The following is a 60,948-nucleotide window of genomic DNA, read 5'->3' as shown; positions in this document are numbered from 1 at the left end:
GTCTGAAAGACAAAAATAACTTCCAAATATTCTTTTGAATTGTACATTCTTAGATACTTTTAACTTCCAAATTACAAAATAAAAAAAATTTGAGAATCTATAGATTTTTGGAGATGCAGAATGAAAATACGAAGGTGGAGGAAGAAACGACAAGTTGCTGATTACCAAAAACATAACAGTGGTACTGAATGAATGTACTTTTAAATATTAATTTAAAAAATACACAAATAGGAATTTAAAAATTATAAAAATTCATTATCAAAAACAATATATTTAGCCAACTATTAATCTATTATTTTAAACAGTTGCACGGTGCCAAAATTTGATCTTGCTCCCGCTATAGCTTTTAGCATTTGAATCTCCACAATTATCCCCTTTAGCTAGGGATAGTGGACTGTTTACTATCATAAATTCATAATTACTCAGCAGATCCATATACATGATGGGACCTCGGAAAGTATCACTTTTCAACACATAAATACAAAAGAGCACAGAAATTCACCCAAAAATGTGGAACACTGGGTGGTGAATATGACTTGCAACTATTAATTAGCATTGTGTGGTTTATAGTACAAGTCCCTCGTTCAATTATCCTGCAATCCGCAGTGAGTACTCAGGGACTAACATGCTTGACCAACATTGTTCATCACATCTCAATGTCTTCAAGATCAGGGAGGGGAAACCGAAGAATTGCAGCAATGCCACTTATCTGGGCTAGTTCTGTCCATCAATATAAAGTTGGCATATTCAATTTCAAACAGACAGAAAATTAGAACATAAATGTTTGTGCAGAAATTTGGTTTACTTCCGTGAAGCAGCTCTAAACAACAAAAGGAGGAAGAGAAAAAGGTAACGTTTTAGTTTACATACTGTGATCTTATTACTTCTACCTTCTTCTTCAATAATTGTTCACCATTCCCAGTTAATCAATTTCTAGGATAAATAATATCCCGCACTCCACCCATTCCCCAAAATAGTAAAGAATAATGAAAGTAACCAAACTTACGCTCTCCAGAGACATGCATGGATGAAAATACATGGACTGATCCTCCTGAATCCTTAACAGAGTTGACCAACTTAACAAACTTCTGTCTTGTTGTTATATCTGAATTCCTATAACCAAAAGCAAATAGTGAAGACACAACTCCATCATCACAATATGAAACAGAGAATTTTCTGGCTTAAATTCCAAATCCCAAACTAACAAATAGGATAGAAAAGTAAACACCAAACTATCTTTCTATAAAACAAAAACTAAAGTAAAAGGTAGTTTGCAAAGAAGTTTGATCTAAACCATTTTCAAGGATGGACAAGAGATACACAAGATACATGGCTAAATTAAAACAAAAAAAAAGGATGCGGGAAGCCAGAGTATGAATCAGATGAATCAATCCAGCATGTTGTGTTTCATTCAGAATATTTTATGACTATATCATACAAACCTGAAAAGATCATCTGTAATGAGAAGAGTTTGAACAGCTAGGCGTTCATTGGCAACCTCAACATGTTTCATTCCGTAACAAGCGCGAGATGGATCCTGTTATACACCAAAGATATTCAATCAGGATTTCCTATATTTCTGAAAATGCAAAATTTAGGTATGCTGTTTTTAAAGCGTTGCAGAGACAATAATTTAAGGGAGAAAGATGAGTATGCTAAGATGATGGTTCCTTTAGATTTTTATTCTCTCTTGAAACCAGATTTTTAATGCTTGATTGTGCACAAGAAAAAGAGAAAAGGTACTTTTGTAGTAGAGAGACAAGAAAGTGATGGTTTCTGTTAGATATTATGAGATGTTATTATATATTATGAGATATTATCACATATTAGATATCATAAATATTGTTAGATATTATAGATATTGCTAGATATTTTTATCTATGTAATGGGCTTAACCCATATTTTCTGTATGTTTTTCTCTCTATATAAACATAATCCTATGTATTTTCAATATACACAACACAAGGGATTTATCCTATTTTTCTTCTTTTATTTTAATATGATATCTAGAGCATAGGGTTAGAGTTCAATTTTGTCTGGTGAAACCACTATTCACCGGTGTTTTCCAGCCACCGCCCACTACCTCCTCACCGCCGTTGTCACCACTGCTGCCGCCAATTGGCCGACAACTCAATCTGCCCTAATTACCTATGGCTTCTTCCGTTGCCACTAAGCCTAATCCGTCTATTTATAGTAATTATGTCGATGTTCATCTCTCCATTGACAAATTAGATGGAACCAATTATGACACTTGGACCTCAAATATTAAATTATGGCTTAAGAGTCAAAGTTATGTTGATCATCGTACCTGTCCCAATGTTGTTGAAAATGAGGTTTCTCGTTGGTTGAAAATTGATGCTCAATTATGCATCGTTATCAAATCTACCATTCACTCATCTTTAAAACAAATTTTTCGTACTTAAGATATGTGTTTAGAAGTTTGGGAATATGCAAAATTATTATACACCAATAATAATAGTTATGAGATGTTATATATTATGAGATATTATCACATTAGATATTATAAATATTGTTAGATATTATAGATATTGTTAGATACTATAGATATTGTCAGATATTTCTATCTATGTAATGGGCTTAACCCATATGTAATGTGACGACGGCGAAAAATGAAGGGAGTGTGGCACCTGAAGAAGAAGGGATTGTGTTCGGTGCATGAAGAAGACAGAATACCTAAACCTAATTTTTAAAAAACATAAGTTTGAGCCTTTGGCCCATTTCAACTTCTACCTAATACAACCCTAAATAAAATTTGAATGTTGAATGTGATGTGCGGCTGCATGTGCTGTTAAACCCTAATTAAAAGATCAAAACTTACTTAAAATTAGGTTTTTTGGGCCTATTTTTGGCCCATATAAAACATTATAATTATTACATGTATAATTATTTATATGTATAAATTATATTTCTTTCGACAACAATGCTTCCACCATAACCTGTTATGGTTTCCGTTATAACTCTAAAGGATTTATGGGGTCTCCGATATGATCCGTTATCCGATATCGATAACACTACTCATAACGTGCTTCATCCCCTTTGCCTTAGTTCATTTTGACACTTAGGGACCAAATCATATTAAGTCTACTTTAGGATTTCAGTATTTTATTACTCTTATTGATGATTATTCAAGATATACTTGGATGTTTCTAATGAAAAATCGTTATGAGTTGTTTTCTATATTTCAAATGTTTTATAATGAAATTAAAAATCAATTTCAAATTTCTATTCGAATTTTGCGCAGTGATAATGGACATGACTATCTTTCTCATTCTTTTAAAAATGTTATGGCTTCTCATGGTATTCTTTATCAAATTTCATGTGCTTATACACCTAACAAAATGATGTGGTTGAGCGCAAGAATAGACATCTTGTTGAAACAACTCACTTTTTAAATCCATGGTGAGGTTCCTCAACATTTTTGGGGTGAGACTATTCTTAGTGTATGTTATCTCATTAATCGCATGCCATCTTCAGTTTTAGAAAACAAAATTCCTCATTCTATTTTATTTCCTCATGACCCTCTCCCCTTACCTCCCAAAGTTTTTGGGTCCACATGCTTTGTCCATAACTTTAGTCCTAGTCTTGATAAATTATCTCAAGTCACACAAATTTGTCTTTTTAGGGTTCACTCAATCACAAAAAGGATATTACTGTTTCTCACTTTCTCTTAATAGCTATTTTATTTCAGGGAGTCTTCCTTTAACTTTAAGTCTTCTCCTCCTCTTATGTCTCCATCTAATCTAGTTAATATTCCTGTTGTTTGTGATCCTCTTGTTGTGCCTAGTGCACCTAAAAATTCACCACCTCCACCAACCCTTCAGGTGTACCGTCATTGTCAAACCTCCCGTGATCTATCATATGACTCTCTTCTAGTGCCAACACCTCCATCCCCTCAGCTTCGACAGGTTAACCCGATCTTCCCATTACCATCCTTAAAGGTATAAGTTCTACCCATAATGCCTCTCCACATTAAACTAATTTGAGTTGCCATAGACTATCTCAACATTTTTATACTTGCCTTTCATCTCAACTCCAAAATTTGTAGGTGATTCCTTAGCCCATCCTGGTTGACTGAGTTTGTTAATTGAAATGATCAATTAGCAAATATTTTTACTAAATCCTTACAAGGACCTAGGATTGATTATATTCGTAACAAGTTGGGTAAATACGAGTTATATGCACCAATTTGAGGGAGACGGTTGGATATTATGAGATATTATTAGATATTACGAGATATTAGATATTATGAAATATTATTAGATATTATAGATATTGTCAGATATTTCTATCTATGTAATGGGCTTAACCCATATTTTCTATGTTTTTCTCTCTATATAAACATAACCCTATGTGTTCAATATACACAAAGGATTTATCCTATTTTTTCTTTTCCTTTAATTTAATATTTTCCCATGATAAATTCTCTAGAACATAATTGTTTAGCTTAGCCAACATCCACCCAGTTACATTTGTAACTCTTGATTGGGTTCAACAAAGATTAATCATTATGTGACAAGCAAAATAAGGTGAAAGTATTAGTACCATATAGCGGAGATAATTTTTATGTTCGATAAAAATATTATGTTATTTAAATAAGGTGAAAGTATTAGTACCATATAGCAGAGATGATTTTTATGTTCGATAAAAATATCATGTTATTTGAATTTTAAACACTTGATAAAAAATATTAGAATGAAAAACATAAAGGAAATTTCATGGAAGATGTACTTCTCTCATGTAATATGATAATTTAAACATCTAACTGAAAGTCATTATTAGACCAATTAATCATGCAACAATATAAAAGATCAATACTCTTCTTTTAGGCATATGACTATGAGCAACTAGAAGTTAAGCACAAAACTTAATGATCCATCCAAACTTAGTGTCGCTAACTCTATCATAATTTCAAAGTTGAACAAATTCCAGATGAAATTGGGATGACATTCTAATCATAAAAATAGGCAAGGTAAAACAAATGCATCTCAAAAAATAGAACCTGACATTTGAAAGCATGTTGTAGAAATCTTTCATAACTCGAACCTGAAGGAAAACAAAGAATAAAGCTTAATCCACGTTCAATAGAAAAGATAGGTACTGATTCAGTTTTGAGGTACCTCTTGTGCTGCTTTGGTATCTTTTATCAAATTCATGACATTTGGAGCATCCAAAACCTCCCTTAAACTATGCCTACAGATAATAAATAACAAGGCTAATAGTGCGTTAATCTATGTTTGCAGCCATATTTTTTAGTCACTACATTCTAAATAAATGGATGTCTTTGACAGTCACCCATGAGACTTGGCATTCACCTAAAAACCCTTATATATGGAACAGATACAATGGAAAAAATATTTTAATCACAAGCCTCAAATAATGTGTATAACTTTGTTAAATGAACTGTTAAAGGTAGGCATATTATACAAGCATATCACACATAAGAAAGATTACACAAGTCAAGCCATAGTTAATTGATCAGCGAGCACAACAATCTTCACGTGTTTGGGTTGATTATAACTGCCTTATGAAGCTTTTGTAACATCCTAAAAGAATAGGAAAAGAGAACATTCAAATAAAGAAAGCAACCATACTTGTATCCTGAGGTTGTATGCACAAGAATGATGCGTGATTTGTTTTCAATAATAGGTCGCAACTGTCTTCGTTCTGCCTCCAGAAATAAGTGACGATGAAACTGATCCTGAAAAAGAAACAGACTGAATATAAGCATAATAAACATTTCTATTCCAAAATCCCGTCTTCACTTATGCACGCAAAAACCACTAAAGATGTTTATTATTATCAATAATAATACATGCATGCAAACACACACTATCAAATTTGTAAATATTCACCATGAAAGAAGCCCAAATAAAGCAAGCAGGAAATAATTGCTCACCTTTGTAAATCCTGGACTTGCAATTACAGCACAACGAATGACGTTGAAATCAATATGTTTCAAGAAAGCCTAAACAGATTCGTAGAATTCCAGTAAATTTGTCAGTGCCCCTTTTACACATTTTTGTTGAAAGTAGAGATATATATAAATAAAGATAAAAAAGAAAGACAATGGCAAAAGATCATGATATGTGCTCTTAAGCAAGAGTAAAGAAACATAGAAAGACATTCATTCATACAATAAGGAGACATTTGATAACTGGCATTCTCATCCAGGCATCTAATATTCTTCAGCAAGATGGCCATATTTGGTACATGGGTATGATATTATTAACATGAGCATCTCATATTACTAGGGGAAAGGAAGTGGCTATAAGTCAGTTAATGAAGAACACCAATTCAAAACTAGCTACACATATATAACATAACAAAAATCAGGTGATAGAGCTTTAAGGGGTATTTGTATTTGCATTATATCATTAGCTTTAATTTCTTAAACACCCTTAATCTAAAAAGAAGTTTTATAAATCATAGTAAATCCATTACCATATTTTTTATATGGAATATGTATTGCTAATGAGAATAAATGCTAAAGATAAAAAAATATATGTCCTTATTTACCTGCAAAACATTCTCAAAGAACTTATCCAAAGCCTACAAAAGGGAGGAACGCTTTAGAATTGTATGAAGTTATATAATTCATCACTGACATCTTAAAATAGAGTGATAGATCATACTTTCTCATAACCAGCAATTGCAGGCCCATGCTTGCGAGGAATTGATGTTTCTATCCGCGAACGAGTAACAGTCATACTGTTATTGGACGTAATAAGATGAATCATTTCATTGTAATGCCACAATTACATGGCGAAAATAAACTAGAGTATCAAAAAGAAGAAATTCTATTTAATTTCCAGTGTTTGTGGTTACCCTTAGAAATCAAACAAAAATAACAGTGACCATGTTTAATAGTAGAGTGCTGAGCAAATTATCTTCCGAGTAAAATGGTATTATAAGCAATATATATAAACAAAACATAGAAAACGTATGGCTAACCTCCTACCAACAAGGAGGATATGAGCTAATCCTTCTTGCATCAACACCACCGCTAGATCTGCACTTGCACCAGGATCTGCAAAATATATGGAAGTTTCATTCACAGTTTTGATTACTAAGATTTACACCAACAGTCAGACAACGAATGACCAGATGAGGATTGTTAATTCCCTGTTTGCTTGAAAAATACGACCAGTTCTATGTGAATAATTTATTTCATCTTTCCACCATTTTTGCTAAAACAACTACTTAAAGGTGTGCAGGAGATTTAAGACATCACATAAAGTAGCAATTCAACAATTTTATCAAGTGATAATAGGTAAAGTAATATCTTCATTCTTCAAATTAGCAAATTTTGTAATTTCCACACACAGAGATTACACTACTAAAACTTCCATAATTATAAATATCTATAAAAGAATTGAGACATTCAAATAACTTGATATGTACCAGAGGCCTGCTGTAGTACCTCCAAAGCCAAAGAATCCCAAACATCCTACAAGAGGCAGAATATAATCTTCAGTAATCATGAGTAAAAAAGGGTACGGGGTTGGAGGGGACTATCACAATATGATTTTCATAAAGATTCCTCCCCACTCATTCTTTGGTATTCTAACCGTAATGGTACAATTATATATCCAAGCAAAAGGCCTAGCTTATATGCATGTGAAGCACATATTTAACAATGCGAAATGAATCGTAGCAAGAAGCACAACGATTCAAAAGAAAATACCTTTCTGACCACAAACGGTCGCTGCAATTCAAGTTCTAGAGTATGGAAAGCTCCTATCTGCAAGGAGTTAAAAGAAGACAACTTAAGTTTGGCAGTAACAGTTTGGAGATAAAATCAGGATGACAGTTACAGTTCACTACCTTGACATGTTCATTCTCTAAAATGTTCTTTCCACGAACACGCAGAATAGAACCTTCTTTGTCATAATCAGCAACCTAGTATAAAACAAAATCAAAATAACACAAAACCTGAAAAAACTATCAGAAATCCTATTGATAGCACAAAAATACCTCTTCGACTTTAATTTCCAATTTGAGCTTAACGCGCTCTGCGTCTCGACCGCCATGAGCGGCTTCTCTAACAACCTTCCTATTACAATTACAACAAGCACGAAAACGAAACGAATATGAAAATTGAACAACAGATTATGCGATCAAAGAAAACGATAATTGAGAGAAAAAAAAGAGCACCTAACAGTAACGGCCATGACAGAGTCTCCGGGAGCAATCAAGTTATACGCAAACCACAGATCATCGGGATCCACCGCCACCATCTGCATAGTGCACAGAATAAACGTGAAGGAGAAATTTGACGGAATAGAGATAGAGAACGAACCTGAAGTTTAGAGAATAGCAATTGAACCTTAACGCTACCAGGTCCATTGGGAACGAGGTCTCTGCGAACGATCCTCATGGCTGTTGACACCGCTAGTATACAACACCACACTTTCTTCCCTTTTCTCTCTCCTTCAAACTATGCTTGTACTGCTACCAGGCACACGCACGTCACTCACTCACTGCCACCAAAACATACCTCGGGCTTTTGCTTTTAGCACCCACCTAATTACTTCCTGCACCTCCCTATTCCATTAAAATTCCATGACTTTTTAAAATCCTTACGTTTTAATACGAAAGTTTTCAAATTTTAAAAAATTAAATATATTAAATTTGATATTTTTTTATTTTGAAGGATGTATTCTTTAAAATATTTCATTTAGATGGAGAAATTCAAATTTATTCAATTTTAATTTGTTAAATAAAATATTTCAAGTATTACCAAATATAGAAATACAAAATATGAATATTATTATAACCTTGCAGACTTGATTTTAGACTTAAAAAAAAATGGTTGACAATTACCTAAAAGTTATCTTATTAACATTCATGAAATTTGACAAACATTGACTTTAAAAATACTCATAGTCTGCATATTATAAAGAATATAAATCCAAACAATATAAAATATAATTATTCTAAAAGCAATATAAATTTGGATTGATTGGGATTCTAAATGTTGAATCCAATCTTTCGATTAATATTTAGAGTGAATTTTACACTGGACGACACAACAAGAGGTTCAATCGTTCATAGTCAAATTTGACCATTATATTTCATATTTTTTAAGTTTTTACAACTTAAAAAATTAATTCAATTATTTAATATTATATTTTATTTTTCAGACTTTGAGTTTTATACAAACCACCACTATTAAATTTAAGATTTCATGAAAAAATAACGAACGTTTTTTTCTTAAAGAATTTAAACATGAGAAATCTAGACTTATGTACATCTATTTTTACTTTACAAAAATAATAAAATTGTCACTTTAAATTATTTTTTTAAAATTTTGTAAAAAAATTAAATTTGTGAGTAAATCAGATAAAACAAAAATCATGAAATTCAATGAAGTTAAAAATTATAATATAAATAAATATGTTTCTTAATAATTTAGAATTTATAACTAAAATGATTATTTGTCTTTAAAATTCTCAGTTTATAACCTCATTACTTTTTTTTCTCTCTAAATGATATATAGATAAATATGAAAAAATATACAAAATATAATACAATTTTTTTTTGGTGCATATAAAATAATGTCAATAGATTTTATCATATTTGTATATTTGTTTTTTTACATGTAATTTCTTTAAATAATTTAAACTAACTAATATCAATAAAATTTAAATAATTTAAATAGAAATGAAAATAAAGTTTAAATAAATATAATTACTCTTAAATTTAATTTTGCAATCCTTTATTGCTCAAAACATATAACAATTCCTTATTTGTTTCTCCCTTTCTCATTTCCTCTCCAGTCTCTCTAATTTTTCTCCTTTCAAACATCATTTATTTTAAAATTTGATTAGATCACAGTAGTTTCGGATTTAAGTTCACTATTATCCGATTAGATTTTCAAATATAGTAAGTTTTTATTTGCTCTTAAGATTCCTTACTTTCTATTTTTTCCTATGATTTTCTCATCAATCTTGGTGGGTCCAGTTGAGAAAAGTGATAATCTTAACTTGTTTTACCATATATTGAAATTTGGTGATGTTTGGATAACTTTTTCTAGGTTATTGATTTTTATATAACATTTCTGACTCGGAATTTGGAAGATTGCTTTGGAGATAAGTTCTTCAAGTAAGGAAAGTTAGTATTCTCTTTTAACATAACTTTAGGTTAGAAGACATGAAGGTGATGTAGTCACAAGTTCCAAAATTTTATTTTATGGTTTAATTTGTTGATTAAAATATATGTTAATTTATGAAAATGATTGAAATTTTTAAACAATTGGATAAATGGTTGATGATTTAAATTGATTGTGGTATGCATTATATAGTTTAATGTTGGTTTTTACTTGACAAATTGAGTTTTAAATTGAGGTATACCTGCTCTCTGTCTCAAGTCCACTCAGCTAAATTTTCATGTGCTAAGCAAATTTGGACATTGATGACTATTTTACGGCAAGTGTACCGTGTCATAAGTAATAAATTTACCCTTAAGAACGGATATCGAACCCATAAGGAAATGTTGAATTCTCAAGTATAATATTCACTAAATAGAAAACAATATGTAAAAGTTTGTTGGAAAGTTTGTTGTTATGATGATTTGCAAGAATGTAAATAAAGCAAAGTATTAGATTTGTCTGATTCAATTGAGAAAATTGTGATTACGATTCATCATTCTCACTCGTCTGTATTTTTACAAAAGATTATAATATTTAGTCTTGATTCATATTGATGCACATATAAAAACCATTCTTATCAATTCCTCGCATACAAAATTACTAAGAGAGTCCCCTAAATATCGATTCCTCGCATATTTATAAAAAATTCTTATCGTTACAAACAAATGTTATAAAACAATTAACATTTCAAATATATTCCTAACATTCAAATATGTTAAGCATTATCATTTAGGTCTGATTTTAAGAAGTACTTTTCAGTTAAATCTAAGGATCTAAATCATGAATAATTCAAGCTTTGAGAATAAATGAGAATACCAATCATCAATCAAGAACTGTAATATTATAGATAAATATCACCTCAATACATAAGAGTTTGAACAGATTACTCCCAATTCCAAAGGGAATAATTAACCACTCATGTTGGCCATTACAAGCATGGAAAACAAGAAAAAAAGATCCAAGATGTTTCTCCTTGACAGTTGTCTCCTCTAGGGTTTTCAATCTCTTTCTATTCTCCCAATGATGTCTAGGGATATGCTTCACAACTCCTATTTAACCTAGTTGGACTTGGACTAAGTGACATCTTGCCTATGCGAGTTATTACTTGCTTGGGCGAGTTTGACGATAAAAAACCCAATTTCACTGGCGAGTTCCTCTGGAGTGACTTGGCTTGGGCGAGTTTTGAGCGAGTTTCTAATGTTCCAACTTTCCCTTTTCATCTTGTCTATCCTCCTTTAGCCATTTCATCTCCATTTCCCCTTATAATCCTAAAATTAACACAAATTTGAGAATAAATCATTTGTATTCGTATTATAATCACAAAATATGTAAAAAGGTTTAAATTAATAAATTAGGGGTTAAATTATAGTTATTTTATCAATTAACATCCATAAGTGCCTATCTTTTAATATGAAATGTTACTGAAATATTACACTTATCAGACATGCTAAGTTTGAGGTGCTCTTGGCCCCAAATCCACTCAGTGTTTTTCCCCTGTGCTAAGCAAATTTTACATGTAGAGTTAGGGGAGATCTTGATCTAAAATCCACTCAACTAAATTTCCTATGCACTAAGCATATTTGAGTTGCAATTTTGGGGTACTCCTGGTCTTAAATTCGCTCAGCAAAATTTTCCTGCGCGAAGAGAATTTGAGTTGCAGTTTTTGGATGTTCTCTTTCTCAAATGCGACAAGTAGATTTTCTTGGGCTTAAGCCCCAATTCTCTTTAGATTCATTTTGACAACATTTATTATTTTGCTTATCTACCTTTTAACTTGTTCTTTTATAGGTCATGAAATTGAATTAAATCTTTTAAAAATTTATCATTTTTGTAAAATGGAAGTGATTTCAACTTTCTAAGCCTATATTTGATTAAATGTATACAACTTAAGTTTTTAAAACAAATAAATATAACAATTATCAAAATGTACAACAAATGCTCATTTTATAATCAATTGATTCGTGAATTTTCAAATGTTATGTGATTATTATTGTCATTTTCTAATTGTTTTAAAAGTATCCACTTTTGTGTGATTGAATGGTATGTTGATGAATCATCTGAAATCTGAATCTTGTGGAATATTAATCAAGACTTAGTATTTTTAGGAAATGAAATATCGTGTTGAGGTTGTTAAGATATGCATTGGTTTGAGATTCTTCTAGGAGGAGATATATTGACTCTACTGATATATTGAAACCATATAAATGAATATATTTAGGTGGTGAGAATTGAAGGGGTTCATATGACTTTATCTGTGGTTTTGAAAAATAATCTGTTTTGACAGGTTATATGAATTAACCCTATCATATGAGGTGATTTGATACTGATATTCTTATACGCATAGTATGACAAATACAAATCTTTTAAAGCGGGATAGTATGACAAATACAAATCTTTAAATCTGAATCAATGTTTGAGTCTTCCGGAAGTAAACTCAAGTGTTTGTGTGTGGATGTCAGTAAAATTATAACGTGGGTGATATTGAACTATGTTAGTAAATTTTTGACATAAGTAGTGTGAAACATGAGATAATTATATACAATTATTTGTTTAATATATTTGGAATAAATGAATGATGATTTAAATCTAAAATTTTATTGAAGATTTTAAAGATAACTAATTTACTATTTTTTGTTTCTGGTGTTGTTTTTTTTTTAAAAATATGCAATGTATGTTGCACGTAAACAAAAGATGTTGAAGATAATGGGACTTCAAAACAAAGATTATGAAGTTTTTCTTTTGATTCTTTTTATGTTTTATTTCATTGTGTATAAATTTAAAAATTCTTATATCAAAAGATAATATTTTATAATATAATAGTATAATAATATAAACTTTATTTATATATTAAACTGATATAATAATTTGATAAAGTATGTAAACTTTATTTATATATTAAACTTCAAGAAATAGTAATTTTATAACTGAGATGTTACATATTTAACTATTATCTTATTATATCTTCTAAAACATAATATTAATAACTATTCTATTATAACAAAGATACATTAATTTATTAGTATAACATATAAGCCCACCAAGTCAATTCTTAATCCGAAAAAGACTAACTTGAAGATATGGAAAGATGCGACCTGAGAAAAAGAGGGGAAAACACAGAAAAAGAAAATTTAAATTTATTTGTTATTTGTTATTAATATCTTTCATTTAATCAAATAATTTTATTTTTCACTTTTTTTTCTACACTTTCCAATTTTTCTTTTCCTATAACTCAATCCATGCAAAATAAATAAAGGAAATATAAACAAGATTGAGTAATATTTCTATACCATAAATGAGACTGAGATAAAATAAATAAATAAATACTAAAACAGATTATTAACTTTTTATAAAGAAAGAGAAATAATTTATGACATTAATGCGGAAAATAGTTATATACTATTATCTAATTATAGTTATTATATAATACATTTGTTTAATTTTAATAATTTTTAAAAAATTAACACATTTTTAACAATAATTTCGAGGAAGTGATACTAATATACTTAAAATTTATTATCATTGTCAATCATATCAAAATACGAGTAGATAATTTAATATAATTATAACTATAAAAATCATGATAACCCTTTATTTATTTAATTTTTTGAACTCATGAATTATTAAATCAGAACTACTTGAAAGAAGTAATTACTAAAAGGAAAATATATAATAAATAAATTATAATTAAAAATTGGTTATAAAAATATAAAATATAAGATTTCATTTTATATTTTAAAAAAGATTTTCGTACAAAAAATATTTAAAAAAATAATAACACTTAAATTAGTTATTGTGTTAGATGTTGAGAAAGAAGATAAAATATAATTATGTAGGTTATAAAAAGATTTGTGTGTTTTGTTAGTCTGATCTCCTACTTAAAACAATATAAGTTTTTTTTCAAAAATATATTATAGAAACCTATTAATCATTAAGACAAAATTCAATCAAACTACATATAATGTTAAAAATATAAAGATTTTTTTTATCAGCAAAGAATATAATAAAATTAAAGAGGTACTTCAGGGGTACCTTAACCCATATACAAGTACTAAAGCACCATCATACCTAGCAAACAAAAACCATATAACAGCCCATAGCCAAACTACAACATAAACATATCTTCTTATAAGGTGTCTCTCAACTTGAAAGAATCCAATCACATATTCTGCTCCCCTTAAAACAGCTTATTACCGAGCCCTTAGTCAACTTTCTATCACTGTTCCAGGCCACAATATTAGTGCAAGATAGAAGAAACCTGAATCTTCCAGGAATGAGGTCCACCTGCCACTGGCAAGTGAAAGCAGTAGCCAACCAGGGGTTTATGATGGCATCCAATCCACCACCAACTAGCTCCACTGTCAGAACCTTCCAGCTTTAACACAGCCACCTATTAACAACCCTCCAATCTGCAATCCTCTTCTCCACTACTCCAAAGTTACCGCCTAAATATTATAAGGCACATCCATGACTCCAGTCTCTACCCGATACTACGTATACCGGAATCCCTGCACTCACCTCTTCCTTGGAAAACCGAACTGCTTCACCCAAAGCTAGCCATGCACCTCTCTTTATTATCATCACCTTCAGCCTTCATTTCCGAGCCTTCATTCATCCCAGACCATGCCCCCAGGTATGTAATCCTTACACAGACTTCCGTAAGCTTCCATCTGGCATCTGGAGTGCCGTGGACCCTTCCAAACACCCATCCTTTTGTTAGATGTATCAACTTTCGCCCCACCATACGAACTCCCTACTCTCTGTACAGGTAACTACTTGTAGCTGCTGATACAGGGCCATGGGTTCAACACCCAATCAGAGAGCAAATAAGAGAACCTAGGTCCCTTATGCTTCAACGCCATCCACGATTTTAGCTGTACCTTATAGAACACTTCATCCACATCCACTACACCTACATTGAAAACCACTGCATTTCTATGCTCCCACAAGCATTGAATAACAGCTGTCCACACACCTTTCCATATCAAATTTTGTTTTTTACTACCAGCAGTGAGGATAAAACTCTCAAAATGAGTCTCAATGACATTATGTTGGACAAAAAGAATTCCAAACCATTTAAAGCACAGATTCCAGACCTTCCAAGCATACTTACACTCCATAAACAGGTGTTGACATGATTCCTCCTCAGACTCACACAAAGCACACAAGGCAGAATTTAGCAGCACTCCTCTCTTTTTCAAACAAAGTCTTGTTGGGATTTTTCCTAGCAACACCCTCCATGCTGTAAGCAGAACATAAGGAAACGTCTTCATCTTCCAGAGATTAATAAACACTTGTTTTTGCGTGTCCCTGTCCATACTGGTTAGGCTCCCGTACGCTGATTTCACCGTGAAACAGCCTGAATCCTCATTCCGCCATTCCAAGATATCCACAACATCCTTCTTAACACTTACCCTAGTTATAATGCTATCTAACTCCATAACCTGCATCTCCTCCCACTGAAATCTACGTCTTCTCCAAGTTAAGTTCCACCTCCACTCCACATTATCCCAAACTCCCACCTCTTCTACCTTCTGGCCTTGATTGAGGGATAACATAAATAACCTCGGAAACTGTGCTTTCAGATTAGAATTTCCTACCCACACATCCTCCCAGAATCTCACCTTATCCCCTTTACCTATTTTCCAGCTCACTTGTTTTTGAAACCACCCTTCTCCCCCACCTTATGTACAGACTCTCTGCAGATCTTTCCACTAGTATGAGTGAGATTTAGCAGGAGAATGATCCGAATTGTGGTCCAGTCCGTACTTTGAGTCCAGGACGTCCTTCCACCTTCCTTTGCCGGCCGAAACACACCTCCATTTCCACTTGGCTAATAACGCATGGTTGAACCTTCGGATATCTCTAACACCCAGCTCTCCTTCCTCCTTCGGTTTGCATATGTCCTTCCAGCTAACCCAAGAAATAGGTCTCTTCTCCTTTCCCCACCCCCATAGAAAACGTCGTTGAATACTAGTAATACTTTTACATACACCCTCCGGAACTTTGAACAGGGATATGTAATAGAGCGGTACTGCAGCCAAAACTGATTTGATGAGACATAATCTTCCCGCCATAGAGAGAAACCTCCCTTTCCATACACTAAGCCTGGATTTCAACTTACTCAAAACAGGCTCCCAAAACTTTTTCAATCTCGGGTTACCCCCTACCTCAATGCCCAAATAGGTGAACGGTACCTCCATCTTAGAGCAGTTGAGAATTTTTGTATAGCAGCCCACTTTACTGCTAACGACATTTATCCCAGCTAGCTTAGATTTATAGAAATTAATCTTCAGTCCTGAAGCTATTTCAAAACCCCTGAGGATGGCCTTCAAAGTGATCACATTATTGAGTGCATCTTGGCAAAAAAACAGAGTATCATCAGCGAACTGGAGCATACAGAGCTCCACCTCTTTTCTCCCGATGAGTAGACCTGTGTAAAGGTTAGCCTTAACAGCTTGCCTAACAAGCCCTGCTAGCCCTTCAGCAACCACCAGAAACAGGAACGGGGCAAGAGGATCACCCTGTCTTAACCCTCTTGAGGGTTTGAATTCCTCAGTGGGGCTCCCATTAACCAGCATAGACACAGAAGCACTAACCAGGCAACCTTTAATCCAAAGAATCCACTTACTGTGAAAACCCATCCTACTTAACATATCATAGAGGAACTCCCACCTAACTGAGTCGTAAGCTTTTTCAAAATCTACCTTGAAACACAACCCACTAGTACCTCGCCTCTTGAGATCTTCTACCACCTCATTAGCCATTACCACACTGTCAAGAATCCCTCTATCCTTTAGGAAGGCAGATTGGCACTCATATATTACATACGGAAGAACTTTCTTGAACCTTTCTGCCAACACCTTAGAAATAATTTTATACATCACTCCCACTAAGGATATAGGTCTATATTGCTCTAGATGGATAGGGTCTCTCACTTTTGGAACAAGGGCAACAAAGGAAGCATTACACCCCTTTGGGATAACCCCTGATTCGTGAAAGAGTGTCAAAGCTTCCACGACTTCAGTTTTGATGACTTCCCAGTTTTCCTTTACGAAATTCAGATTAATCCCATCAGGACCTGGGCTTTTAGCACCGTCACAATGCCACACAGCCTCGCATATCTCTTCCTCTGAGAATGCCATGATCAGACTTTGGTTACTTTCATAAGACAGAGATCTAAACTCTACCTTATCAAACCTGACGCCAAAATCCTTTGTGGCTTGGAACCTACTTTCAAAGAGCTTCTTTGCTTCTAGGCGCACGTACTAGGTTCCTCACACCACCTTCCACCAATCTCCACCCCTTTAACTTCGTTCCTTAACCTTCTCCATCTCAGTGACGTGTGAAAAAATCTAGTGCATGAGTCTCCATTCTTCAGCCAATTTACTCTAGCCTTCTGACAGGTAACTGACTCTATCTTTTTATCAATTTCCTTTAACTGACTCACCAATTCCAGCCTTCTCACGAAGTCTTCTTCCCTAAGCTCATCATGACAGTCTTTGCAATCTAGGTCCTCTATATCTTACAATATCTCCCTCTTTACAGTATAGATATTACCGAACACATCCCTATTCCATTTTTTAAGATCACCCTTTAGAGACTTCAACTTCTCTTTGAACCTTACAAATGCGTTCCCCTCAACAGAGTACGCTAACCAAAAATCTTTTACCATTCCACAAAAACTCCTTTCCTGAAGCCAAATATCAAGAGAACGGAAAGGTTTAGGACCCCAGTCCTTCTGTACATCCTTCACCACTATTGCACAATGATCTGAAACTTCCCTACTTTGCACATATTGTTTGCTCATTGGCCACCTGACCAACCACTCTTCAGAGACCAGAACTCTATCTATTCTACTTTTCGCCGTCCCATTTGGTTTGAACCATGTGAAATTCTTCCCAACAATTGGCAAGTCGAAAAGCATATTGTTCTCAATGAAACTATTAAAACCTACAATTTCACTAGAGGAATCAACACCGACCCTAATCCCCTTTCTTTCACAACGGCTTCTGACGACGTTAAAATCACCACAAAGGCACCACACCGGAACCTGCAAGGCCTCTTTAACAGACGTTAGTTCCTCCCAAAGGATCTTCTTGTCTCTTAAAATACAGGTTGCATAGACATTGACCAAAACACATCTAAGATTTGCTTTAATATGAGTTCCAACAACTGCTATAAAACCTTTCCCCACAACATGACTGTCATAGCTAAACGCCTCCTTATGCCACATAGATAACAAGCTTCCATTCCCATTGTCCCCTTCATGGTGTATCCATCCGATTCTATTGTTTCCCCAAACAGCAAAGCATTTAGCCTCCGTAACCTCCCTAGTTTTTGTCTCTTGCAAGCACACAAACTCAGCCCCTTCCCGAGCTATAATATGGTTCAGATACCTGGATTTAATACTCCCCCCCATACCTCTTATATTAAGATCAACAATTATCATTACAGAACATTTTACCTCCCTCCTTCGAATCCTTCAACACCTCTTCATCGCGTGCTTCCATACGACCATACTCATTGATCACCTCCATCTCTTCCCCCCGACAGAGCATCCCAACTTGCTTTCCCACCTCCCATAAGTTCTCCTGTTCCATGGTGTTATTAGAGGTACATAACCGCATATTACAATTTCTAATACCCCTATCCGAAATAGATGTTGAAGAAGAGACATCTCGGCATAATAAAGAGTACCCAATATTAAAGCTTTTCGATTGAAGTCGCGCCGACCTCCTCAGTTGCGGGCATGAATCCCTCAAGTCTGCAATCTCTTTCTTCTTGCGCCGGCGAGGTGGTGAGTTTGACCTACTCTTTGCAAAAAGACCGACTACCCCAGAGTGTGGGGGAGACTCACCCCTTAGATTGACAATCTCCATTAGAGCATCTTGCCCTTGCGATCGCAATGCATCGCCATTTCCCGCCAACGACATCTCTATTGCGTCTTCTTCCCCCTCAACCACCATCCTTCCTTCTAATTGTACAGGTTCTTTCCTCTCCACCTCCAAATTACCCATATTCTTCGAACCAAGCATTTCCTTCGCCAAATTACTAAGTTGCCCTTCGCATTCTCCCTCCACATGGGCTAGAGCATCAGGACCTCCCTCTCTTGAATGGGCCTCAACAGGAGATTTTTGGCCCACTGAACAAATGGACAAAGAAAGATTACTAGAGCACTCAACCTCTATCACAACTTTAGCTACCTCGGATAGACAATCCTTACTATACAAGGTATGTGCACAGCAATGATCAGTGGAGTTGACAACATATCTTCCTTCCTGAACTAGGAGATCCTCTCTACCATCTTTCCAAGCGTAAGTACTACCTTTCCCCTGGCTTCTAACTCCTAGGTCGAACCCTACAAGAGGGGAAGTTGACTTTTGCCCCACCTGCTCCCCTACTACTTCCCCGGGCCTCCTTTCTAGCCGTCGGTCATCCTCCGACAAGAACCGTCCATTCTCCTCACCACTTCTAATAGACTGAGTTGTTTCTTCAACATACGTCTCTGAGGATATAAAGTTAATTGTGATAGCTAAAATAGTTGAAAAAATTCAAAATTTAAAAAATTAAATAATATTAATTAATATTTAAAATGATAATAAAATACTTAAGATTTATAAAATACCTACAAAGGATATTCTAAATACTCTAACCAAAAGCGATTATGAACTAAAAGGCAAATTCTTCCAACACCTAACCTATTTTAACATGCACTCTACACGTTTTAAATTTTCAAAAATACTTTTCATTTTGAAAATGAAAATTTGAAACTGAAAATAATACATTCTAAAAAATAAGATTTAAAAGAAAATATTGTATTCTAGAAATAAGATTTTGGAATATAATTCAAAAATGAAAATCCTATTTCAAAATAATAATTTATTATGAAAAAGAAAATCTAAAAACATATTTATAAAAGAGGATCCAAAATGTACTTTATATATATTCCATTTGGGTTTTCGTGGTTTAACACTTAAATTGGGTACAGTGATATGATGAGAAAGTAATTGGCAACTAAAAGCCACCAATATATTTTAGTTAAAACAACTTTAAAAAAAAATGAAACAAAATAAGTGAAAAATAAAAATAAACTATTAAAATGGGACGGTGGATCCTGAGGCGGTGGGCGAATGGTGAACTCACAAACTATCTAATACAGGAATTAATTAAATCGAGAAGCATGTGGAAAACGGTTCCATCTTACTAATTTACTCTATTGTATTATTTACTTGGATAAATAATTACATGAATCTGATGTTTGGAATGCTGCATGCAAAAGAAACCGAGGTGGCACTCTCCTTAGCCTGCATTTGTCAACTGATCCCTCTCTTTATAGCACGCGTCATCAACCAGCACATGCAGACAGAATGAAGATGAAACACACAGTAGCCTTTTAGCTTTTAGAGGTTAGGAGATTTCAAGCTTGTTTATTTTACATTTTGGTCAGGTACAACTCTTCCCTCTCTTCCTGCATTCTTCTCTTATAATACCATTTTCATTCTATTCACATGCAAAGAGAAAACGTCTTTAATCTCTTGACATATTACATGTTTTGTTTCAACTTTCAATAACATTAGTTGGTGTATATATTATAGGATGGAAATTGAAGAAATGGAAGATGAAGAGTGGGATACTAGAAAATACTCGTCTAAAAATAATGTTGCAAATGGTTGCATGGTAAGGTGGGTGCTAAATAGGGGAGCCTGTGTGGGAAAGAAGATCTTAGTGGCTGGTTTCATAGCTTCGGTTGCCCCTGTGGTTGTTGCACCTCTTGTGGTTGCTTCTGCTATTGTCATTGCTGTTTCTATGCCTTATGCTGTTTACTTGGCTACCTATGTATGCACTCATAATTTAATGAGTAAGTGGCTCCCTAGGCCTACTCTTCAGGATCCCCCATTGCGTAAAGAGATGTGTTTTCAGCAGGGTAGTGATGATATGCAGATATATAGAGAGGAACAAGCCCTCGTAGATGAAACGAAGAGAGACATTGAAATGGATGGTTGTCAATGTATGAAGAATGAGGAGGGTATGACATTGGGGAGTGAGTGTGGTCCACGACAAGAAGATGCCAGTGATGGAACTGAAGAACACTCACCAGGAGAAAATAATGGAGTGCAAGTGCAACCATTTAGTGGGGACTATGAAGAGTTTAAGACTCCCTTTGAGGTTACAGATGTGGTTTTACAGGAATCCCAGGGTCAGGCCATGGAGGGTGACATAGAGGAAGCAGAGCTACAAAGAGAAACAAAGGGGCTGTTAGAAAAAATTAGAGATGAGGGTAGAACTGATATGGCTAAGGAGAGAGGAGAACATGTTGAAGGAATATGTGGAGGGGCAAATGAAAGTGGTCAAAAAATTGGTTCTGTTGAAGATATGGAAGAGGCATTGGTAGATGCACCTAGTACCATTGGGGGAACTGAAGAAGACTTGATAAAGGAAGAAGATCTAAGTGATGAAAGTATGGATAGCATCTTAGAAGGAAAAGAATTTGATACTACAAATGATTCAAAGAAGTCATTGGCTGAACCTTCTGAACTGCTTATTTCAGCTGAATCAATTGAAGATTTACCAATAGAAGCGCTGGTTTATAACATTCCAATGGATGAGAACTCTTCTGAGGACTCATCTGAGGTTGTGAGTGAAAAAATTGACATACCTCGAGGGAAGTTAGATTATAACATTTCTGACATTGAAAATCAAGAATCTGAGATGCATGAATTAAATGAAAGGATGTACTTGGAAGATGCAAAAGCTAGAGAAATTGCTAATGAAAGTGCACTTGATATGTTTGATGGAAAACGGATAGACCCTGATGAGAACGCATACACAATTGATTTGCATGAAGGTTGGACCATAGAATATGTTTGCCATTTACAGTGGCTTGAGGGCTAATTTTTGTTTTGAGCCCTGATATCTGAACTAATTTATGTGCTTGCAGAATCTTCAAATATTGATGGGCGTACAGATTCTATGGAGGTTCTTGTTTCGTCTGTAGAACAAGAGTCTTGGCCTTCTGAATGTTCCTCTGAAGAAAACATTATTTGTCCTTCTGAAGAGGTCAACGCCTAATTTAACTGTATTTTAAGACAGTCTTGTGATAATTGTTATAATATTGTTTAGGGTTCATTCTAAATCATTTTTATGGACTTAAACTTGTTAGAAGTTTATAGCATTCTATGTGGAAATAACTCACCAAATGCATAATTTATATTAAGAGTGTAGGGTAGATACATCAACCAAAAGAGATAGCTAATTCAGCAATAGTAGAGACATGTCCAAGTGCATAGCTAATTAGTAGATACATGTTAGGTTCCCAAAGAAAAACAATGAACACAACTAAGAGAAAGAAAAACTCTGTTTTATTCTAGCATTGTTCAGAACTTGCAAAAGAATTACAAAGGAATATAGTTCCTTTCACAAAGGTTTGATCCTGTCAACTTTACACAACAAATCAGCTAAATCCCACCCACACCAGGTTAGTCTTTATTTAAAGACCCCTAACAACTTCCTAAACCCTTTTTATCCCTTATTTTTAAATTTCCTTTATTTAAAGACCCTTAACAACTTACTAAACCCTTTTTATCCCTTATTTTTTAATTTCCTTCAATGATATACACCCTCCATGTACTATCCTTATTTTCCTGCCTAACATTACTCACATTACTCTCTTATGCCAAAACAACCTTGTCCCCAAGGCCTTCATTCCATTTGATTAAGATTTGTGGAACGTGTTGGATAGAAATTCACACCATGTCCTGAAACTTTTCCTGAAACTCTTCAGGTTATTCGAGCTGAAAAAGGCCCACAGTATCTGGCATCCAATTTAGGATGCAATTGACTATGCATAGATAGTTTTCGATGCATAGATAGTTTTCGATGCGAACAAATTTTCAACTATATCATATCTCCTACTTTGATCCTATGCTCTTCTTAAATGAAATCTGAGTTGAGTAAGGGCCTTATCTTTATTCATTAAGTCTTGTGCCACCGTCGTCCATACACAACTTCAAAAGGTGTACACCTTGCTACCCATGAAAACTGGTGTTATATCAATATTCCGTCCAAGGAAGGAATACTACCCACATTTTAGGTTGCTTCACGCTAAAGCAACGTATTTAGCAGGTACGTATCCAGTTCCTTAGAAACATTGAGTCTCTATCATTGACAATGGAAGTTGGAATGCCATGCAATCTCACCACCTCTTTCCCAAACACCTTTGCGACTGATCTAGCATAATATGAATGTTTAAGAGGAATGAAATGACCATACTTACTAAGACGATCCACTATCACTAAAATTGCATCCTTTCCACAAGATTTAGAAAGTCTAACAATGAAATCTAAAATTGCATCCATTCCACAAGATTTAGGAAGTCTAACAATGAAATCTATTATCTCTTCCAAAATTGCTTTTGGAATCGACAACGGTTAGAGCAAAGCAATCCTTGTGAGCACACTTGATACTTGTTTTGTTGTTCTGTTGCCACACAACACATGTGTGGACATATTCAGTGATGGTCTCATTCATGTCCATCCAATGTGGGTGTGGAAAATTCCTGAATGACCTCCCATAGGCGTAGTATGATATTCTTGGAGTAGTTTGGGAATCCAACTCGAAGATGACAATAAGATCATCTTGCCTTTGTAATGGAGTCTTTCATTTTCCAAGGTATAATTCATGTAACTTTGGACTACTCCTTAATTTCTTCCTGATTTTCTTTAAAGTAGGATCTTGCTTATTTTCTACCTCTACCAACTCAATGTCCCACTATGAAGGTTTGTATAAAACATTGATCTCCACACCCCATCTTCTTTCTCATTGTCCCACTAGGAAGGTTTGTATAAAACATTGATCTCCACACCTCATCTTCTTTCTCATCCAGTCTTCACGATAACACATTTGTCACCTTATTAGATGCTCTTAATTTGTACACTATCATATTGGTTCTGGGTGGTGATTTTTTGCTCTAGTAAATATCTTAAACTCTTCTGATATAAGCATACCGTAAATTTCCATCCGAGCACGTAAGGTCTCCGATGCTAAATTGTTAACACCAAGGCCATTAATTCCTTCTCATATATAGACTTTGTTAGAGAAGTCTCTACCAAAACCTTACTGAAAAAAGCAATAGGTTTTTTTTTTCCTGGGACAACACCACCGGTCCCAAACCAGTTCCTAAAGCATCACATTCAATGCAAAACAGTTGACTGAAATTTGACATCATTAACATCAGGCATTAGTGACTGCATTCTTTAACTGTTGCATGGCATTCGAACTTTCTTCTATCCAAGCAGAATTCTCCTTTTTCAACAATTATGTTAAGGGTCTCGCCATTCTTCTATAGTTATAGATGAATCTTCTATTGTAACTTGTGAGGCCTAAAAATCCTCCCAAGGCCTTCAATGATTTGGGAGTTGGCCATTGCATGATAACTTAAATCTTCTAAGGATCCATCTAAACTCTCTCTCCTGAAATTACATGCCCTAGATATTGGACTTCTCGCCGCATTTTTTGCTTTGAGAGTCTTTAAAACACTCGTTTAACAAACTTGCATTTTTTGTGATTTGCGTAAAATTGTTGTTTGAGAGTCTTTAAAACTATTTCAAGTATGTCATATGCTTCTCCCATGTGCTGCTGTATATCAAAATATCATCGAAAAAAACCAACTCAAACTTCCTTAAATACAAATGAAGAATGTTATTCATGGTGCACTGAAAAGTAACCGGTGCATAAAAAAACCAACACAAACTTCCTTAAATACAAATGAAGAATGTTATTCATGGTGCATTGAAAAGTAATCGGTGCACTAGTTAACCCAAACAACATAATTAGCGATTCATAATGGCCATGTATGAAAAACAGATTTATGTATGTTAGATTCATGCATACGAATCTGGTGATAGCCAGCCCGCAAATCCACCTTGGAAAAGTAATGTGCCTCAAACAATTCGTTTAACAATTCCTCTATTATCGAAATCGAAAATTTACCTGGAATGGTTTCTTTATTCAAGGTTTTATAGTCCACACAAAATCTCCAACTGTCATCCTTCTTTTTGACTAGGATTACAGGGCTTGAATAACGGCTGTTGTTGGGTTTGATTATCCCTTCCTTCAACATTTCTTCAACCTGTTTCTCCTTCTCAGTCTTTAGCAAATGTGGGTATTGATACGGTCTCACTTTAATGGGGTTTATTCCAGTTGCTTTAATTGGAATCTTATGATCAATCTCTCAATTGGGTGACAGATGTTTGGTTTCTTCAAAAGTCCCTTATATTGCTTCAAAACATCATTTAATTTTGTTGTCTGCTTTAAAGTTAGCCTAACAATCTCCTTGTCACTCCCGATTCGATATGTATTGGGCTGGTCATGCACTTTATTCCCCATATGAGAGATTTCTCTAATTTGCACATGTCATGCACTTTATTCCCCATATGAGAGATTTCTCTAATTTGCACATGTTGATAACGCAGGGTCTCCTTTAATTTGCACATGTTGATCGTTAATGCAGAAATTCATTGTCAAAGTTTCCAACCATGCTACTCCCAAATATCAAATCCATCCCTCCTAGCTCAAAAAGGAAAAATAGGAAAAATGTCTCCTTAAGCATATACTTTCCCAGCTTCACCTTTACAACTTGACAACACCCACTCATCATTTTCTTATGGCCATTGTACCGATCAGTCCTTGGGTGTTGACTAAATCACTGGTGATGTTGATGCCACATAAGCGGGTCCCACGAGCAACGCGAGCGAGCCAGTACCTCGCAAAGCACGTGCGCCAAGAAGCCGAAAGTGGTCAGACATCGGTCATTAGGATGTACCGACTTGCCACTAAACAGTGTGGAGAGGTCGGACATCGGAAACCCAAAAAGTAGAGATGGGTCACGAGAAGTGGATTCCAGATCACACACCAGTTATCAGTAAGGGAGAAGCCTAGATCACGAGTGCCCATGCATGTAGAGTGGACGACACGTTCAGGCGTGGCACAAAATATAAAAGTCGTTTGAAGGATATGGCCAGCCAGGGCCACGATCAGGGGCGAGCTGCATGCATGACACGTGAACAGCTAGGGCACTCTCAGAGGCGGATGACCCCAGAGATCAGGTGCATGAGGAGGCATCCAGGTGGTTATCCTGTTAGAGGTTACACTCCAGTTAGGGACCCCACGCACTAGGTTATCCTAAGTGTAAGATAACAATAGTGCTGGACCCGTCCATCAGAAAGGCCTATTTCAGGTAAACAGAAAACTCTAGTTTTTAGTCTATAAATAGTAAGTTAACAAGCTTGGCCAGGGGAGAATCCTCTTGCGCCGTTACACACACAAGAGCAAGAGTATACAGTTTTTGGTGTTTCCTAGCCCTAGTACTAACTTGAATGTTGGAGTGCAATCGGCCGCTAGGGCGTCCATTGTCTTTGTGTTTCAGGTGTTCATCAGAAAAGGCACAGACGAACACAAAGACTCTGGACGTGAGCGTGACGTAGACGCGCGAAGGCGTTTCGAGTCAACCGGCAGGAACATTTGGCGCCCACCGTGAGACACGATAGAAAACACTGTTCCATCAGCAAGAACCAGGAAGGTCCAAGAGATGAGAAGTACGAGGCAAGGACCTGCTGCACCAAACGGGGGTGAGGGCCTCTCCCTGCAATAGGTTATGTAATGATGTGAGCCCTTCCGGAGGAAGTGGCCGTGTCAAGAGCAAATCAAGAACGCATCCAAGCTGATTTGGTAGCGTCGCAAGCCATGAACAAGGAGCTGCGTAGAAATCTGCAAACCCACACGGTAGAACGTGAGGGTGTAGACCAGGAGCTTGTGACGCCCCCTTCTCGATAGAGATTATGGATACAGTGATACCAGTCACGCTCGTGGGGCCCAAGGTGACCTTCACCGGGATAGAAGACCCGGAGGCCCACCTTGCGGCCTTCCATACACAAATGATGCTGGTTGGGGGCTCCGATGCGGCGTGATGCAAGCTGTTCATGAGCACTCTGGCGGGAACAGCGATGGAGTGGTTCATGAGCCTCCCTGATGGTCACGTAACGTCGTTTTTGCAACTCAAAAAGTTGTTCAGGATACAATACTGTGCAAATCGAGCCCCCCTGTCAGTCTTTTACGACCTCTTTGATGTAAAATAGTATCAAAGAGAGTCTCTAAAAGAGTTCCTCCACCGTTTTGGAGCGCAAGTGGTGAGGTTGAACCTCACAGAAGAAAAGATGAGGGTGCACGCGTTTAGGAAGGGCATCATGCTGGGACCCTTCAGCGAGTCACTCATCCGGAACCACCTCAAGACCTTCATTGAGATAAAGCAGCGCGCGGTGGCCCACATTACGGCAGAGGAAGAACTTAGCGAAAAGCGCACATGCGTGGTCCCCACGCGGCCACGTGTGGCAGGTCGTCCTTAAACCCTAAGGGTCCACGAGACGACAATAGAGATGAAGGCCCCCGTGAAGCAGCAACCCTATCAAAGGCCTAATACGAGGGGGCGTGGGAGAGATAACGCGCCGCCAAGGCACGATTTCATAGTAGAGTTGAAAGATCTCATTGCTATCTCAAACATAGAGGAGAGATTGAAGGTGCCTCCCAAGGCAGACAAGAATCTCAGGTCCAACAAGAACGCATGGTGTGAGTTCTAACAAGTGTACGACACCCTATACGCAATTGTTTAATGCTGGAACATTAGCTAGATGAGTAGGCTGTACCGCTTCTCAGCGAAGGAGATACACGAATGGTGATATCGGTAGAAGCACAAAGAACCGACGAAGCCTTCGACGTAGACCTGGTCTTTACCAAGGCCGACCAAGAGGACGTTGTCCCCCATGACAACGATCCAATGGTGATTTCAGCAGTAACCGCGGGAAGGAAGGTGCACCGTGTGCTAGTAGATCAGGGAAGCTCGGTAGACGTAATGTTCTGCATGACTTTCAACAAGCTGCAACTATCCCCCGACATGCTAAGGCCCTATGGCGGTTGTCTCTACGGTTTCGCAGGAGGCCAGGTAGAGGTGCGAGGATACTTGGAGTTAAGGACCACCTTCACGGATGGCACCGCGTCACGTACGGAGAGCATCAGGTACCTTGTCGTCAACGCCTCCTCTGCTTATAATATGTTGTTGGGTAGACCAACGCTAAACAGGTTAGGGAAGGTGGCGTCGACAAGGCACATGAAGATGAAGTTACCGGACCTGACGGGGAAGGTGATTACCATCAAATCATATCAGAAGGAGGCCAAGCGATGCTATGAGAATAGCCTGAAAACAAGGCGAGGGGTGTCCATGATCGCCAGTGGACCACCGTATACTGAGAGAGCCCCCTTACCCGAGGTCAGCCGCCACGGCGGGCCTGTAGCAGAAATCGCCCGCGGAACCAAACCTGATTCGGGGAAAGAGAGATTGGAGAGAGAGAGAGTCTCCAACCTGAGCAACACCCCCGGCCAAACAGTACAAAATCCCGATTGAGAAGACCGTAGAGTCCAGGACCGGGACCACCAGTGAGGATCGATTAGGCAATCGGTTCGGGTCCCGAACAAAGACAAGGTCAGTTTCAAGGTCTTACACCCAGGGGAAGCAGAGTACCATCGCACCCGCTCTCCCCCGTGTGGACCAATTCCCTCAGGAAAACAAAGATCTTTCGGAATAAAGCGCGCATGTTTAGGCGTTGAAGCGGGGCTTGGTTCCTCACACACGGAACGTAGCCGACTACAAGTTTATTTCAGTTAAACAGGAATATTGTACGTGATATTAGAGGACACTCTTTTTCTCTTACAAGGATTTTTTAAATGAGGTCCCTAGATAATTGAAGTAGTTTTCCAAGTAATGTACAATTTAGTTAAGAACTTGTTTTTCTTGCGTTAGAAGTCTTGTGAGCGGAGGAGAGGTAGATATGTGAGAACACCTCCCCTCTCGAGTGAAAACGCCAAGGTTGAACGAAATAGTTCACCAGATAAATCCTCCTCGCCCTCGAGCGAAGCCAAGGTCAGGTAAGCATTTGTTTGCCTCGCGTTAGAAGTCTCGTAGGCAGAGAGGTAGGTTCGCAGAGAACACCTCCCCTCTCGAGTGAGAGCGCTAAGGTTCAAAGTAATAGTTATCAGTTAAATCCTCCTCGCCCTCGAGCGAAGCTGAGGTCAGTTAAGCATTTGTTTGCCTCGCGTTAGAAGTCTCGTAGGCGGAGATGTATGTTCGCAGAGAACACCTCCCTTCTCGAGTGAGAGCACTAAGGTTAAACGTAATAGTTATCAGTTAAATCCTCCTCGCTCTCGAGCGAAGCTGAGGTCAGTTAATAGTTAAATCCTCCTCGCCCTCGAGTGAAGCTGAGGCCAAATATCAGTTAAATCCTCCTCGCCCTCGAGTGAAGCTGAGGTCAGTTAATAGTTAAATCCTCCTCGCCCTCGACTGAAGTTGAGGTCAGTTATCAGTTAAATCCCCCTCGCCCTCGAGCGAAGCTGAGGTCAGTTACAAATTAATTTCTCTTACGCTAGAAGTCTTGCGAGTAGAGAGGTAGGTTCGTAAGAGAACACCTCCCCTTGTGAGTGAAAGTGCCAAGGAAAAACGAAATAATTCGCTAGTTAAATCCTCCGCGCCTTTGAGCGAAGCCGAGGTCAGTCGAGAGAGTTCGTCTCCCTTGCGAAAGCGCAAAGGAGGGACAACCCAACTCACAGTGAAAACCTCCCCTCACGATAAGGGGAACATGTGACAGAACTCCCAAGGAAATGTCGTGGCGCCAGGCACCATTACAGAAACAGTTATGAGAATCAAAATGCAGTTTAACATATAGAAATGAAGCGAGTTCAGACAGTAAAGGTAGCAAGCAGATAAAAAAGTTTGTGCGTCAATACAAGTCAAGGAAGGACCCTGGAAACAATCTTCCCATTATCAACTAAGTTCGACGCAGAAAAGGGTGTAGTGTGCACTTTTGGATGCACACAAGCAACTTGAACGAGAGCATCCCTAAATCCCTCGTCATAAGCATCCAGAACGTCTCCAGTCAGGTCAGTCTCAGCTTCCTCAAACCTTTTGGCTTGCTGACGAAACTCGGCCTTTGCCCGATCCAGTTGCACCACAAGGTTGGCGGACCTTCGTTCAAGCCCCGTAATCTTGGCTTTAGACTCCTCCTCGGCCTCTTCCTGCTCAAAGACCTGAACCTGCAGGGACAAAACTCTCACCTCCAGCGTAGTAACCTCTTAGTGGACCAACTCTTCTCCCAGAGTCGCCTCGCGGGTGGCAAACGAGCGAGTTGTCGAGGAATCCCCAGATTTGGCCCTAGACAATAGGACGTTGAATTGAGCGAGAAGTGGCCTAAAGTCGAAACCCAGTTTCTCCCTGGCAGCAGCTTCATCCAGGTCCACAGTCACCTCTTGCTGAAGGCCCTTGATGGCATGTTGAAAGACAAAGGGCAGTTCAGGTGCGGAAGGAGTAGAGACACCAGTCCCGCCAGGATCAGGGAGCAGAGAAACGTCGGTCGAGCGACCACGGGGCGAGGCAGAGCGACCGGAGGATGAAGAGTGTGAAACCATCACCGGAGTAGGTTTGAGTTTCTTGTAGATTGGTTCCTCAACAGAATCCTCGTCTGACTTAATTACCACAGCTTTACCCCTACAAGGGAGTGAAGTGGGGGACGGTTGGACGGCGGTGAGAGGGATAGAAACCCCAGGATTGGAAGAACGGGTGAAGACGCAACGGTTGCAAGGACGCGGGCGTGTTGAAGAGAAGTGTCCACGTCCCTGGAAACCCCGTGAAGACGAGTGAGAATATCAGTCTACTTGACCCGTTTTTCTTCCGTCAAACCTATGCCTACACACCAAGTTCAAGAGATATGGAGATAAACCACGCGAATGTGCGGAAAGAAAGCACAAACGCAACGTTACAGTAACCAGAAACAGCATCTCCCAGAGTTTATGGTTTCTTGAATCAAAAGGAGACCCAGAAACAGAAAGTGATCGATACAAAGATTAAGCAAACGAAGAAGCGTAAGTGACGATTAACCCTAGTCGTTGATCAAAACACGTGTGCACAGATAAGACAGGCCTGGAAAGACGTCACTTTGGTGTCGTATTTACGTCCTGTCGCACATAGCCACGTAAATCACCCAGGGCAAGGACTTAGCCTCTTCGCTAAACGAGTTACGGCTCGAGACTGGGGGGCTTGTGTACCGACCAGTCCACGGGCATTGACTAATCCACTGGTGATGTTGGTGCCATGTAAGCGGGTTCCACGAGCAGCGCAGGCTAGTACCTCACAAAGCAAGTGCTCCAAGAAGTCGAGAGTGGTCAAACATCGTTCATCAGGACGTACCGACTTGCCACTAAACAGTGTGGAGAGGTAGGACATCAGAAATCCAAAAAGTAGAAATGGACCACGAGAAGTGGATCCCAGATCACACACCAGTTATCAGTAAGGGAGAAGCCTAGATCACGAGTGCCCATACATGTAGAGTGGACGACGCGTTCAGGCGTGACACAAAATATAAAAGTCGTTGGAAGGATATGGCCAGCCAGGGCCACGATCAAGGGCGAGCTGCATGCATGGCACGTGAACAGCTAGGGCACTCTCAGAGACGGGTGACTCCAAAGATCAAGTGCACGAGGAGGCATCCAGGTGGTCATCTTGCCAGAGGTTGCACTCCAATTTGGGACCCCACGCACTAGGTTATCCTAAGAGTAAGATAACAACAGTGTTGGCCCCTCCCATTAGAAAGGCCCATTTCAGGTAAATAGGAAACCCTAGTTTTCGGTCTAAAAATAGTAAGTTAACAAGTTTGGCCAGGGGAGAATCCTCTTGCGCTGTTACACACACACACAAGAGCAAGAATATATAGTTTTTGGTGTTTCCTAACCCTAGTACTGATTTGAGCGTCGGAGTGCAAACGGCCGCTAGGGCGTCCATTGTCTTTGTGTTTCAGGTGTTCATCAGGAAAAACATAGGCGAACGCAAAGACTCTGGACGTGAGTGTGACGTAGACGCGCGAAGGCGTTTCGAGTCAACCGGCAGAAACAATCATCACCTAAACTCACGACGTTATACGATGGTGTGGGCTCAACTGGTAATTCCAATTGGCTAACCAACTCGACATATATGAAATTGTGACTTTCCCCATCTTGAACCAAGACCAACGCTATTCTTCCCTTCACTTCCCCTTGTAACTTCATGGTGTTGGGTTATGTTAGACCCCAACAGAAAAAATAGATAAAACAGAAAAAATAGATAAATCCATCTTTTGACACTCGCTCTCCTCTTCTTCATCCTCCAAATTCTCCTCAATCTGTTCCAATATACCTTGTTTCACCTCTACAAGGACTCCTTCATCTTCTGCACAAATGATTACCTGCAAATTTTTTAAGGACAACGATGCCCTAGAACATACACCTCTTCACAGTCGAAACATCTTCCCTCCCCCCTTCTCGCACATATTCGGATAGGGAAGGGTCCTGGACCCCTTATTTCTTGAGCCTTCTCCTGCAACTCCTCTTAACCGAACTTCTCTTCCTGAGTTGAAGACTCCTTTCTTGCATTGCTAGCCATGCTAGACGAGACCTGCCCACTCCGTATACACTTTTGTGCGGACATACCTCCTCGATAACGTTCATAGGGAGTGTTATTCCTATACCCATTCCTGCCCCGTTTTCTTCTCTAAAGGATTCCTCCACATCCAGCGTAATTTCCATGGCTCTGGAATCATGGGGTTTAATTTGGTTGTGAATCTTGGACTGTAACCCAGCAAAGAAATATCCCAGCAGCTATTCATCTCCTGTGGTGCTTGTGATACTAACAATTCAAATTCTTGAATGTATTCATTCACTTTTCCATTTTGTTAGATCTTTGCTAAAAATAGAACTCCTTTCCTTCCCTCCGAACCTCCTATTCAGCGCCATTGAAAATTCTTCCGAAGAAGGGTTCTTGGAATTCTTCCTCCAAAAGCTAAACCAAGGACTGACCCTTCCTTCCATCCTTTGTTCCATCTTTTTTTCCTTCCTCTTTGTCTTTTGTATCCGTCAGATCAGACCAAATTCTTAGGTTCCCAAAGAAAAACAATGATTCCTTCAAAGAACACTGCTAAGAGAAAAAAAACTTTGTTTTATTCCACCACTGTTCAGAACTCACAAAAGAATATAGTTCCTTTCGGACAGGTTTTATCCTGTCAACTTTGCACAACAAATCAGCTAACCCCACCCACTCCTGGGTGGTCTTTATTTAAAGATCCCCTAACAACTTACAAACCCTTTTATCCCTTTTCTTTTAAATTTTCTTCTATGATACACCCTTCATCTACTGTCCTTATTTACCTGCCTAACAATACATGTCTAAGTGTATTCAGAGCACTTAACAAGTAAAATGCATAGGATTACGGTGTTTAGGAGAAGTGCAATCACATGAAATTGTCCCTGAAATATGTTTGTCTATATATTACCATGTGAGTTTGGATATATAGATAAACTAAAAGTTTAATGCAAGGACTCTTTCTAGCTTTTGCAGGTAGTTTTGGAAGATGAGAACCTGTGGAAACAAATTAATGTCATAAGGAAGATAGTAGGATATGAAGGTAGAAAGGAAGCATCATGTGCAGATGAATTAAAGGCTCTCTACATTTTCACTGGAGTTGAGCCCCCAACATCTCTCCATGAGAACTCCATCCACCCCTTAGAAATCAAGGAGAAACTTCAGTTCCTTATGTGCATCCTTGGAATTGAGTCCAACGAGACTTAGAATGTAACACATTTGTGTATTGTTCTCTACATATTTTAGTCAACCTTTTTCTTAATCTCTGGATTTGCTTTGGGATAGGTTTAGACCCATGAAAGGAAAGGAAAAATGTTCAAAACTGATTTGGAAACTTAATTTATTTGATTTCTTAAGTTTTCTTAGATTTGCTTACAAATGCACTAGTAATTGATGCATCTCATAATACAATGGACATGTATTGAAATAACACAATTCTTAGAAACTAGAAGGTGTTAAAATCTAAGATATTCACAAGTACAAAATTTACTTATGCCTAGTAATGTATATTTTATCCTTAAACACAAAGTTATGAATAAAAGGTAGAGGTGACCTACAAATTTCACTTATACCGTTGATTTTCTTTTGTCATTTCCTTTAAGGGAGTGTTATTTTTTTTTAAATGTGATTTGAGGTTTAGGAACATGAATTCTTCTCCCTTGCAGAATCCTTCGTTTTGATTTTTCATATTAGAACCCTTGTTTGAATGTATCTTCTACCTCCTTTTGTATATACATATTAAACTCAAGATATCAAGATTTTCTATAGGATTTTCTATAGTGATTTCTCATATATGGATATGCTGTGTTCAAAAACGGTACTTTTAGTTTTTCAAACCCATTTACAAACAACATATTTCGATGCTAACGAATTCACATTGCAGACCTAGTCTTTATTAAGACTTTCTTTCCGAGTCTTACTATCATTAACCAATTTCTCTTTGTTTAATGAATCATTAGATGATTTTATAATAAAAAAACATCATATGTTGTTGTGCTTATGTTTTATGATTTTATGTTTTGATAATAATAAAAAGTGACTTATGATTTTATGTTTTGATAATAATAAAAAGTGACTGCAGAACTTTTGCATAAAGATCCGTGCAATGTTTCTGTACCGCCCTGGTGGTCGGGTGTGATGACGTGGTATCCTGCTACAGTATAGGCGTGTTGACAAGGCGCCAGGTTGGCAGAAGGGAAGGTAGTCGCTAGTTGTTATATTGGCGTGTTCCGATTTCCAGTTACCAGAATCGGCGATCGCCAGGTTAAAGATGAAGTCGCCAGATGTAGATTCAGGCGACCTAGTCATTGGAGATCGCCAGAGCAAGCACATCGCCGAAGATGAAGGAGAAGCAGATTATGAAGGCGGCCGGCGAGACCACAGGGAAGGTGTATGAAGGCCCCTAACTCGCCAGTTCCAGTAGAGATCGCACTCCCAAGTTAGCTATGCACTGGGCAGTACCATGCATAGGTAACTTAGCCAAAATGAGAGTAGAAGCAGCGCCAAGTCAGGGAGCCTCCAGATGATGGCACGTGTACGGTTGGATGCGAGCCACGTGTCCAAGTCTGTAACTGCCAGGAGAGAGAAAGCTACCAGGTATATAAGAGTTCTTAACGAACTTTCTGAGGTACGCACGTTCAGTTCATACACTTTACGCTTGCGAGTTAGAGCTGACTGTGAAAGAGGATTTGCACGGTTCTTGTTCTCTTAGTATTTGGTGATACCGTCACTGACTTGAGCGTTGGAGTGCGATCGGCCGCAGCGGCGCCGTACTGTTTCTTTGCAGATTCTTGAGGTAGATCCCGAAGAGGAACGGAGGTTCGAAGCGGTGCGCACGTCGATCCCTTGACGAGGCAGTTTCCAGCGTTCCGGTCAACAGGCAGGATCATCAGGCGCCCACCGTGGGGCCGTGTAAAATTTGCTCCCATCCACAGCGTGAGTTCTTGGAGGTTTTCGAAGTTTTGCGTGGTTGTGTGCTGGTGCAGCTGTTTGCTTGAGTTTCGTTCGGTGAGTTCGCATTTTTTCACCGTTCGTTTCAAGTTCTGTTCGGTGAAGCGAGGTTTCCTGCTGCTTGCGCGTGATTTGTTCGGTGGAGTTCGAGTCCTTTCGCTCAATCGGTTGTTCGTAGGGTTTCTGGTGGAGTTGTGGTTTTCTTTGAAGGTTTACGGTGTTCTTGAGTTTCCTGCGCAGTTTCGCACTGTTTTCTCTGATTGATCGCTGATTCGATCGTGGTTGAAGTGTTGTTCGCTGCATTCCTGTGATTCGCTGAAGTTCATGAGAAAAATGAGAAGCAATCGCTCAAGTCCGGTTGCGCCCGTGGCACCTGTCGCTGCTGAAGGCGCCGCTGCCATGACCATGGCGCAGATGGCAGAGATGATGCGCTCGTTGCAGGCAACTGTGGAAGCCTCACGCGTAGAGCAGGCGAGAATGCATGAGGACCTGGTCGCCTCTCGTGCCAGGAACGAGGAGCTCAGCAAGATGACTGAGGAGCTGCGTCAAGCTCTTCAGGAGCAGCAAGGGCGTTCTGCCGCGGAAGAGGTTGCGCCATCGTCGCCACCTCGTGTTTTTCCCATGCCTTTTATTCAGGCGATCACGGACACGCCCATTCCCGCGAGCGTGGTTCCGGTTAAGGCTGTTTTCACCGGCGTGGAGGATCCTGAGGCTCATCTCACCACGTTCCATACGCAGATGATGCTGTCAGGAGGGTCAGACGCTGTCTACTGCAAGATGTTCGTGAGTACGCTCCAGGGAACGGCGATGGAGTGGTTTGTGAGCCTGCCTAACGGCCACATAACCAATTTTCAACAGTTCTCGAAAATCTTCGTCGAGCAGTACATTGTGAATAAGGCGCCACCCAGGGTGTCCTATGATTTGTTTGATATAAGGCAGTACCATGGGGAGTCCCTCAGAGACTACCTCAATCGCTTCGGAGCGCAGATGGTCAGATCGCCGGCCAAGGATGAAGAAATGCTGGTCTATGCCTTCAAGAAAGGCGTGCAGCCGGGACCATTCTGCGAGGCCTTGATCAGGGCTCACCCTGCGACGTTTGCTGAAGTCGGGCGGCTTGCGGTGGCTCATATCGCTGACGAGAATGAAGTCGCCGAGAAGAGAGGGAGCGTGGCTCCCGCCAAGCCACGCGCCCAGACCAGGATCCAGCCGTAGAGGGTGCTGGAGACAGCGGCGGCGGCCAGGAAGGACCAAAGGACTCGCCATCCTTACGACAGGAGGAACAAGGGGAGGAGCCAGGGGCGCCAGCAACCAGCACGCCGGGAATACAATCGCCCGCCTAAGCACAAATTTGTCATGGGACTAGCGGACCTGATCGCCATTCCTAACATATCTGCTAGGTTGAAAGCGCCTGAGAAGGTGGGCGACAAGGTGCTGGGGTCAAAGCCGGATGCCTGGTGCGAGTTCCACCAGTGTTTTGGCCACACTTTGGACTCGTGTTTGTCTTTGGGATATCAGCTCGACGATCTGGTTAAGAGCGGGTTCCTAAATGACTATCTGTTGGACAGGAGGACGGGGGCAGCGTCGAGTTCCCAGCCAGCAGGTGGAGAAGCCCAGCAACACGAGATGCCTATCCACGGGGAGATCCACACCATTGCAGGGGGCTTCTCAGGTGGCGGATGCACCGCATCGCAGAGAAAGAAGTATGCGCGATCGGTGATGACAATGGATATGTTTGAAGACCACTCGCCGGAAGTGGACATTACGTTCACCAAGCAGGATCTTCGGGACGTTGTACCTCATGACAACGATCCCATAGTCATTTCGTTGATTACGGCGGGAAGGAAGGTCCACAGAGTTCTGGTGGACCAAGGAAGCTCGGCAGACGTGATGTTCTGGCCGACTTTCACGCAGCTGGGGTTGCCCCTTGACCAGCTTAGGCCCTATGGAGGGTGCCTGTATGGGTTCGCTGGTGACCAGGTGGAGGTCAGGTGGTACATTGAGCTGAGAACCACGTTTACCGATGAGGCTGGTTCGAGAACGGAGAAAATCAAGTACATCATCGTAAACGCCCCTTCAGCATATAACATCCTGTTGGGAAGGCCCACGCTTAACAGGATAGGCGCCATTCCGTCGACTCGGCACATGAAGGTAAAGTTGCCGTCCATGGAAGGGGTGGTGATCACGATTAAGTCTGATCAGAAAGAAGTGAAAAGGTGCTATGAGAATAGCCTGAAAAACAAAAGATCAGTGAGTTATGTAACAACCACCCCACCTCCCGGTGTGAAGCCCAGATCGACGGTAACGGAGGAGGCCGCCGGAAGAGATGTAGAGATGGTAGACGCTGAGCTAGGGGAGAGGAGTGCTGGCCTGGAGGAGGGAGAGGCGCGGAATCGCCCTGAAGAAGCAAGGGAACAGGGAATCGCCAGGGCGGTGATCGCCAGAGAATCCAGGCCTAAACCTGTCGAGCAGTGGCTCGAAAAGGAGATCGGAGGAAAAATCTTCAAGCTGGGAAGATCTCTGGAGGTCGATCTCCAGGACCAGATCGCCAAGGTGATTGAGCGGCATCTGGACGCGTTTGCATGGTCCGCTTCGGACATGCCCGGGATTGATCCTGACTTCTTGGGCCATCATCTGGCGATGGACAATTTGGTGAGACCGGTGCGGCAAAGGAGAAGAAAGTTTAACGAGGAGAGGAGGCAGGCGATCAGGGACGAAACACAGAAACTCCTCGCTGCAGGCCACATCAGGGAAGTCCAGTACCCTGAATGGTTGGCAAATGTCGTGCTGGTGAAGAAGAGTAACGGGAAATGGCGCATGTGCGTCGATTTCACCGACCTGAACAAAGCTTGCCCAAAGGATTCGTATCCTTTACCGAGCATAGATGCCCTGGTCGATAGTGCTGCAGAGTGTAAGTTGCTGAGTTTCCTGGATGCCTTCTCAGGATATAATCAGATCAAGATGCATCCCATGGATGAAGAGAAAACAGCCTTCATGACGGAGAGGTCGTGCTATTGCTATAAGGTGATGCCGTTTGGGCTGAAGAACGTGGGGGCCACGTACCAGAGGCTGATGGATCGAGTACTTGCACCAATGCTGGGAAGGAACGTGCAAGCCTACGTCGATGACATGGTCGTGACCTCGCAGGAAAAAAGCAAGCACGTTGCAGACTTGGAAGAATTGTTCACGACGATCGCCAAGTTCAAGTTAAAGCTCAATCCGGAGAAATGCATTTTCGGCGTGGAGGCTGGAAAGTTTTTGGGTTTCCTCTTGACTGAAAGAGGAATAGAAGCCAACCCAGACAAGTGTGCCGCCATCCTGGCGATGAGGAGTCCAGCTACGGTGAAAGAAGTCCAGCAGCTAACAGGTCGGATGGCAGCCCTATCTCGCTTCGTGTCAGCTAGCGGAGAAAAGGGACATCCCTATTTTCAATGTCTGCGGCGCAATAATAAGTTTGTTTGGACGAAAGAGTGCGAGGAAGCTTTCGTTAAACTGAAGGAGTATCTGGCGAGCCCGCCGGTTCTGTGCAAACCGCTGGTGGGAATCCCTCTCAGGTTGTATTTTGCTGTAACTGAGAGGGCGGTAAGTGCGGTGCTCGCCCAGGATCAAGATCAGGCTCAGAAGCCTATCTATTTTGTGAGCAAGGTGTTGCAGGGCCCCGAAACGAGATATCAGGCCCTGGAGAAGGCTGCGCTGGCTGTGGTGTTTTCGGCGAGGAGGTTGCGCCACTACTTCCATAGTTTCACAATACTGGTGATGATTGACCTGCCCATCCAGAAGGTCTTGAAGAAACCCGACGTTGCAGGAAGGATGGTGAAGTGGGCGGTAGAGTTGTCAGAATTTGATATTAAATATGAGCCCCGAGGCCCGATCAAGGGGCAAATCTTTGCAGATTTCGTGGTTGAGCTCTCATCAGAGGCGACGCGGGTTGAAGGAGACGATTTCTGTTGGGTACTTTCGGTGGATGGATCGTCGAACCAGCAGGGCAGCGGTGCTGGAGTCATATTGGAAGGGCCCAACGGCGTGCTGATCGAACAATCTCTGAGGTTCGCCTTCAAAGCCAGCAACAATCAAGCAGAGTATGAGGCGCTGATCGCCGGAATTTTGCTGGCCAAGGAAATGGGAGCTAGGGTGCTGATGGCTAAGAGTGACTCGCTGCTAGTCACGGGGCAAGTAACAGGCGAGTTTCAGGCTAAAGATCCACAAATGGCGGCTTACTTGCCGTATGTGCAGGAATTGAAGAGTTCCTTTGCCTCTTTTGAAGTAATGCATGTGCCCAGAGAGCAGAATGCCCGAGCTGACTTGCTTGCTAAGCTCGCCAGCTCAGGCAAGGGGGGTAGGCAGAGGACGGTGATTCAAGAAACTCTGAAGACGCCAAGGGCATTTGTAGCAGATCACCTGGTCCTTCAGATAAGCAAGTCGACGGAGAAAGCAGCGAGAAGCCATAAGTCCCTGACGCAAGAAACTATGAGATCGCCGAGAATTAGAGCATGTCGAGGAGAGAAGGTGGACGTGATGCAGGTCTGCGCCGCCCATGAGCCAGACACTTGGATAACACAGTACAAGCGGTGCCTGGCAGATGGCCTCCTCCCGCTGGATCCGACAGAAGCTAGGAAGGTAAAGAAAAATTCCAGCAAGTACACATTGATTGATGGCGATCTGTACAGGTTCGGGTTCACTCACCCACTCCTGGAATGCATACACGGCGAGAAGTGCACGAGAATCATGTCAGAGCTCACGAAGGTATATGCGGAAGCCACATCGGGGTCGAGCTCTGGCCGCGAGAACTCTCCGTGCAGGCTACTACTGGCCATCTATGAGAGAGGATTGCAAGAAATATGCCCAGTGTTGCAAACAATGCCAACAGCACGCCGATTGGCACAAGGCACCTCCCGAGGAGTTGAAGTCGATCTATAGCCCTTGGCCGTTTCATACTTGGGGAATCGACATCCTGGGACCATTCCCACTGGCGATCAGGCAGATGAAGTACTTGGTGGTGGCGATTGAGTATTTCACCAAGTGGATTGAAGCAGAACCGGTGGCCCAGATCACCGCACACAAGATCGAAGGTTTTGTATGGAAGAACATCGTGTGCCGGTTTGGAGTGCCTAAACGCCTGGTGTCGGATAATGGGACGCAGTTTGCAAGCCACCTGTTGAAGAAGCTTTGCGAAGGTGTGGGAATTCAACAAGTGTTTGCATCCGTCGAGCACCCTCAGACAAATGGCCAGGTGGAGTCAGCCAATCGGGTGTTGTTGAGAGGTTTGAAGAGAAGGCTTGAGAAAGCCAAGGGAAGTTGGGCTGAGGAGGTGCCCCGTATAGTTTGGGCGTGCCACACCACCGAGCAGTCAGGAACCCATGAGACCCCGTTCAGCTTGGTCTATGGGTGTGATGCCATGATTCCAGTGGAGATCCAGGAGAGTTCGCCGAGATTCCAGAACTTCGTGGAGGAAGACTCGAATGAGGAGAGAAGGCTAAACCTGGATCTACTGGATGAAGTCAGGGAAGAGGCGAGGTTGAAGGCTGAAGCCGTGAAGAGAAGGGTCGAACGAAGATACAACTCGAAGGTGATGCCAAGGCAGTTTAGAGAAGGCGATCTGGTGATGAGGAAGGCCCACCAGTACGAGATGGAGAATAAACTGTCACCCAAGTGGACTGGACCGTTCAGAATAACCGAGGCGCTCGGGAACGGAGCCTACCGCTTAGAGACGCTGGAAGGAGGGGCGATTCCTCGCACCTGGAACGCCACACACCTGAAGTTGTACTATAGTTAAGAGCTTTGTAAATAAAGACAAACACAAATGTCATAATACAATGTCTCTGATGAAACAGTTTGAAGGGGGCACTCTTTTTTCCCTAAGGAGGGTTTTTAACGAGGCCACCCAATAAAAGAAGAGTTTTCGAAGTATAAGGCGTTTTCTGGTTGCATGTTTGCTGTTTTCCAAAAGTTTTGAAGAAAGACCTTGTCACTTGTAAGTGATTTAAGGCACGTGCTTTCCAGTTAAAGTTTTTAAGTCCTCATCGTTCTTTGGCGATTAGAGGCATCAGTTGAAGTTTTAAAGTCCTCATCGTTTTTCGGCGATTAGAGGCATCAGTTAGAGTTTTAAAGTCCTCATCGTCTTTCGGCGATCGGAGGCATCAGATGAAAAACCTCAACGCCCTCGCGCGTCCTGAGGCAAGTTAAAAACCTCCTCGCCGTTGAGCGAGTGCAGGCGAGAAAGAGAAAAAGTCCTCCGTGTTTCTGGGGGCGAGAAGATGTAAGCCCTGGGGCAATGTAGAGGCAAGATAAAGACCTCCTCGCCGTCGAGCGAGTGCAGGCGAGAAAGAGAAAAAGTCCTCCGTGTTTCTGGGGGCGAGAAGATGTAACCCCTGGGGCAATGTAGAGGCAAGATAAAGACCTCCTCGCCGTCGAGCGAGCGCAGGCGAGAAAGAGAAAAGGTCCTCAGTGCATCCAGGGGGGAGGAGATGTACACCCTGGGCAAGTTGAGGCACCAGTTAAAGACCTTCTCGCCGATGAGCGAGTTCAGGCGAGTTAAAGACCTTCTCGCCGATGAGCGAGTTCAGGCGAGTTAAAGACCTTCTCGCTTACATGCGAGCTTAGGCAAGATAAAATCCTTCTCGTCTTGAACGAGTTCAGGTATGGTGCAGAGGGTGGAAGAAGTTGGAAGGTGACTAAGGTAGGTTCGAAGAGAACGCCTAGTTAACCGGTCTTTTGTTCTGAAGTTCAGGGGGGCAAAGAAAGATCCCAAAGGGTGCTTCTACCCCAGATAAAGAAACAATTGCCAAAGCATGAGGCCAGAAAGAGGCGGATATTACCAAGAGTTCTTGGCGCGGGAAGAGTTCAAAAAGCGGCGAGAAGGTTAAAAGGCCTGTTTGATGAAGCAGGTCGAGTGGGACGGTGTTTTGAGCCAATAACTGAGTTACAGCTCGTTGCTTGAAGGGTATTCTTACGATAAGGTTAGCGCCTTAGGAGTACAAGTTGGTTAAAGTGATTATTGCTTAAGTTTGAAGTGGTTCGAAGCAGTTAAGTCAAAAGTCGTGTTTGCAAAATCGTTAAGTCAAATCCGACAAAGTTAAACATGCGAAGAAGGTTAAAGCGCTTAAAGAAGTCAGGAGAGGGAATATCCAAACGTTGTCATTAAGATAAGTATTTGTTAAAGGCGCATATGCACGAGTTTATTACAGAATAATACAAGGGAAATCATAAAAGTAGCAGATGAAGAGGAGTTGATTAGTCTTCAGCAGGAACGACTTTTCCATCTACTACTTCGTTGTTCAGTGACACCAGGCTGAGATCCAGGTCGGGGAATAGGCAAGCGAATTGTTCCCGCGCAGCTTCGAATCCAGCAGCCAGAATCTGAGCAGAGTTTAGCTTGAGTTCTTCGATTTGCCCCTGAAGTTCCTCAATCCGCTTCTTGAGGTCTTCAGTTTGCTCTTTCAGCTCTTTATTCTGCTGCTCCAGCTCTTTAACCTTTTTTTTGAGTTGTTCGTTGGTCTCTTGAGCCTGGAGAAGGTTTTCAGTAACTTTCTTGGATTCCGATTGTGCTTGGGCCAACTCAGCAACCACCTTTCCTTTCTCTTTGTTGGCCTCGACGAGATCAGCCATGGAGTCGTCCCTCGCCTTTTCTACTTGCCCAAGTAGTTTCTCTCGGTCGATCGACCTCTGCTCCAGTTTTTGCACCTTAGCGGCGTCAGCTTTCATGAGAGCCTCCAGGTCGACCGCCCTGGCGCGAAGAGGCACAATTTTGCTTTCCAGCTCGACCTTCTCTTGGGCAAGTTGGTGAACTTTGTGGCGAAGGTCAGTGGCCTCCTTGCGCGCCAGCCTGAGCTCGGTATTCATTGCATCCTCCACTCGAGAGTGTTCGATCTCTGCGAGCGTCAGGCTGAAAAACAACTTCTCCACCTCGACCCTCATGGTGCTGTTTTCGGTTTTGAGGTTGAAGAGGTCGTCTTGAAGCCTCCTGGTTGAGCCTTCCACAGCCCTGGTTATGATCGCTGGGATATCCTCTGCTATGGTTTTCAGCTTGGCAGTTAGAAGCTCCCACATCCTAGTGACTTCAAGGGGAAGGTTTGCGGCTTGGAGAGGCACCAGGTGGGCTTGTTGTGGGTTCTCACCGCCACCTTCCTTAGCAGGTTCTTCAGTGTTTGCTTCCTGGCGTGGCGACGGGATCGGGGATTCGGTGATCAGAATCGGAGAGGTATGAGCAACCTCATCCCCGATTGGAGCATTTTCTGCAGCTGAAGCATTTGAAGGGGGGCCCCCTCCAGCTGACACGTATGGCGTAGAGGCGCTTGGGGGGTCCTCTAGGAAATTTGGCTCTTGGGCCTCAGCTGCAGGTGGCGCAGTGGCCAGTGGAACCGCTTGGACTGGTGAGGGAGGAGCCTGTGGGGGTGGCGATGCTGGAGGGGGAGCAGGCGTCGTTGGTGGTGTTGAGGTTGGAAGAGGGGGTGGAGCAGGTGGTGAAGAAGGTGCCACCCTCTTCCTCTTCGTAACAAGGCCATCCTCGGTGACCTCGTCATCCTCTTCTTCCTCCTCATGGATGACTTGAGGGGCTTTCCTTTTAGGTCTCTTAAGGACCAATTTCTTGCGTTGGGCAGGTTCCTTGGATGGCGATCGCCCGTGGACGATGGCAGACTCCACCACCGAGTTGGGTACCGTTTGGGAACCTGTCGCCAACCCGTGGTTTCAGGCGAGCGCCTTCAGTTCGGCGAGCATGCCTTTGCCCAACATGTTGTCTGCATGCAACGAAAATGCATGGGTTAACTCAAGGAAAAAAATAAGTGCATAAGGTAGTAAAACAGCAAAGCAGATGATATGTGCAGGAAAGGTAAAACCAAAGTCTTGCGCATAACGCACAAGACGCCCAGAAACAACTAAACAGAAGCAGTATCAAAGCAATAGTTCAAATGTCCTAACCTATTTGAATTTCTAGCTGATCTTCGTAGAATTCGAAGCTGATCAAGGTGGTGGTAAGGAAAGTAATGTTGGCGTCCGCCACCCTTTTCCAGAAGAGACAGAGGTCTCTGTCCAATGCTCCCATGCTGTCAGGACTTCTGGGCCTCCTGAAGCAGCTCTTGGACTCCTTCTTTCCCTTGTCCACCCAGTACAAGGGGAAGCCATCGAGAAGGGAGGCGTCCTTGTCATTCGCACGCACTTGGATGAATTTCCCCTTCCAGTCTTTGTACGATTGCTGGAAGATGGTAAAGATGGACCTCCCAGCAATCGCGTTCAAGCTGACCCACAGGCGCTCTCCTGGGTGCTTGGCTTCGAAGAGGAATAAGAACACGTCCACCGACGCGGGCAATCCCAGGTGGGCGCACATTACTTGAAAAGCTCGAACAAATGCCCAACTGTTGGGGTGAAGCTGGGCGGCAGCAATGTTGAGCTCGGTCAGAAGTTCCCTCTCGAATCGGGTGAAAGGGAACCTGAGCTTGACCTTCTTGAATAGAATCGTATAGACAAAGCAGAAGGGCCCGTCGGCGCTTACTTTGTCATCAGCACACACGGGCAGATCGGCGGGGCAAGGCAGCACCATCATCTTCTCGTCGTGCTCCTTGTGAAACGATTGATAGATCTCGTCCCCCTTAGTCAGCCGCAAAACTGCTCCCGCAGTGTTCACGGAGGATGTCTCCCTCAGAAGGGTCGAGTTGGCCCAGGGATACAAAGTTTTGAAGTCGGGCAGGGGAACGGGGGCTCCTCCAGTGTTAGGTGGAGTCGCCTGGGCCAGGACAGGTTGGGAAGACGCAGGCCTCTCAGCCTGCGAAGATGAAGCGCCACGAACTTGTGTTGGGTCGTGTGCTTGTGAAGGAAGGTTTCGTGCTGAAGGAGGAGGGTTCGGGGTAATCTTTGTGCGAGTTATGATAGCAGCTGCAAAGGAAGAAGAAAGGAAAAATGATCAGGGGGTTACAGAGGCTGACTCGATCATAGAAGGAAGGTGAAAAACGAACGAATGTAGGTTCGTTGCGACGATTGACGAAGCCCTAAGTTGCGCAGAAGGAGAAATGGAAAAACAACCCACAGCGTATGCACCAGGCAGTTACAGGATGATGCGAATCGGTGAAAATGCAAGAGAAACCAGCAGATGAAGGAAAGTAGGTACCTTTCGATGATCAGGAAGACGATGGAGGAAGATGGTGATCTAGAGCGTTGAAGAGCGTTGAGAGTTTTCACAGAAAGAAGTTAGAGCGTTTGCAGGCACGAAGAAAGTGATGGAACAGTGGAGCGAAATGGGTTTAAGGGTTTTTCGAAATGGTTTTAGGAAGCGCAAACGGCAAATGAAGAGAGTCGTTGATGAGGCCACGTGTCGAGCGATGAGTGAGGGGTTTGGGGGAGCGTCAGAGCAGCAGAAGGTACAACCGTTTGGAATTCTGCGTGTAGATCGGTGTTAACGTAAGCTCTTTCAGTCTTTTCGCTAGACAAGTCTTCGCTTAAGACTGGGGGGCTTGTGTACCGCCCTGGTGGTCGGGTGTGATGACGTGGCATCCTGCTACAGTATAGGCGTGTTGACAAGGCGCCAGGTTGGCAGAAGGGAAGGTAGTCGCCAGTTGTTATATTGGCGTGTTCCGATTTTCAGTTACCAGAATCGGCGATCGCCAGGTTAAAGATGAAGTCGCCAGATGTAGATTCAGGCGACCTAGTCATTGGAGATCGCCAGAGCAAGCACATCGCCGAAGATGAAGGAGAAGCAGATTATGAAGGCGGCCGGCGAGACCACAGGGAAGGTGTATGAAGGCCCCTAACTCGCCAGTTCCAGTAGAGATCGCACTCCCAAGTTAGCTATGCACTGGGCAGTACCATGCATAGGTAACTTAGCCAAAATGAGAGTAGAAGCAGCGCCAAGTCAGGAGCCTCCAGATGATGGCACGTGTACGGTTGGATGCGAGCCACGTGTCCAAGTCTGTAACTGCCAGGAGAGAGAAAGCTACCAGGTATATAAGAGTTCTTAACGAACTTTCTGAGGTACGCACGTTCAGTTCATACACTTTACGCTTGCGAGTTAGAGCTGACTGTGAGAGAGGATTTGCACGGTTCTTGTTCTCTTAGTATTTGGTGATACCGTCACTGACTTGAGCGTTGGAGTGCGATCGGCCGCAGCGGCGCCGTACTGTTTCTTTGCAGGTTCTTGAGGTAGATCCCGAAGAGGAACAGAGGTTCGAAGCGGTGCGCACGTCGATCCCTTGACGAGGCAGTTTCCAGCGTTCCGGTCAACAGGCAGGATCAGTTTCTATTGCAATATTTATTAGTCTAATATTCATTAGACAAGATTTAAGCATCTACCATATAAGTTGATGAACGTCTATAATAAGTCCATAACAAAATTCAGAATGAATATATTACCTAGTTATAATAATGTTTTGTACAGCTACGCTACAATATAGAGTATACTCTTCAGTTTTGTTCACGTTAAATGGTGAAATCTTTTAAATTCATAAATCTACTTAAAATGTGTTCAATTAAAAGAATTTTATGTCAAAAAATGAAAAATTTATGTTGAAGTTTTAAGCTGCTGAGGAATGTCATCCCTACCTCCCCAAGAAGTTGACACGTCAATTTTGTAACCCACAAAATGTTTTCTTTGGATTAGTTTTTTGGGATATGTTACAATCTACTGAGTGAATTTACTGTTGGTGACAACTTTGATTATTTTCTGGGAAATATCAGTTTATTTTGTTTAGGAATAGATAGTGGTTGATCATTACATCATCGAGGGGCTTTTAAGTAGAATCCGGTCCTTTTTTTTTTTTTTTTTTTTTTATCAGCAAAGAATTAAATGAAATTAAAAGGGACACTTCAGGGGTGTCCCAACCCTTATACAACCCGACTCAGAACACACACATTACATAGAGGGGCTTCCTACGCCCATTCCACTATAACCACCCTCCCTCTATCACATAGCCAGAGAGACCACCTGCACAATGCTGGTGTGCATAGCCGCACTAAACCAGCCATCCAGCTAACCCAGTAGACCAGTACTACACAAAAGCCATTGTTGCACAATTGTCATTCACCATACTAAAAAGCAATGTTGGCAATATCAGCGCACCCACTGTATCTGTCTCTAACCACTCACCCTCCGGAATTTGCCCTGTCAAAGCGCCTGTCCGAATTCATCTCACTATCTCATTCCCCCCAACTCACCTCCTGGCAGCGTTGCATATCCGTAGCTTAGAGTCCATGAGAATCCAACCAGAACAGCACCACACGTCTATTACCAGCCCCTTACCAAACTTATGTACCTACACACCCAGTCAACCAGCAGCATCGCTCCCAGCTGATCCACAGCACCCGCCCCAGCTTCTACATATCCATACTTAACAGGAATTGACCCAGGCGACTTCAGGAAGCCTTACTTGACAAGAGTCACCCACGAGTAGGGTTATACAGTGCCCCAGCTGAGTTCACCCACTGTTAGCAAAGAAGCATAACAGCCAGCTGTAGAAATCCATTACCTCTCCATGTCTTCATCCATCCGAATGTGCTCCTTGGCAGCTTGCCTTAATCGCACACCTACATTTGTTTGGGAGACCCACCACACTATTGGCCATCTTCATCTAGAAAGAGAACACCTTCTGTCGAACCTCCAGGGAGCAAGTCAGCTACACACTGCCTCTCATTTGCCTTACTCCCGGGTCTCTGGTAACCCCATCCAGCTGAATACCCACGAACTCCTACCTGCCTTCTAGCTCCACCTTTCTTCTTATTTAACCTTCTACTTATAGCTGCTTAAACACACCATTGGGTTCAACACCCAGTCCGAAAGAGAGTAATTAAACTTAGCCCCTTTATGCTTTAACCACAACCAGGATTTAAGTTGAACTTTTTGGAAGACTTCTTCTTCATCTACCACCTTTTGGTTGAACACTACTTCATTTCTCTGCTCCCACAAGCACCTAACAATAGTTGCCCATACCCCTTTCCAAAACAGATTCTGTTTATTATTTCCTTGTGTCAAGTGGAAGCTTTCAAAGTGAATCCGAACTTCATTATGTTGAACAAACAGCACTCCAATCCATCTAAAAAACATAGTCCATAATCTATAAGCAACTCTGCACTCTATGAACAGGTGTTGACTTGACTCCTCCTGGTTCTTACAAAGAGCACATTCTATAGTAACCAACACTAGTCCCCTCCTCTTTAAACACAGCCTGGTTGGGATTCTGTTCAGCAACACCCTCCAGGATGTGATCAGGACATTAGGGAACGTCTTCGCTTTCCAGAGCATCTTGAACACTTCAATTTGAGAACCCCTATCATTCTTACCTATGCACTCATACGCAGAGCTCACTGTAAAGCCCCCATCAACTTCCCCTTTCCACTCAAGGGCATCATTCTCATCCCTCATGACATTAACTCTGGATATAATGTCTTCCAACTCAGATTCCATCACGGTTTCCCACTCAAATCTATCACGCCTCCAGCTTAAGGTCCACCTCCACACCAAGCCTTCCCACCCTCCTACTTCTTTCACCTTATGACCTTGGTTTAGAGACAAGGAGTACAGTCTCGGGTACAAGGTTTTCAGATTTGAGTTCCCTACCCACACATCCTCCCAAAACCGTATTTTGTCCCCACTCCCTATCTTCCAACCTATTTCTCTTTGGAACCACCCTTCTCCTCCTCCCTCCATACAACTACTCATTAAATCCTTCCACCACCAAGACTGATGTTTCACGGGCACGTGCCCCTTATTTACATTCCTCCCATACTTGGAATCCAACACTTCCTTCCACCTTCCTTCCTCGTTAGAGATATATCGCCATTTCCACTTAGCCAAGAGTGCCATGTTAAACTTTCGGATATCTCTAATCCCCAACCCACCTTCCTCTTTTGACTTACACAGCTCTTTCCAGCTAATCCATGATATCGACGGCTTGTCCTTTCCCCACCCCCATAGGAACCTCCTTTGGATGCTAATAATACTTTTGCAGACCACGTCCGGTGCTTTAAAGATAGACAGATAGTAGAGCGGCACTGCAGAGAGAACAGATTTAATTAAACATAATCTTCCTGCCAATGAGAGAAATCTCCTTTTCCACACACTGAGCCTTGACTTTAGTTTGTTAAGGACAGGTTCCCAGAACTTTTTCTTCCTCGGGTTACCCCCCACTTCTAGGCCCAAGTAGTTAAAGGGTACATCCATCTGCCCACAGTTCAAAGTTTTTGCATAACTATCCAAACTGGTTTCCAGCACATTTACACCTGCTATTTTTGACTTATGGAAATTAATCTTCAACCCTGAGGCTATCTCAAACCCCCTAAGAATAGCCTTCAGGGTTAAAACATTGCTGAAGGAATCCTGACATAAGAATAGTGTGTCATCAGCAAATTGTAGAATGTTAAGTTCTACCTCCTTCCTTCCTACTTTTAGTCCGGATAGAAGATTTGCCTTTTCCGCTTGCCTTACTAGTCCAGCGAGCCCTTCAGCTACCACAAGAAACAAGAAAGGTGCTAAGGGGTCGCCCTGCCTTAACCCTCTTGACGGTTTGAATTCCTCTGTAGGGCTGCCGTTAACAAGAACAGACACCGTAGCACTCTCAAGGCATCCTTGTATCCACATAATCCATCTGCTATCAAACCCCATCCTTCTAAGCAGATCATAAAGAAACTCCCACCTTACTGAATCGTATGCTTTTTCGAAATCTACCTTTAAGCACAAACCACTCTTCCTTCTCCTCCTTAAGTCCTCTAACACCTCATTAGCCACTAGCACACTGTCAAGAATCCCTCTATTCTTGAGGAAAGCCGATTGGCAATCATCAATCACAGAGGTAAGGACTTTCTTGATCCTCCCTGCCAGCACTTTTGATAATATCTTGTACAGAGATCCTACCAAAGAGATAGGCCTATATTCCTCAAGTTTAACAGGGTCCCTTATCTTAGGTATAAGTGCTATAAAAGAGGCGTTGCAGCCTCTTGGAATAACCCCATTCTCATAAAAGATGGCCGCCGCAGCTACTATATCTTCCTTGAGGACCTCCCAATTTCCTTTGACAAAATTCATGTTGAACCCATCTGGTCCCGGACTCTTAGACCCATCACAAAGCCACACTGCTTCCTTTATTTCTTCCTCAGAAAAAACAGCAGTTAAAGTACAAATTATCCTCTAGGGATAGGGATTTGAACTCTACCTTATCTAGACGAACTCCATAATCCTTCGTAGCTTTAAATCTGCTTTCAAAGAGGCTTTTGGCTTCCTTGCGTACAGTGGTGGGTTCCTCACACCAGATTCCTCCAACCTCAACTCCCTTAACCTCATTTCTTAGTCTTCTCCATCTTAGAGATGTATGAAAAAATTTAGTACTTGAGTCCCCACTCCTAAACCAATTTGCTCTAGCCTTCTGACAAATTAGAGAATCTAACTTCTTTTCCATTTCCTTCAAGCGGCCTACCAATTCCATCCTCTTCAATCTATCGCCATCCCCCAAGTCATCACAGCAGTCTTGGCAATCTAGATCCTCCAACTCCTGCAGAATCCTCTTCTTGCTGGTTTGAATGTTGCCAAACACATCCTTATTCCACATTTTCAAGTCCCCTTTCAAGCACTTCAGCTTCTCCTTAACCTTTGTAAACGCACTCCCCTGCACAGAATAGGATAACCACATACCCTTTACCAATTCACCAAAGTCCTTCTCCTTAAGCCACACATCAATAGAGCGGAAGGGCTTTGGCCCCCAATCCTTATCCACAGACTTAACCACTATTGCACAATGGTCTGAGACTTCCCTTTGTTGCACGTACTGTTTACACATAGGCCATATGTCCATCCACTCTTCAGAGACCAGCACTCTGTCTAATTTGCTTTTTGCCGACCCATTAGATTTGAACCAGGTAAAAGTCTTTCCTACTAAAGGCAGGTCAAAGAGAGAGTTGGCATCGATGAAGCTATTAAACCCATTGATCTCACAAGATTGATCAACCCTATCCCTGACACCTTTCCTTTCATTCTGACTTCTTACAGCATTAAAATCGCCACACATACACCAACCCAAAACAGGATACGATAATCTTCAGTCAACTCCTTCCAACAAATCTTCTTCTCGTTCAGATTACATGCAGCATACACATTAACCACTGCACAACTGGTATTAGATTTAATGTGTTTACCGAATACAGCAATGAAGCCTTTACCCTTCACATGACTTACATAACTAAACGCCTCTTCATACCACATCGATAACAAGCTTCCACAACCATTCTCTCCTTCATGGTGAATCCACCCCACTTTGTTGTCCCCCCACAGAGAAAAACATTTTGCTTCCGTGAATACCTTAGCTTTTGTTTCTTGCAAACAGACAAAATCCACCCCCTCACCAGCTATTACATGTCTCAAGTACCTAGCTTTAGTGCCACCCCCCACTCCTCTAATATTCAAATTCAGAATAATCATTAAAAACCACTCTTAACACTCACCTTAGAGCATGACGCTTTCCCTGAGTCACGTACTTCCATGCGCCCATATTCCTTGACCGCCTCCTCTTCATCCCCACGGCATCTAATCCCAATTTGCTTGCCCACTGACCAGAGCTTGGATGGTCCCTCCTCAGTTTCAGGTTCAGTAAATCGGTGATTACAATTGAAAATATTCCTATCAGAGATAGAGGTTAAAGACACCTCATGACTCATATGGGCCGGTAACCCTGGTTGGGCAAATCTTGCTCTGATCCTTCCCGACCGCCTTGGGTAGGAACAGAAATCCCCCAACTCCGCTAAGCCTTTCTTCTTCCGACGACGCATTGGCGAACTGGACCTACTTCTCTGGGCTTCTCCGTCGTCACCCATTCCGAGAGCCTTGTCCATTGTCAATGACTTTACATCTACAGCTTCACGGCTTTCATTGCCATCCAGCATACCGACTCTTCCTTGCTGCCCACCTTCCTCCCTGCTTTGGTCTTGTCGTGTTCCAACTGCCTCTTTAGACCCTTCACTACCACTAGATACGTGGTCCGTTCCTTTGGTGACACTCTCATCCGACCCATCTAGCAGGCTTCTACACGTCATCCCACTTTTGTTATTGGCACTCCTTTCCTCATAAGCCTTTTCTGTTAACTGGTACTCAATTCTTCCTTCCATTTGGGCTAAGCAAACGGGCCTGCCACTCTGCAATTGATTCCCGCTCTTGTTGACCCGGCCCAACTCTTGAGAGATAGCCTTTTGGTTACTCAAGCACTCTATATCAACCACCATTTTAGCCAGGTCAGCTATCTTAGGGTTGTTGTCGCACCCCTCATAGGCTAGGTCAGGTAGAATGTCACATACATTCTGATCCAATCTTTCCTCTTCTGTGAAAGGAAATTCACCTTTCCCCTGATGGTCTACACTTTTCGAGCAACACCCCTTAGAACGGTCATTTGACTTTTGCGTATCTCCCAGATCCTCTTTTCCACCTTCCCCCCCTTCTGACCAACGGTCCTTCCCCGCCCTTCGCCTGACCTTCTCCTCTCCACTCTTCGACGAGCAATCTGTGTCCTCCACATAGGTTTCCGATGATGACACACTATCACTGGACTCATCTGTAAACTGATTGCCATTGCACCCACCTCCTACACTGCCATTGACCTCCTCTTCTATGTATATACTGCACACAAGTTTATTAACCTTCACTCTTCTCGTCATTCTAACGCTGCCACTATTATGAACGCGCACTAGCAGACGTGCATATTCCAGGACCTCCCAAATAAGCGTGGACTTGTCAATGGCTACCATCGTAGCCGTAGCAGAAATATGACCAACCACTTTTGAGAAGCAGTCCCTATTCCAGAACGGTAAAGGCAACCCATAGCACTTCACCCACACTAACTTATGGTCTGCACCACTACTAACCGACCAAGGCTTAACCTCAGAGAACACCGATTCGAACCAATCTTTATTGTCTTCCATAATGTCCTTCATAGCCTCTCCTTCTCGCGGAGAAGCATGACGAGGTTGTCACCCAAGAATCTCGCCTTTACCATTGTCATTCCTCCCTTCACTAGTTCCTCTCCCAGCATACCAAAGTCCACTCCATCACCAAGGGTCCCAACCACACTTCTTTCCATCCAAGGTAGAATATGTTGTTGTGTTTTAAGAGCTAGGCCCTTCCACGTCTCTTGAGGCTCTCCTTTAGCCACATCGACATAGGATCTATTCCCATTCTTCTCCCTCCAGATCCCTTTATCTCCATGTTTCCCTACCTTCGCACCTTCCTTCAGATACTGCTTCCCTTCTGGCTTTTGGCTCTCTCTTAGCACGTCCCTCGGTGCCCTCCCTTCCTCCATTCTACGACCATACTGCTGTCTCCTATATTTTGGAATATTCACGTACAACTTCCTGCTTCCAATGTATATCTGGTCCAACTCTCTCTCCAAGCGCCCTTCGTCTTGTACTCCAAAGAAACTCACAAACCCGAACCTCCTTCCCCATTTGTTTGGTCTTCGTGATATGAAAATGTCCTTCACCCTTGCCCATTTTTGGAAGACCTTAAACATGTCCTCTTCACCGGCACCCTGAGGGATGTTCGTGAAGAAGAACGACGAGGAGTCATTTGCAGAACCCTGACCGCCACCGCTTACCATCTCGAACTCTGACAAGTAATTATTTCTCCTCACATACCAAAAAAAAGTGTGAGCAGAATCCGGTCCTCTTTAGATTATGTATATGTATAGTGGTTTATATAATTCTTGTATATAAATTGGAATACTTATAGTATTCTTATTTAATATATTTTTTATTATTGTTGATAAAAAATATTTTGATTCTTTATAAGAAAAAAAAAGGTAAACACTGAAACTTGTTATTTCAACTTATTTCTCACTTGTTTTATTCCATTTTTGAAAAAAAATGTAACTTCTTACGCAAAAAAATTACCATTTTTCATTCAAAATGATTTGATTTTCCTTTTGTCTGTGGAGAATGCTTGCAATATATAAGAACTTGAATAATTATATATATATATATTGATATTCTAATTAATTTAAGTGTTATTATTTTTAAATATGTTTTATGAAAAAAAATTTTAGGAATATGAAATAAAATTTTATATATATTTTTTATAATATTTTTTAATTATAACGTATTTATCATAGATTTCATTCTTGATAATTATATCTCTCAAAAAAATTAATTCTAATTTAGTTATAGATGGTCATTCTTTAAATATGTGTGAATATTTTTATAATTATAGTTATATTAAATTATGTATTATTTTTATGATATGAGTAACCATTATAATTAATATAGTTATATATATAATTTTAAATATATTATTTTGATTTTCAAAATTATTTGTCATGGGAAAGAATAACCTTGGCTTTTCCGAAAAATTGCAGTCTGGCTAGGAAGAATGCATCAAAGGGACATTGATATTAGTGAAAAACAAACAAAGCTTGATTATATTTGCAGATTGCGTAGACTGAGAAAGGGTTTTTTTTTCCAAGTTATTGTAATTTTTTTACGAATTTTTTAAAATGGACAATTTTTTTTTCAAAATTGGGTAATCTTCAATGTAAAGTACATTTTCTGAATACTAAAATCGCCAACCACACGTAGGCTTTAAAAAAAAACAAATTCGTATATGATTGTATATTTCATACACTTTTTAAATTTTTAATATAAAATAATGTATAAAATTAAAAAAAGGACTTAAAAATCTAATATTCTTATATTTTATATACGATATTTAGATAAAATAATATATAAAATATACATTTTTAATTTTTTAATATATAATAATTTGTGTACCGCCCTGGTGGTCGGGTGTGATGACGTGGCATCCTGCTACAGTGTAGGCGTGTTGACAAGGCGCCAGGTTGGCAGAAAGGAAGGAAGTCGGGAGGCACGTGTAGTCGCCAGTTGTTAAGTTGGCGTGTTCCGATTTCCAGCTTACTAGGATAGGCGATCGCCAGGATAAAGATCAAGTCGCCAGATGTAGATTCAGGCGACCTAGGCGTCGGAGATCGCCAGAGCAAGCACATCGCCGAAGATGAAGGAGAAGCAGCAGGTTATGAAGGCGGTCGGCGAGACCACAGGGAAGGTGTATGAAAGCCCTAACTCGCCAGTTCCAGTAGAGATCGCACTCCTAAGTTAGCTACGCACTGGGCAGTACCATGCATAAGTAACTTAGCCAAAATGAGAGTAGAAGCAGCGCCAAGTCAGGGAGCCTCCAGATGATGGCACGTGTACAGTTGGATACGAGCCACGTGTCCAAGTCTGTAACTGCCAGGAGAGAGAAAGCCACCAGGTATATAAGAGCTCTTAACAAACTTTCTGAGGTACGCACGTTCAGTTCATACACTTTACGCTTGCAAGTGATAGAGTTGATTGTGAGAGAGGATTTGCACGGTTCTCGTTCTTAGTATTTGGTGATACCGTCACTGACTTGAGCGTCGGAGTGCGATCGGCCGCAGCGGCGCCGTGTTGTTTCTTTGCAGGTTCTTGAAGCAGATCCCGGAAAGGAACAGAGGTGAGAAGCGGTGCGCACGTCGATCCCTTGACGAGGCATTCTCCAGCGTTCCGGTCAACAGGCAGGATCATCAGGCGCCCACCGTGGGGCCGTGTAAAACTTGCTCCCATCCACAGCGTGGGTTCTTGGAGGTTTACGAAGTTTTCTGCGTGGTTGTGTGCTGGTGCAACCATCGTTCACGGTTTGTCTGAATTTCGTTCGGTGAGTTTGCGTTTGTACCGTTTGTTTGGCTTTTGATCGGTGGAGTGAGGTCTTCTGTTGCTTGCGCGCAATCTGTTTGGTGGAAGTTTGAGTTTTTTTCGCTTGTTTGGTTGTCCGCGGGGAAACGGTGGTTTCTGTCGAAGTTGTGGTTTTCTTTGAAGGTTTGCAGTGTTCTTGAGAGTTCTTGCGCAGTTCCTTGAGTTTTCTCCGATTGATCGCTGATTCAATCGTGGTTGAAGTGTTGGTTGCTGTATTCCTGTGGTTCGCTGAAGTTAATGAGAAAAATGAGAAGCAATCGTTCCAGTCCCGTGGCGCCTGTCGCTGCTGAAGGCGACGCCACCATGACCATGGCGCAGATGGCAGAGATGATGCGCTCGTTGCAGGCAACTGTGGAAGCCTCGCGCGTAGAGCAGGCAAGGATACATGAGGACCTGGTCGCCTCTCGCGCCAGAAACGAGGAGCTCAGCAAGGTAACTGAGGAGCTGCGTCGAGCTCTTCAGGAGCAGCAAGGACGTTCTTCTGCTGAAGAGGTGGCGCCGTCGACGCCACCTCGTGTTTTCCCAATGCCTTTTGTTCAGGCGATTACCGACACGCCTATTCCCACGAGCGTGGTTCCGGTTAAGGCTGTCTTTACCGGCGTGGAGGATCCAGAGGCTCATCTGACCACGTTCCATACGCAGATGATGTTGTCGGGAGGGTCAAACGCCGTCTACTGCAAGATGTTCGTGAGTACGCTCCAGGGAACGGTGATGGAGTGGTTTGTGAGCCTGCCTAACGGCCACATAACCAATTTTCAACAGTTCTCGAAAATCTTCGTCGAGCAGTACATTGTGAATAAGGCGCCACCCAGGGTGTCCTATGATTTGTTTGATATAAGGCAGTACCATGGGGAGTCCCTCAGAGACTACCTCAATCGCTTCGGAGCGCAGATGGTCAGATCGCCGGCCAAGGATGAAGAAATGCTGGTCTATGCCTTCAAGAAGGGCGTGCAGCCAGGGCCATTCTGCGAAGCCTTGATCAGGGCTCATCCAGCGACGTTTGCTGAAGTCAGGCGACTTGCGGTGGCCCACATCGCCGACGAGACTGAAGTCGCCGAGAAGAGAGGCAGCGTGGCTCCCGCCAGGCCACGCGCCTAGACCAGGATCCAACCGCAGAGGGTGCTGGAAACGGCGGCGGCGGCCAGAAAGGACCAGAGGACTCGCCATCCTTACGACAGGAGAAACAAGGGAAGAAGCCAAGCGCGCCAACAGCCAGCACGCCAGCAACCAGCACGTCGGGAGTACAATCGCCCGCCTAAGCACAAATTTGTCATGGGACTAGCGGACCTGATCGTTATCCCTAATATATCTGCTAGGTTGAAGGCGCCTGAGAAGGTAGGCGACAAGGTGCTGGGGTCAAAGCCAGACGCCTGGTGCGAGTTCCACCAATGTTTTGGCCACACCTTGGACTCGTGTTTGTCTTTGGGGTATCAGCTCGACGATCTGGTTAAGAGCGGGTTCCTAAATGACTATCTGCTGGATAGAAGGACGGGGGGAGTGTCGAGTTCCCAGCCAGTAGGTGGAGAAGCCCAGCAACACGAGATGCCCATCCACGGGGAGATCCACACCATTGCAGGGGTTTCTCAGGTGGTGGATGCACCGCATCGCAGAGGAAAAAGTATGCGCGATCGGTGATGACAGTGGACATGTTTGAAGATCACTCGCCGGAGGTGGACATCACGTTCACCAAGCAGGATCTTCGGGACGTTGTGCCTCATGACAACGATCCCATAGTTATTTCGTTGGTCACAGCAGGGAGGAAGGTCCACAGAGTTCTGGTGGACCAAGGAAGCTCGGCAGACGTGATGTTCTGGCCGACTTTCACGCAGCTGGAACTGCCCCTTGACCAGCAAAGGCCCTATGGAGGGTGCTTATATGGGTTCGCTGGCGACCAGGTGGAGGTCAGGGGGTACATTGAGCTGAGAACCACGTTTACAGATGAGGCTGGGTCGAGGACGGAGAAAATCAAGTACCTCATCGTAAACGCCCCTTCAGCATATAACATCCTGTTGGGAAGGCCCACTCTTAACAGGATAGGCGCCATTCCGTCGACTCGGCACATGAAGGTAAAGTTGTCGTCCATGGAAGGGGTGGTGATCATGATCAAGTCTGATCAGAAAGAGGCAAAAAGGTGCTACGAGAATAGCCTGAAAAACAAAAGATCAGTGAGTTATGTAACAACCACCCCACCCCCCGGTGTGAAGCCCAGACCGCCGGTAACAGAGGAGACCGCCGGAAGGGATGTAGAGATGGTAGACGCTGAGCTAGGGGAGAGGAATGCTGGCCTGGAGGAGGAAGAGGCGCGGAATCGCCCCGAGGAAGCAAGGGAACAGGGAATCGCCAGGGCGGTGATCGCCAGAGAATCCAGGCCCAAACCTGTTGAGCAGTGGCTCGAGAAGGAGATCGGAGGGAAAATCTTCAAGCTCGGAAGATCTCTGGAGGTCGATCTCCAGGACCAGATCGCCAAGGTGATTGAGCGGCATCTGGACGCGTTTGCTTGGTCCGCTTCGGACATGCCCGGGATCGATCCCGACTTCTTGTGCCATCATCTGGCGATGGACAACATGGTGAGACCAGTGCGACAAAGGAGAAGAAAATTCAATGAAGAGAGGAGGCAGGCGATCAGGGACGAAACTCAGAAACTCCTCGCTGCAGGCCACATCAGGGAAGTCCAGTACCCTGAATGGTTGGCAAATGTCGTGCTAGTGAAGAAGAGTAACGGGAAATGGCGCATGTGCGTCGATTTCACCGATCTGAACAAAGCTTGCCCAAAGGATTCGTATCCTTTACCAAGCATTGATGCCCTGGTTGATAGTGTTGCAGGGTGCAAGCTGCTGAGTTTCCTGGATGCCTTCTCGGGCTATAATCAGATCAAGATGCATCCCATGGATGAAAAAAAAACAGCCTTCATGACGGAGAGGTCGTGCTACTGCTATAAGGTGATGCCGTTTGGGCTGAAGAACGCGGGGGCCACGTACCAGAGGTTGATGGATCGAGTACTTGTACCAATGCTGGGAAGGAACGTGCAAGCCTACGTCGATGACATGGTCGTGACCTCGCAGGAGAAAAGCAAGCACGTTGCAGACTTGGAAGAATTGTTCACGACGATCGCCAAGTTCAAGTTAAAGCTCAACCCGGAGAAATGCATTTTCGGCGTGGAGGCTGGAAAGTTTTTGGGTTTTCTCTTGACCGAAAGGGGGATAGAAGCTAACCCAGACAAGTGTGCCGCCATCTTGGCGATGAGGAGCCCGGCTACGGTGAAAGAAGTCCAGCAGCTGACAGGTCGGATGGCAGCCCTATCTCGCTTCGTGTCAGCTAGCGGAGAAAAGGGGCATCCCTATTTTCAATGTCTGCGACGCAATAACAAGTTCGTTTGGACGAAAGAGTGCGAGGAGGCTTTCGTCAAACTAAAGGAGTATCTGGCGAGCCCGCCGGTTCTGTGCAAACCGCTGGCGGGAATCCCTCTCAGGTTGTATTTCGCTGTGACTGGGAGGGCGGTGAGTGCGGTGCTCGCCCAGGATCAAGATCAGGCTCAGAAGCCTATTTATTTTGTGAGCAAAGTGTTGCAGGGCCCAGAAACGAGATATCAGGCCCTGGAGAAGGCTGCGTTGGCTGTGGTGTTTTCGGCGAGGAGGTTGCGCCACTACTTCCACAGTTTCACAATACTGGTGATGACCGACCTGCCCATCCAGAAGGTCTTGAAGAAACCTGACGTTGCGGGAAGAATGGTGAAGTGGGCAATGGAGTTGTCAGAGTTTGATATTAAATATGAGCCTCGAGGCCCGATCAAGGGGCAAATCTTTGCAGATTTCGTGGTCGAGCTCTCATCAGAGGCGGCGCGGGTCGAAGGAGACGATTTCCGTTGGGTACTCTCGGTGGATGGATCGTCGAACCAGCAGGGTAGCGGTGCTGGAGTCATTTTGGAAGGGCCCAACGGCGTGCTGATTGAACAATCTTTGAGGTTTGCCTTTAAAGCCAGCAACAATCAAGCAGAGTATGAGGCGCTGATCGCCGGGATTTTGCTGGCCAAGGAGATGGGAGCTAGGGTGCTGATGGCTAAGAGTGACTCGCTGCTAGTCACAGGCCAAGTAACAGGCGAGTTCCAGGCTAAAGATCCACAAATGGCGGCTTACTTGGCGTATGTGCAGGAATTGAAGAGTTCCTTTGCCTCCTTTGAAGTAGTACATGTGCCCAGGGAGCAGAATGCCCGAGCTGACTTGCTTGCTAAGCTCGCCAGCTCAGGCAAGGGGGGTAGGCAGAGGACGGTGATTCAAGAAACTCTGAAAACGCCAAGGGCATTTGTAGCAGATCACCTGGTCCTTCAGATAAGCAAGTCGACGGAGAGAGCAGCGAGAAGCCATAAGTCTTTGACGCAGGAAACCCTGAGATCGCCGAGAGTTAGAGCATTTCGAGGAGAGAAGGTGGACGTGATGCAGGTCTGCGCCGCCCATGAGCCAGACACTTGGATAACGCAATACAAACGGTGCCTGGCAGATGGCCTCCTCCCGTTGGATCCGACGGAAGCTAGGAAGGTAAAGAAAAATTCCAGCAAGTCTACGTTGATTGATGGCGATTTGTACAGGTTTGGGTTCACTCACCCGCTCCTAGAATGTATACACGGCGAGAAGTGCACGAGAATTATGGCAGAGCTCCACGAAGGTATATGCGG

General features: G+C 42.3%; 4 protein-coding genes across 7 annotated transcripts; 1 reads left to right on the top strand and 3 right to left on the bottom strand.

Moving 5' to 3' along the window:
* Positions 1–344: 344 nt before the first annotated feature.
* On the bottom strand, positions 345–8,546 carry PEL1 (Eukaryotic release factor 1 (eRF1) family protein). 4 transcript variants are annotated; one of them, XR_016522904.1, is made up of 16 exons: positions 8,348–8,546; positions 8,176–8,258; positions 7,996–8,074; positions 7,846–7,920; positions 7,706–7,762; positions 7,423–7,468; positions 6,973–7,048; positions 6,654–6,729; positions 6,538–6,570; positions 5,918–5,986; positions 5,613–5,719; positions 5,139–5,211; positions 5,021–5,064; positions 1,443–1,537; positions 1,007–1,113; positions 345–720 (listed from the first exon to the last, which is right to left on the bottom strand). XR_016522904.1 is itself a non-coding variant. In XM_068621743.2 (16 exons), the coding sequence occupies exons 1-16, from the start codon at positions 8,396–8,398 to the stop codon at positions 647–649; spliced, it is 1,140 nt and encodes a 379-aa protein (XP_068477844.1). In that variant the 5' UTR covers positions 8,399–8,546; the 3' UTR covers positions 345–646. The 4 variants fall into 4 exon arrangements, 2 of the variants coding, with proteins under 2 accessions (XP_068477844.1, XP_068477843.1); XR_016522903.1 differs by having other exon boundaries at positions 8,321–8,469; XM_068621743.2 differs by having other exon boundaries at positions 5,026–5,064.
* Positions 8,547–14,940: 6,394 nt separating this feature from the next.
* LOC137815932 (uncharacterized) lies at positions 14,941–15,726 on the bottom strand. The gene has a single exon (XM_068619041.1). The coding sequence runs from the start codon at positions 15,724–15,726 to the stop codon at positions 14,941–14,943; it is 786 nt and encodes a 261-aa protein (XP_068475142.1).
* Positions 15,727–17,693: 1,967 nt separating this feature from the next.
* On the bottom strand, positions 17,694–18,590 carry LOC137815941 (uncharacterized). The gene has a single exon (XM_068619049.2). The coding sequence runs from the start codon at positions 18,588–18,590 to the stop codon at positions 17,694–17,696; it is 897 nt and encodes a 298-aa protein (XP_068475150.2).
* A 1,941-nt stretch (positions 18,591–20,531) lies between these two features.
* Positions 20,532–34,021, top strand: LOC137818885 (uncharacterized). Its single transcript, XM_090305407.1, has 3 exons — positions 20,532–22,016; positions 22,110–22,228; positions 33,633–34,021. The coding sequence occupies exons 1-3, from the start codon at positions 20,768–20,770 to the stop codon at positions 33,861–33,863; spliced, it is 1,599 nt and encodes a 532-aa protein (XP_090161533.1). The 5' UTR covers positions 20,532–20,767; the 3' UTR covers positions 33,864–34,021.
* Positions 34,022–60,948: the final 26,927 nt, after the last annotated feature.

Source organism: Phaseolus vulgaris, chromosome 7, assembly GCF_051622355.1.
Source record: "Phaseolus vulgaris cultivar YP4 chromosome 7, ASM5162235v1, whole genome shotgun sequence".
Taxonomy (NCBI): Eukaryota; Viridiplantae; Streptophyta; class Magnoliopsida; order Fabales; family Fabaceae; genus Phaseolus; species Phaseolus vulgaris.
This window is presented reverse-complemented; position numbering and strand designations above follow the sequence as displayed.

Bases quoted from the DNA above. Each gene is read 5' to 3' on its own strand.
- LOC137815932 (XM_068619041.1), bottom strand. From the start codon at position 15,726: ATGTTATCCCTCAATCAAGGCCAGAAGGTAGAAGAGGTGGGAGTTTGG.
- LOC137815941 (XM_068619049.2), bottom strand. From the start codon at position 18,590: ATGGGGGGGAGTATTAAATCCAGGTATCTGAACCATATTATAGCTCGG.
- LOC137818885 (XM_090305407.1), top strand. From the start codon at position 20,768: ATGGAAATTGAAGAAATGGAAGATGAAGAGTGGGATACTAGAAAATAC. The intron at 22,017-22,109 runs GTTGGACCATAG...ATGTGCTTGCAG, and splicing joins CACAATTGATTTGCATGAAG to AATCTTCAAATATTGATGGG. The intron at 22,229-33,632 runs GTCAACGCCTAA...TAGCTTTTGCAG, and splicing joins TTATTTGTCCTTCTGAAGAG to GTAGTTTTGGAAGATGAGAA.
- PEL1 (XM_068621742.2), bottom strand. From the start codon at position 8,398: ATGAGGATCGTTCGCAGAGACCTCGTTCCCAATGGACCTGGTAGCGTT. The intron at 8,075-8,175 runs GTGCTCTTTTTT...TAATTGTAATAG, and splicing joins GTCATGGCCGTTACTGTTAG to GAAGGTTGTTAGAGAAGCCG. The intron at 6,730-6,972 runs GTTAGCCATACG...GTCCAATAACAG, and splicing joins ATCCTCCTTGTTGGTAGGAG to TATGACTGTTACTCGTTCGC.